Source organism: Misgurnus anguillicaudatus, chromosome 19, assembly GCF_027580225.2.
Source record: "Misgurnus anguillicaudatus chromosome 19, ASM2758022v2, whole genome shotgun sequence".
In the NCBI taxonomy this organism is placed as follows: Eukaryota; Metazoa; Chordata; class Actinopteri; order Cypriniformes; family Cobitidae; genus Misgurnus; species Misgurnus anguillicaudatus.
Genome location: NC_073355.2, coordinates 54,235,729 through 54,289,955, shown reverse-complemented (window position 1 = coordinate 54,289,955; position 54,227 = coordinate 54,235,729). Strand labels below are relative to the sequence as shown.

The 54,227-nt window shown below is 36.9% G+C and overlaps 1 protein-coding gene across 5 annotated transcripts; it reads left to right on the top strand.

Annotated features, from left to right (window-relative positions):
• The first annotated feature begins 9,334 nt into the window (after positions 1-9,334).
• On the top strand, positions 9,335-50,950 carry LOC129427937 (kinetochore protein Nuf2). Of its 5 annotated transcripts, none has more exons than XM_073857889.1 (14): positions 9,335-9,468; positions 9,905-10,035; positions 10,347-10,421; positions 11,371-11,447; positions 11,537-11,598; positions 11,715-11,812; positions 12,003-12,076; positions 12,169-12,262; positions 16,324-16,386; positions 21,205-21,342; positions 21,493-21,633; positions 23,106-23,281; positions 48,721-48,856; positions 50,782-50,950. In XM_073857889.1, the coding sequence occupies exons 2-14, from the start codon at positions 9,913-9,915 to the stop codon at positions 50,887-50,889; spliced, it is 1,365 nt and encodes a 454-aa protein (XP_073713990.1). In that variant the 5' UTR covers positions 9,335-9,468; positions 9,905-9,912; the 3' UTR covers positions 50,890-50,950. The 5 variants fall into 5 exon arrangements, with proteins under 5 accessions (XP_073713990.1, XP_073713992.1, XP_073713993.1 ...); XM_073857892.1 differs by having other exon boundaries at positions 9,410-9,556; positions 21,493-21,514; positions 23,194-23,281; XM_073857888.1 differs by having other exon boundaries at positions 9,410-9,556.
• Positions 50,951-54,227: the final 3,277 nt, after the last annotated feature.

Sequence of the window (54,227 nt, the reverse complement as noted above, 5' to 3'; positions counted from 1 at the left end):
CAAGCTAGCAGCAAGCTTAAGCTAAAGATAATATTTTACATTATAGGATGACGGCGCCGATGACGATTCTCTCAGACCAATCAGTGAACTACAGTGTTTACGCGTCACGTTTGGTATCAGCTCGGGTCGCTTGGAACCCCAACCGAGGTGGTACGAAAAAAAGTATCGGGTACTACGAAGTGATCCCAATGGAAAAGCTCCCAAAAGTAAGCTGACCCGACCCAAACCAAACCAAACCGTGGGGCACCATGCAATGGAAAAGCGCCATAAGTTCTTGGGGAAAGCAACATTTTTGACAATTACGTTTTCTATGGCATTTCCCTATACAACACCATCTTTTTAATAGCTTTAGAAACACTGGCCTTACTGCTCAAAACCAAGTTGTAAAATCATCATTGTACACCAAAGAACGTACCACATCTCTGAAATGTACTATTAGTTCTTTGGAAAAGCAACATTTTTGACAATTACGTTTTCTATGGGTTTTCTCTATGCAACACCATCTTCCTCGATTATGGTTCAAACAAGTCACAAACTGCCACAAAACAGTTTGGGACATCTTTATATGAACCCCAAGAACATATTACAACTCTAAAATGTAAAATGATTTTGCTTATAATGTATTATATATGACAGCACATTTCTCTATGGGATGTTCTCTATGCAACTTGATTATCCTCAATCGTTTTTGGGAACGAGTGCTGCTACAAAACAGGGGAGAAAGTCATCATTGTACTCCAAAGAACATATTACAACTCTCAAATGTACAATTATTTGCTTAGAATATATTATTTATCACAGCACATGTCTCTATAGGAATTCTCTATGCAACATAATTTGCTTTAATAGTTCTTAAGAACAGGAACATGCTTTTCCAAAACAAGATGAAAAAATGTGTTTTGGACCCTGAAGAACATATTACAACTTTTAAATGTACAATTATTTGCCTCAGTTGTTTAATTTCTTATACAAATCAAAGGACGTCAGCCCAGTCTTAATGCAGGCCAGGAAAACATGAGGAATTAGCTGACTGGTGCTTTTGGCCACCAGGTCATGGTGGTCACCACTGTATTTTGCAATATGGTGTTTTACAATGTCAAACACCTTTTCCCATGGCAGTTTGTTTTCCATGACTTCTCGGTCTTGATCTTTGTTACTCTTATATGAGGCATGCCTCTTCAGATTTTGTTAGATTTCTTTATTATACTACTTCCAATGGGAAATAGTGCAATGTAGGTGTCAAAAGTAAGTTTAGAATTTCTGGACAAAGGTACAGATTGTATTCACTTGACATTGGCTTGTGTGAATGTCGTTCCAGGATCTCTTCAAACAGCTGAAGAAAAATGCTGTTAAAGACAAAAAACAAAACTCATTACAGCAGACTTATTCAATACAGTGTCATTTATAGAGTATCTCTTTTATATGCTTTATTCTTCTTTTCTCATTTCATGTTTAAAGAGGCTCTGGCATGAAAATCTGACTTTATCCATGTTTAACCCTTTAACTGTGAAGGATTCTACCTTAGATCCTCACATGCAGAATGTTTTTATTATTGTGTTTTTTTAGTATATTTCTAATCATTTATTTACATAATCATTTTATAATCATTAGTTATCCATATAATTGTTAATTTTATTATTATCATTTTGTTATTACATTATTGTTTTTTATTCAATATTCATTTATTCATTATTATATTTTTATATTTTATTATATTATTCATTCATTCATTATATTTCTATATTTCATATTTCTTAATTTCATGGTGGTTCAGTTTCATAGAGCTGTTCTGTCTGTGTGTAAACAGTGATAGATAAAGAGAATGTTTATGGAAGCCCAAGGTCTAAGGGATGTTGCAGCTGAGCATTTTGGATATAACGGCTGACGATTTATGTTTATGCTCTCCTCTAGCAACGTTTGATCAACCTTTTAACTGACAGATGCCTGTTAAACAAATAAACTTATATTTTCTGACGTGATCTGGCATCCGGGGCTGGATCATTTTTTATTTTGTCTGTGGTGTGGAGACCAGATCTAACAACTGTCACCCCCCCCCCCCCTTTGAGTGTGTGTGTGTGTGGGGGGGGTGAAAATGTGATATGCACCTTCAAATTACTAAAACTCTGGAATTCTTTGGTCTAGAAGCATCTTGGTCTTGAGTGCAATAATTGGGTTCCCAGTGCTTCTATCAACCTAGAAAATGTTAAAAAGATCAACCCAGTAACTTAGTTTTGGTAAACTGTCATAAATAATCAATTCTAAGCAAATAATTTTATATTTGAGAGTAGAAATATGTTGATTTCCCATCATGTTGAGCAGTGACCCTACTGTCTCTAAAGCTATAGGAAAAAATAGAATTGCATAGAGAATTCCTACAGTAAACTGTTATTATGAATTGGACATATTAAGCAAATAATTATACACATTTTCCAACTTGCTTTGGTGCCTCCTTCCAAAACCCATTGAACTAGATCATATCTTACTCAAGTGAATAGAACACAGTGCTCAAAGACCAAAAGATCTGAGGCATAAATTGTTTACAAAACATTTTAACATTTTATTTTTAATTAGTTAGAATTGAATAATAATTAAATAAACATTCTGTTCGATGACATGCTTTCTGTGTAGTCAATAACATGATGAGCTCAGCATGGACAGTGAAACACTGTAAATATCAAATAATAAAATCATAAATTACCTCTTACACTCTGAGGCTATTTTGGGGATTTTCGCCTGGATTTGGCCTACCCAATTTCAAAAGCTTCTCATACCCACAAGCAGAGGTGCACATACAAAAGTTTGGTATCATTTTACAGGAAACCCTTTGAAATTACATAAAACACTGTTAAAAGTGCTCAACATGGTTGTATGTGTTGTCAGTCCTCTAATAAACCCAAAAATAAATAGGCGCTTTTTGGTGTTTTTTTTCTAAAGTCTGTATTTAAAAGTGTATAACTCTGGCCCTGAGTGGGAACGAACCTGCAGACAGTTTTGTTTGATTCCAGAAATTGCCAGCTTACAGAGGAAAAAGGAATTTTTTCTCTATCATTATAAATGCAAAAGTTATTTTACTCCAACTGATGGGAGGAATAATACGCTTTTTGTATACTTTGTATATATATTTCTGCCTAAAAACATTTGAAGTCCTCCCATAACCACATACAGTGGAATAAATTCAATTGCTTTATATCATTTTAAAGAAAACACTTTGAAGTTACATAAAAAGCTGCTGTTTGTGACAAATATTGTTATTTATGTGGTTTTTCATATGATAAAACACCAAATTTTCTTTTTTTATGTCATAAATACTGTCTTTGATAGTGTATAACTCTGGTTCTGTGTGCTCTAGCAGACTGCAGTTCTGGTTGTTGCCAGCAGCAGACAGTAAACCACCAAAAAAAGAATGAACTCTTTAGCATGTCGCATTCAAAAGTTATTCTCATTTTACTGAAGTGTGTGAAAATACATTTTTCATATAAATATTAATTTTTTGTTTTGCACATATAATAAATAGCAAGGGATTAATCATGCACACAACCAAAGAAAATGCTGTGAATGGACTCATTTTTTAGAGTAGGACCTAAGAGAAAAGATGGTGTATCATTTGTGGCTATATGTGCTATCTGAGGCAGTCCACACCCAAGTTTCCCATATGTTTACAAAAGACGATTTTTTACCTCATTATTCATTCGACGATTGTAGGATATGTTTTAATAATAGGACAAAAATAACGCTGCAGTTTTATTCCTGAGAGTGAGAGCTTTCATTTGATATAAGACTTGCCCATGTTTGTCATACTTGAAAAATATGAAATATGTGAATATTAAATTATATTAAAAAATATGGGGGGGGGGGTGATAGTGTAAATTAAGTGTAACTAACTTTCTTACAGTAAAACATATCTCAAAGTGATGCATATCTGCAGAAAGTAGAGAGTCTAAGCTTTCAAACAGTATCTCATATGTGGTACTGGGTCCATGACAGACCATTAAAAATGAAAGGAATATTTTATATTAAGTCAAAATAAGATAATTCTGGACCCGGTACAGGGTCCACAGAGTCAAACAAGTTAATGCACAACACAAAAAATTTATACTGTGACAATTTAAAGAAGAACTCATACAACAGGAAAATATAAAAGATTGTATACCCTGTCATTCAACATTTAACACATGAAGAACACTGTTACGTTTTATTATAATGATCACAACTCTTTATTACACTTAACAAAAACAGATAAGAACTCGAAAAACTGGGGTGTAACTCATTCTGTATGGTCAAAAATAGGATTTCATTCACTCAATTTCACTCAATCCATCTTTTCTAAATCTATTGAACTTCTTTATGACATTAATAAATCAACACAACACAATGGCAGAAAAAATCTTCATCTAAGGAAAATAGTTATACAATGAAAAGCTCACAGGACATACTCTAAAACGTTTTTAAATCAATACAAGCAGAAATTTTCAGTTCACAATAATTTTAGCAGGTTGTTGTAAAAGAATCATGTAATTTGTATACGGTCCCTCGGAGACTGATGACGTCACACCATTCCATAGAGATGAACGTGTTTAAAAGCCTTTTAAAAACTTCGACTTTTACAAAAAAACGGCTTGTAACGTATGTACATTTTGATTGGTAAGTGTAATCTGACGAAATTATCACTATTAAATGCATGTTAACAAAGTTGTTGAACCCAGAAGTCCGAATGTCTGAATATCAAACCAACTTTACCTAGGTTATTTTCTCCACGTCATAAGTGCCAACGTTTAAAGGCCGTTTAAAGTCCAGGGCCCGGTTGCATGAAAGTCCTTAAGCTAAGAAATCCCTTAAATATAAGGTTAAGGGTGCCCTTAATAAAAAATGGGTTGCAAGAAAAACCCTTAAGTGAACCTTAAAGGAACAGTATGTAAGAAATTTATATCAATGTATCATAAAATGGCCCTGATATGTCACTAGACGTTAAGAAATAATTTTAATTTAAAATACTTATATCACTGACAACAGTGGTCTGGCCAGGATATTGTCATTTAAAAAGTGGAGTTGCAGCCCTCAACTGATGTTTATGTTGTCATTTTGTGTATTGGCCACTAGCTGTGTGATTGCAGTACCAGTTTTAGCCACAAGTTTTGTGATTGCAATACCAGTTTTGGCCACAATCCTACATACTGTTCCTTTAAGGCTGTCAATAAGTATTTACCCTTAAATGCTAAAGTATTACCTTAAGTTCTGCTATGCGTTGCAACAAAGTCCTTAAGTCCAATTTTACCTTAAAAACTTAAGGGACTACAATACGTCCCTTAACGTCACACGCGATGGCTGATTTTATGGTTATTTAAGAAAATGAAGTACCAACGCGCATTTCTAACGATCGAAATAATCCCTAGAGAAAAAGATGCGCATTTATTAGGAGAATAGCGGTTTGATCGTCCGTCAATCTAAAGTGTTTCCAGTTTGAATTATTTTGAGGTTTTATACACGCGGCACTTTACAGTCTGTTATTTGCGATGTTTCATTGTACACAAATCCGCCGTCTGTTGAGCTGCGTGCGTTGATTTGTTACCGCTGTGAGATTTTGTAAAGGAGTTTCATGCAACCGGGCACTGACTCCTCCCATACAAACACTTACTACGGTTACTATGGTATTTTACAAATCAGTTCGATGACAGATGTTACTACAAGAAAAAATACTATTGTAACGATGATAACGTCGTATTGGCTATATGGAAAGAAAAAAACCCAGCTTAAAACTGTTAAAAAGCACCGTTTGAAAGAGATCTGGTTAGATGACAAATAAGGGTGAAACCGCATTTTTTCAAAAAAAGTTCTAAATTCCTTGAGAATTGTATGCATTTGTTAAGTTCAAATACTGTTGTTGATTTTTTTCTCATTATGGTGATCTTTGCAACAGAGACATAACATTGAAAGATTTTAAAGTGAATAACTAACTTATACGCTGGATGGCACGGCCTAACTTACAGCACTAACCTTCACCCTTTTCCCCTGTATTTCCAGCGTCTTCATAGTAAAATCCACTCCAATTGTGCTGCCCTGTTTCTCCATGAAAATACCGGTCTTAAATCGCTGAACCACGCAAGTTTTTCCGACACCGACATCTCCAACCAGAACTATCTTGAAAACAAAATCGTAGCTGTCATCAGACTCCTGTAGCTGTGCGGTGAGCTGAAGATGATGACTGTGATGATTATTACTGTGACTGACGTGGAGACCCTGTCAACACACCCATGTGGGGCCCATAAGGGATGGATATGGGCTGGTGAGTGGGCCCCATGTGGGCTGCCCAGATGGGGCCCAGTTAGTTTTGTCCGGGGTTTCCATGGTGGCCCCACCTGGGTTGCCCACATGAATTTGATATAGAAACTGAGTGGGGCTTATGTGGGGCCCAGCTGGGCAACACACATGGGGCCCATATTGGCCCCACCTAATGAAGCCCACATTATTTACCAGGTCCCAGTATGGGTTTTAATGGGTACTGGACTGGTCCCTTATTATGTAATAATTATACTTTTAATGCTTAATTGTAATTTACTTAAATAATATATTTGTTTTAAATTGAAAACCGATAAAAGCTAAATAATTTCAGTTCGGTAAATATCACTTTTCAGCATAAATATTCAACAGTTCATTCATCTATAACATCACAAAACATGAAGGAGGTGCAATATGAAAAATGAAATAAAAAACTGTAAAGGTTTAATATATAAAAATACTTTATTGTCAATTTATAACACTGTCAATGCTAAAATAATCATCAACATTTCAAAACTGCTAATGCAGGTAATGACTAACAATTTAACATAACACTTAAAATAAGCATTGAAAGAAGTCAAACTCTTAAAATACTTGAGATTTAAAAACAACACAAGTATTGCTCACTGTTCTGGAGATGGTCTTAATTCTGATCATCAATTAATCTTTGCTCAAACGTTTTAGGAAGAACTTCCAAAGCATCCACAGCCGAACTCATTAAATGTCCAATGTTTGCTTTGATTCATCGCTGTGCAGTCCGTGAACTTGTACCGTAGTATTACATTTTCTACAAACACAACTCAGAAAAAATTACAAGTGTAACAGTTGTGAGAGACTCCTGCTGCTCCGGTAGAAACCATAGACTGGTAGAAACTGTATCCTTGCGCCTGAGTGTGAATTCTTAGTTTAAATGTTTATCATCTTTATAGTTGTAATTTTAAAAGTCTGCCTATTTTAGCAAAGATTATTTAAAATATGAGTTTATATTATGTGAAAAAAATCACAATTAAAAACATTTCAAGCAGGACTACTTTGTCAAGCGTAATGTGTCATAGCAGTGAGTAGATCTCCTTATATGAAACACCTGACTCCACTAATCAGACTCCTTCCAGAATGTTTGAAACATTTCTTTAATTAACACACTTATCAAACTGATGAACTTTCTGACATTTCTTATTTTCACTCATGCTCAGCTGTGCAAATTAAAATTAATAATTGGCAGGTAAACATTATAAATATCACAATTAAATATTAACAATAATGCATTTTTATTTAAAATGTTTTATACTGATCAGATCCTATCTGTGATATTATTTGCTCTTTGTATAAAAGTGACTATCAACCAAAAGTAATAATTTCAAGAGTTTATATGTATATAAAATGCATTTTAAGCATGTAATTATTTTGCCCACCTAGGTCCCATATGGGTCCCATATTATCATCCAACATGGGCATACCTATATGGGACCCACATAGTCAACCCACATGGGACCCATATATATTGCACATGTTAAGCCCATGGCCACATGAAACCCATGTTGCCCATATGGGACCCACGTGGGGCCCACATATCAATGTTAATTAAATGTAAAAAATAATGCATTTTTATTTAAAATGTTTTATACTGATCAAATCATATCTGTTATATTATTTGCTCTTTAAATAAAAGTGACAATCAACCAAAAGTTAATCTTTTAAGATTGTAAATGTATAAATATATATTTCAAGCATAAAAATGTTTTGCCCACATAGGTGCCATAAGGGCCCCACATTATTATCCCACATGGGCAAACCTATATGGGGCCCACATAGGGAAACCCACATGGGACCCACATATATTGCCCATGTGAAGCCCATGGCCACATGTAACCCATGCTGTCAAGATGGGACCCACGTGGGGCCCACATATCAATGTTGGCTGGGGAAACACACAAACACAGACAGCACCGTAACATGCCAATGCGGAAGACATCAACAGGGCTGCTTGAGCTTTAGGTGTCCCAGCGCAACGCCTGAGTCATTTACCAGAGTAAACATGCAGGTGATGAATGAGCTACTCGATGCAGTGGACATCACTGGAGTATTATTACCCTTTAAACTTGATCGCACCAATCCTATTCGTATTCAGCTAAACAGGTCCGCACTGTTGAGAGTTGAATGTTGACGTCGACATCTAAACGACCAATCAGAATCTTTGTTTACGCGGACGCTGCCAAAACTGGGCACTTTTTTACTGCAAGTGTAGGCCCCTCTCTTTACTTAGAAATTTTTATAAAATATTCGAGAGCTTGACATAAATAGTAATTATATAATTATATCTTCATTTTGTTTTTGTTTTTTGTAGTCGCTTGGTTTGAGCCACAGACGTCATTTTCTTTTTTCTATTTGTCTTATAAAAAATCTAAATGCATTCCCAGGGCATAGCTTCATTTCATAGATATGTATAAAGGCTAGATGGCTCGTCCGCGCTGATGGCCAATTGAGTGGAACGTCCGCATTTTGGCGGCCATCTTACGACAGGGCGCTCGCTCACTCGTAGCATTGAGTCTTAATGATGCAGGTACTTTTAAATGATCATAACTTGCTTAATTTTTTACCGATTTTCAAACGGATTGGTTTTTTATAAACGTCAAAGATGTACCTATGACACTGAATACGTATACTAAAAATAAAAAAAAAATTCATGAAACATGTTAAAGCATCCAGAATTATAGCCACGTTAATAACGTTTGTAAAAAACCAAACCGTTTGTAAATCCGTCAAGAATTCAGCAAGTTACGAGCACTTTAGTTGGCGTATGTACACTCACCTTCCGTCCACAGCAGCAGGGAGCAGCACTATGGCAGCACTGACCTAAGATGGCCGCCAAGTGACGACACAGCTGACTCCGCCTTGAGCCATCTAGCCTTTATACATATCTATGGCTTCATTTCAACAAATAAATTCTACATAACATTTAGCCTTACACGACTCACATTAACGACAACAGTTATAATATATGATGGCCATATGAACAAATTAGTTTCTATGATGTTGACGTCCCCGCATAAGTTATTCAGTAGGGGGCGCAGCATGAATGACTTTACCCTAAAACGTGACGTAAGCGAATGATATCCGTTTGCCGGAAATGACGACGGAGGCGCTAAAGGTTTAAATTTGCTCCAGTTGACGGCGAGGGACGAAAGCGTAAACCTGGTTAGTGAAAGTGTTAATTTGATTTTGTTTAACTTTACAGGCTTTGTTACTTTTTCAGTAATGGCGGCGAAACAGTATGAAAAAGACGGTAATTTAATTTTGTGTCGTTGAGGTTCACGCGTTCGTGTAAGGTTCAAGTGTTTGTTTTGGTTATTGACAGCACCGTTATGGTGTCGCTTTGGATGAAAACTGCCTTAAATCTAACGCTATTTGATTTTGCTATATTTATTTTTTAGTTTATCTGACTGAATGTGAACATGCATGTCTAACATCATTGAATCTTGTAATATTATCTTTTTATTCTGTTCGCAGTTAATAACAAACGGTTTTGTTGCTATGCAAACATGACGGAACGCATGGACGCTTGTTATTGCATGTCAATTTATATTTTGTTTTGTCTTATAGAACCTTTTGTATTTTTATTTTATTTATTTAGCGGCAGCCATGACTCAAAACACTTTTCCGGTGTATAAGGTGGATGCCATTGTGCAGTTCTACCGAACTGAAGTTTTGACCGGACAAGAAGCCAAACATTTTACAAAAAATGATATCACTCCCAATCCAAAGGTAAATTATACTGTTTACAGTCTGATGTAAATAACCGTAGTTTGGGCATTGTTGGGGTGAATAACTAGAATAAATATTTTCGTGATTTTAGTATGATTAAGTGCTTTTTTATTTTTGTGTAAAGGCAGAATTTCCTTTCAATTTCATTTGCATAATTGGCCCCCATATTTTTATATAGTTACTAGTATCAGTTGAAAATAAAATCAGTTCAGTCCTAAAATATTGAAATGAGAGCTTCTTTCTTTGTAAACAACTGTTGTAAGCGCAAATGTTAACAGACATTTGTCGAATTACCCTGTTTTCAATTGCAGGCAGAAGCTATTCAAAGACTCTACATGAGAGTATTGCAGCTTGTTTTTCGGTTTAAGCCAGAGTCCTTTTACACAGTGAGTGTTGCTGATCTGCTGAGGTCAACGTTTTATCAGATGCTTGAGATTTACCAGATGGTTGACATTTAACATGTTTAAAGCTCACGTAACACACGCTGTTTCTGCATTTCTGATATCAATCTGGAGTACCTATAGAGTAGTATGACATCCTTTTATATCTCTGAAGAGTCTTTAGTTTAATCAGATTTATAAAAGAAAGATTAGCTTTACCGAATCTTTCCGATAACGTACGAAAAAATGAAGAAGGAGGAGTTATAACACGGGAGGAGCGAGTACGAGTCATACAACACTATACAACACTGTTTTAACTTATGATTCACTACATGTTCGTGTCATTTATATAATATACACGCGCCTATTTCAAACATAAGACAGAAGTCTTACTTACCCCGTGTAACTCGTCATGACCCGGTTCTGAAAATCCACCGCATCAAACACACACGCAAAACTCCGCTGCTAATCCGGATAATAAACGATATCCATTGTTTCCATAAGGCTGGATGTCTTCTCCTTACATCCAAAAACACACTTCTTGTTGTGCCATTGTTGACTTTTGAAATTAAACAAAGCTGAGTGGCGTGAAAAGCTGTTAGCAAGCTCTAGCGTCTCCCGCTGACTGACGGCTGGGCGGGGTTTTCCGGGGGAAGTTTTCCGGCGGAAGCCCATATAAAGAAGTGATACGTATCGAAAACCCCTGAAACGTCAGTTAGAACCGTAATCGAAAAAAATTAGCCGAAACTTGTACGAACCCTGGCGAAGTGCGTTCGGCACAGAAATACTCTGAAACACACCCAACTGCATTTTTTACACTTTGCCTACGTTTAGCATGAGGAAACAACTCTATAACTGGGTTAATAAGTCAGAATGCTTGAAATACCATTAAACCCCCCCCTTTAAGTAGTGTTTGTTTATTTTGACATAATATCATTTTATAAAATTTATGCAGATGCCATTGTCTGAAAATCTTCAGTACCCGATGCTCTATGAGGGGGTTACGCCAATCATGAATGTATACATGCGCATGTAAGTATTGCAGTTTTTTTTTTCTAATAATTTTAAAATTACATAAATGTCTATATTGTGTCATTGTGTTTGAAATGTGTTTCTTTTAGGTGCCAGTTCTTACCGATGTGTCTTGTGTATGACTTTTCTCTGAATGATATGATTAGCCCCAGTAAGCTTTTATTTTGCATTCATATTCAAAGTATTGAATAAGCATTTTTAGTGATAAACTACATAGACGATTAGTTTATTGTATGTGATGCAAAGTGATTTTTATCACTCTGGCAGAGGCAAAGCGAACAATCACCATACTGAGTGCAATCCAAAATTTCTTGATCTTCAGAAAGGGGAGGTTGGAAGTAACTGCTGCCCACCAGCAACGTTTTGTAAGATGCATTTTATCTTTATTATTTAAAGAATTTTTAATTATATTTTCTGAACATTATTATTTATTGAACGTTAAACTTATCTCAGTTGTATGAATAGGGTTTGATTACACCGTTTTAAAGCTCTTTGTTTCTGCCACATTTTTCTCCATTTTAACATTGTGTGTAAAACATTTCTTTCTCTTCCTAGAGGTCAGATTTGGACAGACTTCAAGCATACACAAGAGAAATAAAAGAAGCTGAAAAGAAGATTGAGAAACTTAGGTAAGTCAAATGCTTATTATAATGAATGCTTATAATAATGAATTATTAATATAGTAATTATTATAATAATGAAACCTGTTCTCTCTGTGCAGTATCATTCCTCCTGAGCAACAAGCAGAGGCTGAAGAGCTGGCTGCTGCCCTGACAGAGCTGACGACTAAAACACAACATGAGTATCAGGATGTGGTGAGCTCACATGTTTAGTAACAATGACCATTTTATCAGCTTAAATGTCCAAATCAGTGGTTTTTGACCTTTTCAACTCAATTTGACAAATTTAAACTTGAGTAATGACACTAACAAAAAAAAAACAGTTTTTGTGAAACAAGTGTAACGCCCGGTAAACTTTCACAACAATGGAGTAGTTTATCAACCAAAGTAAATAACTAGTATCAGGGCTCGACATTAAGGCTTGTCCCGGACAAGTTAAATTTCAAACAATGTTTCTTCACGTTATGTGCTGTTAACGACAGAGCAAAACGCGCAGCGCAAACACCGAGCGGAATATTGAACGGAGAGTGCGGCACGCCGACACACACACACAAACGTTTACATGTTACTTTTATTGTTACTAAACAAGCTGCGCGCGCATTAAACCTGATCGCCGAACACGGAGGGGCGGGAGTCGCGAGACGGCGTGGAGTGGAGAGTGATGTTCAGGGTTTCCGCGGGGTCATAAAAAGTCTTAAAAAGTCTAAAATTCAGAAAGTTAAATTTAAGGCCTTAAAAAGTCTTTAAAATGCCCAGATTTTTATTTACCCAAGTCTTAAATTTCTTACCTCCATTCATTCTCGAAAAGCGTTGTCCTAAAAAAAAATAAAATGTTAATTTAAAATGCTGTAGAACTAATCAGTGGCGAAGGCCGAAATTGTTTGATGGGTGGGCCTCTAAAAAGAAAAGTTCGGCACTTCGCACGTCACTGGATTGCACTTCAATCCAGTTTTTAATTATTATTTTTTAAAGACGATACACATGTAGGCTATAATAATCCACGCAAAACCCAGTTATATTGCCCACTTATGTCTATTTTTATTACCAAAAAATATCAGATTACTTGATCATTATTAATTACCAAAATAATTGTTAATGAAAACTGTAGATTGTTTAAAACATTTAAAAATTGTGATTTCAGTTAAATTAAAGGCTATTTTCTATTCTAAGGCTATTCTCGTCTTATTTTCGTGAACCCAGTCTCATGTCTAGTTTCATTTTCTGAAGTGTCTCGTCCCACCCCGAGGTCTTTGTTTTTTGTCATGAAAGCTAAAAGGTCTTAAAAAACACATGGGTGTTTGCACACTGGACTATAAAATTTTCATTGTCGTGATATAGGTCTTAAATTTCATTCATAATGGTCTTAAAAAGTCTTAAATTTGACTTTGTTACCCCTGCAGAAACCCTGGATGTTTCTTCAGGCTCCGGCGTGAATATAAATGACTTCACTGTGTGTCAAAAAAGACTATTTAAGTCCGTATTTCTTCTCTTCTAACGTTCGGTAAAAACACATAATGGGCTTAAAATCTTGTTTAAGAATCTGTTTTATAATGATAATCTCTCTTTCAGCGCTCCTATACGTGTGTGTGCGCTGCGCAACAGCTGATTTTAAACTGACAGAGTTCGTCACTTCAAGAATCCCACACAAACATTACAGCGTAAATTCTAGGATTAAGATTGATTTTATATATAACAGATAATCTAGATACATTACCCTATACATTTTTTTTCTTAAAACATGGTAATGTTTTAGATGCAAAAAAAAATTTTTTTTAAGATGCAGTTTGTATTATTTGCGCCGATAGATGGCGCCAAATCAAACAACAACAATGATGTTGTTTACTGACGCTCTGAAGCAGCGTGGAATTATGGGATTTGTAGTCTTTAACTCAACCGCTGATGGCCATGAATCAGACGAGAATGAGAAATCACTTTGATGGATAAGGTAATAATCAAGTCTTATAAATGTTGCGTTTGATGACATAGTTTATTTCATTATGTAAGTTTATATGTGTGATGTTCAAAACTAAATTTTCAGTCATAGATATTATATTAGTCCAAATTCGATGGTAAACACAGCACAGAATTAAGTTTTCAACTTACAATCTACAATGATTTTTCACATAATGTATTGACAGTACAAATCTTATTGTGAAGTGTCTTAAAATGACCATTTATATTGCTGTACAATACCTTTGATGTGCATATCGTCCGCGGGAAGACGCGCTGATTACAGTCTACACACTAATGTTGTGATCAATATAATAGCATACGTTTTTTGAAGGGTTACGAATCAAAACAACTCACCCATCGCGTAAAACACAAGCAGGATCAGAATCTCGGTCTAGTTAAATGCTGTCGTGAAGCTCTCTCTATCCAGATAATGCAACACCAAATTGATCCTCTCTCGTTTTGTTCCAAACTCTTCTTGGGTTGTTTGGTTGGCCCGTACGCTAAAAAGTAAAAAGTGAAAATATGCGTTTATTTACACTAAATTTGTGCTCCAGTTGCTTCCTTGGCCGCCATTTTATTTTTTCAAGCTCGACCACTGTTGTCATGTGGTTTACGTCAGTAAAGGCTGTGACAAAGGGTCACTGCTGTCATAATTTTCAAACATTTTATGCCTCCAAACATGTTTATATAATGTTAAGCATATGAAGATACTTATACTTATAAACATGTATTTAAAAATATTTATTTCCCAGTACTTGTTGCAGTGTTAGAATAGTGGGTTAAGCAAATGAAAATTGTATAGACCATTTCAAAAGATGTAAACAACACTGGTCCAGAAGCACTTTCTGTTTCCGTTTTTAGCACTAGATAAACGTTGGGATAAAATAAACCAACAGAACATATAAACCTAAATTAACTGAAGTTAAACAAACATCTTAAAGATAATAATAAATGTGAAATAAAAAAATAACTGTCACGAACTGTAACAGGAAGTGTTTCTGGGCCAGTGTTGTTTACATCATTTGAACTGGTCTATAGAAGTGTTTCACACTGCAGGCTTTCAAGAAAAAAGTACAAAATAAAATGGGGGGCCTGTGCCCTAGTAGAGCTTTATATCTAGCAAAGACCCTGAGGGTAATGATTGCCTTTTTTCATCGTCTACCACCACAAGTACATTTCAGATCTGTGGGAAACACTGCTTACTAAATAGCCGCCAAGTAGGTCTTATACTGTTAAACTATTGGTTAGACGGCAGGCGCAAAGGTGAACCTAGCGGCTCAAAGCAGCCAGTGGAAAATAAATATGGCAGAAGTTGAGACGAGCGGGGAAAACGACAGTAACCTACTTGTGCCTAAACAGAATAGTACATCTGAAATGTATATTTTTTGCTTGAATTAGATTTAATTACATCAGAATAATATGTATTTATTTCAGTATGATAATTGCATATCTGAATGAATAAAAAAAACAAATAAAAATAGCGATTTTCTAGGGAAGTCGTATTGTAAGACATACCGTTATCAATATTCAACAGCAGCATCGCATAACGCATATTTTCTCAATATCGTGTAGGCCTAGTAACATGTTCTGAGTTTGTAGTTGGTTAAGTTTGTTGTGATTTGACAGCAGCTTGGCTTAGCCAGAGATGTTTGAGCTTAGCTGGCGACTGGCGTATTCCTGTGGACGGAGTTTAGTCAAACTCTTATATTGATGTCATATAGACGGTTTCAGCAGTAACAACATAAACAAGCAGCTGTCGCGGTCCTCGCGTAACTTCCGGTAAACTCTGCTAATAATAAATAACAACAAAGTTCTTTAAGCGTAGTTTATTTATATAATAAGTAAAAAAAAACACATAGATTAACTAGGAAACCAAAACCATTTGTTATTTTTGACGTGGCATTTGTTCAAGAGATCAGTTTAGCAACTACAGTCAGACCATTAAAAAAACGAAACCGGAAGTAAGGTTCGGATCCAGACGTGTATCACGTGCGTCCGATGAAACCGTCTATATCCAGGTAGTAGAGGGCTGCAGTTAGGGGCCAGTCACAACAAAACCGTTCATGGCAGTTGCAGGCGCCTTTGAATGAAAAAAGGTGCACTGGCTTAGTTTGAGTTTGAGTTTGCCCTTACTGTGTTTATGCCACTGCATGTTTTTTTGTCATAAAGCAAGAAAATATACCTGGACCATAAATTCACTCAGACCTCTTTCTTGCAGCTGTATGTTTGTCACAGGTAATGTTGGTTTTTTCATGTCTGATTCTTTCTTTATTTGATTGTGGTCTCTTTTTTTTTTTTTTTAGAGTGCAATGAATGAAAAGGTTGCACAGTGCAAGACAGAAATTGCTGAAATATCGCAGAAACTGGTATGTATCAGTACATATGTTTATTAGACTTTAAAGGTCACATAACACACACTGTTTGTGTTAATCTCACATTAGTCTTGAGTACCTATAGAGTAGTACTGGATTCTTTATTTATCCAAAGAGTCTTTAGTTTAATCAGATCTCTAAAAGACAGATCTGCTGTACTGCTACTTTCCAAAAAAAGCTGAGCCTCCTGCAGGCGTGCCATGTGTGGAGTGACGCACGAGTATGCAACACACACACACACAAAACGTTATCCCATTATCTCTGTATAACTTATGATTCACTGCATGTTTGTGTTGTTTATATTATATGCACTTTTGTGTGGCCTGCCAACAAAACAGAGATTTGATGCAGTTTTACTTGGCGACTCGTGACCCAGTTGTTTTATCACTGGGACCGCCCCATTTCAACAAACTCCGTCATTAGACAAACACACTTGCACCAGGCATGAAAATCCCTCGCCTTTCGGCGAAATTTGCCTTTTTGAAGCCAAATAAGGTGACCCACGTGAATCGTGTAGATTCGATAAGAAAACATTTTGGGGGGGAGGGGGTGTGCGCGCGTTGTTTGTAGACACGCCCTTCACGGTCATCCAAAATGAATGGCAGACATTAGATTTGTTTGAGTTCATGCTGCGCTGCAAAAACCAACAGTCATGTGACATCAAAGTATCATGAGAGTGAATCGAGAAGTCATAAGGAAGTCTGCTTTCGAGCGGCTCTCGCGCTACTGTGATGTCATCCGTTTTTCTATGTTCTTCATCATACATGCTTGTTGAAGATGTATATAGCGACTGCCTTCGGGACGTAAAGTCAACACAAAACGCTGTAAAACTATAACTGAATTCTAAGGTGTCAATCAATTAAAACAACATGTATACACAGCCTGACATTGCAAAGTGACCTGAAAGATTTTTATTGGAATGGATTGGAACGAATGATGAGCATACTCCTTGCTTGTAAGTCACATTGGTCTAGTCTACGGCTGTAAGTTCTTAAATGTAAATATGGTGAAACGGCAAAAATAATGTTGAATAATGGTGGTCTACCCGCATTCACGAACATACAAAAAGTGCTAGACATGCTAAACATCTCAGTCTCATAGAATTCCTCTTTTAGAAATGTCAGGCAGTAAACGTCCCAATCTGAAAAACTGAGGCTTATGACATCACAGGCATCTCACTGCCCATCCACTTTTAAATAATTGGCTACATTTTTGAGTGGCAGCAAAGTCAGCCAATCAGTAATGAGATTGCAAGTTAAGCCAGTAGTGGGAGCCAAATAGGTGCAAAACCACTTGTTTAAAATCCCCCACCCTAATAGAGCTATCTGAGAGAGGTTTTTAGGAAGCTTCTAAGGCATTACAGACCCAAACAAAAAAAACTGTCTACATGTCACATCACAGAACAAGGATAAATACTTCGTTCAATCATTCTATGTCACCTTTAAGCAATTTTAGACTATTTGATCGACAAAGCTGCTAAAGTGAACTGTTTTCGGGGAGCATATACGCCCAAACTCTAAAGCCCACGCGCGTTTCAAAAATCACACAAACGCATCATTTATTTGTGCTTGACAGGAGATATACGCACAAACTATATTGTAATACCACAGTCTCTGCAAGTTTTCTCATAAAAACAATCGTTTATTTTAAGTGAGCAGTTGATTATATGTATCAGTGTATTAGATCAGCGCTTCTCCACTGGTGTTAAAGGGACAGTTCCTCTTATAAGAAATGCTTATGTTTGAGTCATTATGTCAATGAAACTACATAAGACAAAAGGAAAATCACTTTTATAGCTTTAAAAAGATAAATTATATTTAATTTATAGAATGAAAACCAGTGTTATGTTAATTTGATACAGTTACCTAATCAATACTGTTAGATCTTATTTTATTTGTAACTTTGTTCTTTTCTATTGTAATTTCTTGATTTGTTTTTATTTTTTTCCACATTACTTTTTTGCTTATCTGAAAATTATTTAACCCATGACTCAAAGACCATAATGTAATTCATTTAACCAGTACTATATTGTAAAATTAAGTCATTTTAAATTAGATGTAGGCCTTCAGGTCCACCCTTTTGCAAGGCCAACTTAAAATTGTATGGCCTTGCGACTGATGGTCAGATTATGGCAAAATAAAATTATTGCAGATTTAAAATAGTAAGGTAATGCTACTTGTTACAGCTTTCCACGTTTATCAACCCATTTAATTAAACATGCTTTGTGTGACTAGTCAAATGTTTAAATTTGAAATCTAAATTGTCCGTTAGAATTAAAAATTTGAAATGATGGTTATAATGTATTTTTTGTGTGTAATGGTGTGCATTTTGTTTCTGCGCACGTGGAGGGATGTTGAGTTCCTTCCTTCTTTTTTGTCCTTGCCAATCACATGCCTGAAGAATAAATAAGTTAACTTACAGCATGTCCCCTAATGAGGCCATAATATTTATTCTGGAGAGGGATCCTCACCCCTCCCGGCCCCATCAGAGGCCACATAGCCCCTGAGCACCCTTCTCACCTTTTTCACCCCTGACCCGTTTTCATGCCTGAACTCCACTTATACCCTGTATGAACAAACTGCATCTATTGTTCCTATAATGCTGAGTTATTTGGGAAGCTGAACAACAGTCTCTTTCTTTCTATGATATGATTTTTTTTATATACCACATTACTGTGTATGCCGTTTAAAGTTTAAACTGTAAACAACGTCTGGAATGCGGCATGCACTGTTTAAAGTTCTAAAGCTGTAGAACGTAATGACACAGAAGAACTTGTGCCAAAAAAGGGAGTAAGTATTTTGGTTTAAAAAAATCTGACATCGTCCAAACCGTTATTTTATGCAAATGTTGTCAGGCTAAAATTATGTCCAGAGACGGCAACACGAGAGAATTTGCTCAACCACCTTAGCTGCATACATGCAGTGGAATACCAAGAATGCATGAACCTATGATCATCGCACTACACATCAGCCGGTTACACTAGAAAAGCAAAAGAAAGTCGAGTCCGATGTCACTTAAAGATGCGTTTCAAGAGGGACTGCTTACCAAAAGAAAAGCAAGCGGTGGAATGAGAATACACACTCAATCACTATACACCTAGCCAAACACATTTTCCCACTAGCTACTGTTGAGAGACTGCTTCACCAAGATGCTGAGGAGAAGAACTATACTCAGCTGACGAAGGATGTGAAGAGAAACATTCTAGCTTACTTGAATGAGAAATATTCCGATCAGGTCACAGATGACCTGCTTGACATTGCGACGACTTTATCTCGGTTCCAAACCACCTACATTGAGAGAAAATATGGAACCGGTTACATCCAGCACAGTCAAAGAAATAAATTTGCAAAAGGATCAACAAGAAGAGACACTCTCAAGGACTGCTACTGCAGCAGAGCCTGTTGTTCCTCCTCCTGAGGTAAAAAGATGAAAGACTAGTTTGTCCAGCTATTTTAAAAGGCGAAGCACCAACAGCATGTGCTATGGTAGAGACAAACACTCTGAGGGAAAGCATTAAAAATGGAGCTGATAACCTATTTACAGACCACAGAAGGTTGACAATGATGCAGACCCTTTGGAGTAGTGGAGATGCCATCAGGCTGTTTTCCCCTGCATTGCAAAGCTATCTTGCCAGTATTTGTGTATCCCTGCCACCAGTGGTCCATTTAAGAGGGTGTTTAGCACTGGTGGCAACATTGTTACGTGCCGCAGGGCTCAAACCAAATGATGTTGACCGTTTGGGTTTTCTGGCTCAAAATTTGTAATGTCTGAAGTGCCTTTTTAATGTAGCGTGTTGTCTGGAATACTGAGTATTGCGTCAAAAACAGTTTCACTACAATTACTAATATAAGTTGCATACTTTTGTTTTACTGTGTGTGCGTGTGCGCGCCTCAAAGTCCATATTAATGAAATTTGACTTCATGAAGGATTGTTTACAAAGTGTAGTTGCGAGTTGGTTTACAAAACTTTTTATAAAGGAAGATTCCACTTTCATAAAAATCATATTAAAATGAGACATGCTGGAATGTTGTCCTTAAAAAAAAAACTTCATTTCTTTTCGACTGAACGAAGAAAGACATCAACATTTTGGATGACATGGGGGTGAGTTGTTTTCAAAATTTGCGCAATAAAAAGGTTGTGTATTTAATCAAATACAGTAATAAATGTACTGCTCATGGTTAGTTCATGTTAGTTAATACATTAACTAATGTTAACAAATGAGACAAACGTTAGAACCACTGGGCAACACCACTACTTCCGTTGCTAAAATGAACGTGCAGGCTATTTGTTAACGTGGGCTGTAAAAGGGTCCACGTCCTGTCTCAGTCAGTAGAAAATGTGGTTAACACCCGGTCATGCATGAAAAAAATCATATACAGTAAAACCAGCATAATTTTGTAAAATACCTTGATCTAATTTTTTGGTCCTCCTACCCAGCACTACCGAACAAGCATACTTTTTCCTCACAAACAACACCACACTTATTTAATGATGTTGATTTGGTGTTTAACAGTCCTTTGTGTATGCTGTGGTTTCGTGCGAGGGAGTGTGTTTTTGCGTTGTTTTTTTTTTTTTTGTTTTTTTTTTTTATCTATAAGGGAGGGTCATTGCAAAGTGATAGTTTTGTAGTGTGCATCGAGGCATGCACACTTTAATTCCTAACGTTATAGAAGAAACATGTTGACATGGAATGTATAATCATCCGTCATCATTTTCCAACAAAGTATGCACACAGCACGATAGTATTTCATGCATATATTGTGGCACAGGCATTTTTTTTAAATGACTACACATGTGTTCTGCACTCTACAGAGTCAAAGGAGAGTGGAAGTGGCAACACTGAAAGATGAGATTGTCAAGCTCAAGTCTCAGATTGTGGAGTCACCTGAAGAACTTCGAAATGAGATGGGAAGGATGAAAGAGACTGTGAAAAACATCAAGATGTCAAAAGTATGTATGACTTACATGGCAAAAAAGTTTTAGTTAATGCAAGTGCTGAAGCACAGTAAGCCAATCATTGCAAATAAACTTCTAACCCCAGACTGATTTCTAGTAGTAATGATTTGGTTTGTTGACTGTCTGCTGTTGTGTATGTGATAGGACCTGGCTGATGAGAGGCTAGTGGAGCTCGAGATGCAGGTGCAGTGTGCAGGTCAGGTGGAGGCAGAGATCCAGGTTTTACTCAAACAGCTGCAGGACCTGCAGGACAGCATGTGTCAGACCAACCAGCAGAAGGAGAAGGTCTGATGGGTTATTTTAATATCAGTAATTAATTTAAGGAATCATTTGTGAGTCGATATCAGTAAAATTGACAGAGTAGGGTGGTGTCAAATATTGAAATCAATTATTGAAATCAAACTTTAATGCCTCTAATCTCGTCATTAGATTGTGAGACTTCAACCTGGACATTATTTTTATGTATTCTATAAAAAGGTACAACAATTATATTAAAGCTCACGTAACACACGCTGTTTCTGCATTTCTGATATTAATCTGGAGTACCTATAGAGTAGTATGACATCCTTTATATCTCTGAAGAGTCTTTAGTTTAATCAGATTTATAAAAGAAAGATTAGCTTTACTGAACCTTTCCGATAACGTACGAAAAAATGAAGAAGGAGGAGTTATAACGCGGGAGGAGCGAGTTTTAACTTATGATTCACTACATGTTCGTGTCATTTATATAATATACACGCACCTATTTCCAACATAAGACAGAAGTCTTACTTACCACGTGTAACTCGTCATGACCCGGTTCTGAAAATCCACAGCATCAAACACACACGCAAAACTCCGCTGCTAATCCGGATAATAAACTATATCCATTGTTTCCATGAGGCTGGATTTCTTCTCCTTACATCCAAAAACACACTTCTTGTTGTGCCATTGTTGACTTTTGAAATTAAACAAAGCTGAGTGGCGTGAAAAGCTGTTAGCAAGCTCTAGCGTCTCCCGCTGACTGACGGCTGGGCGGGGTTTTCCGGGGGAAGTTTTCCAGCGGAAGCCCATATAAAGAAGTGATACGTATCGAAAACCCCTGAAACATCAGTTAGAACCGTAATCGAAAAAAACTAGCCGAAACTTGTATGAACCCTGGCGAAGTGCATTCGGCACAGAAATACTCTGAAACACGCCCAACTGCTGTTTTGAAACTTTGCCTACGTTTTGCATGAGGAAACAACTCTATAACTGTGTTAATAAGTCAGAATGCTTGAAATGCCATTAACCACCCCCCCCCCCCCTTAAAACCATTCATAGCCATGTTTACCAGTACTGATTTAAATCATTTTTCATAAGGATTAGTATTAAAATCTGGGGTTTGTTTTGAACTTACACCTTATAGTTCAATATAGCTTTTCCAAATTCATCCTGAAAGGTAATGTAAAGCAACAATGGAAAACTTTTTTACACATTTTTAAATATCATACATATGCGGATATTCTGAGGTCTTTTGCAAAAATGAGACAAGAAATTTATTATTTCACCTGGGGCTGGATTCACGAAAAAATGAAGACAAAAAAATAAGAAAGTTCTTAAGATAAATTATAAGAAGTTTGTAAGATTGTATTAAGTGAGATTATTTACTGTTGTAAAAGAGGCCAGCTAGTGAAGACGATGTGGTGAGTAAACATGCCCTAATATCATACCCTAGGATCTAAAGCTGTGTTTGCTATCAGCTATGATAAATGCAATGCTGTAATTTTTCAATGCAGGTCCAGGACTTAGCAGCTCTATATGAGGCACTACAGAAAGAGCTGAGGAATTTAAGCACTGAGGAGGCCCAGCTGAGGAGAGCTCTAGCCATGAAGCTTGACAAGGAATCCAAGCAACAAATTCGTCGACTGAAAAAGAAAGAAGTAAAAGATCAGCAAGTCAAAATTATATATGGGCAAGTGAAGAGAGATCTAAAAGCAAAGAGTTTTTACTTCACAGAGTGCCTGTGCTGTTTGATGATAATTCAGGTGCACATTTCCATTTCTCAAAAATACTGTAGTACAGTCTCTCTACCGTTTAATGTACATGCATATTTACATCACACAGTCAGTCTAAAGAGATTTTAAATGTGCAATTCTTCAGATTAGATTGGTTGCTGTTTAGTAATTGTTTAACTGGACTGAATGAATTCAAGGAAATTCATGCATTTTCATCACAGTAAACATGCTAGAGTAGATCAGCAGACCTGCCAACCTGTACGCATTTTGCGTAGCAGGTACTCATTTTGACCTCAATGTACGGTGGTAAGATTTGTCACTCTAAACTACGCAAAAACCTGAGGACGCCTCTGCTGCGCGAAGTACTCGAAACAAGCAACAGAAAAAAATAAAAATATGTACAATCATAGCACTGGGCTCATCCACCACATAGAAAGTGGATGATTGACAAGTCGTATGGCCAATCAGTAACAAGAGTCTGCTATCGACGGAACCTTAAAATCCTGTGTGATCTCTGTCCTCCACCCGCAGTTTCTGACAATCTTTTTCAACGGAGAGTCAAGACGTCTGACCCGCTAAGGTAAACTGGTCAAGGTGGATGTGCAAAGTTGAAATAATGATTTAGTTTAATCCTATGAAGTCGACGGTCTCGCGGGCTCCGTTTCATAACGTGCACTCGACGGCAAGATGCGCTAACATTACTTCTGATTTGTAAATTAGCATATTTTATAATTGAGCACTTACGAAAAAGTACCATGATTTTACCATGGGGCAGAGCATCTAGTTTTAGTCAAATAAAAACGGAAAATTCACTCACAGTGAAGGGAATCCACCTGACATCCGAGTGAAGCGGATTAAATGCGCTCTGAAATAACGGGCTCTTGATAATTGTCAATCAAATAAATCGTCATATACAAACCACATCAAATAAAGTTTTATACATGGAGAATATCTCGTGTCTCCACGTGATAGGTGCCTATGCCGTACTGTACTGTAAACAAAGCTACAATAAATTAAAGACAGACAGACAGTAAACGGCACTACTGTCACAGTTATGGTTGAATTTAAAGCAGTGTTAACTCTAAAATACTGTCTTAAAGGGGTAGTTAACTTAAAAAATTTAATTCAGTCATTGTTTACATAACAGTACAGACCGTTCTAATCCTTTGAGTTTCTTTATTGTGTGAAACACAAGTTTTTCTGAAAAGTGTTGGTAACTAAACAGTGTCTGGTTCCCACTGCTCTCCATTGTATTTTTTGCTAGTCAGGGAAAAACAAAATTTTTTGTGTTTCACTCAAGAACGAAATCATGACGGTTTGGAACAATATGAGTAAATGATAACAGAATGTAATTTGTGGGTGAACTATCATTCACCCACAAGTATCATTCACCCACAAGTATTTCACATAAATAATGTTATTAATCACCATGTATGGCAAATTTGGTTAAACATGATTTTACATTTATAATTATTTTTAAAGCAGATTATGGCTGGATGGGAAAAAGTGAGTGCAATGTGCAGCATGTTACCTTGAAAGTTACCAAGAGGTGTGTGTGTGCGTGCGTGCGTCTGCGCGTGCATGTGCTAAATGATATGTTAAACACCCGTGTTCTGTCCTTTCGGCCGATGCTACTGTACTCAAAAAAAAATTCCAAGGTTGGCAGGTCTGGATCAGTACTGTGTGATACAAACTGAATGTTAAGTAAAATATTGCTGCATGGGTAATGATGGGTGAACTTGGAGGACTAATTGATGTGATGTTAACAACAGGGTAATCAGGACCCCGACACAAAGTGTATTACGTGGCTATTTGGCACGAGTAAACTACTGGACACAAAACATTGATTAGAAATAGTTTATTTGCTTATTTGTAACACATGCAAATCTACTACAGGGTTTTCATGGGGTCTTAAATTTACTGTTCTAGGTTTTGTATAATTTTAAACCGGTCTTTATTTTCCAGGGTCCATGCAACACTACCTCTAGTCCTTTTATATATTTATATATATATATATATATATATATATATATATATATATATATATATTTTTTTTTTAAATGAACAGTTTGGTTCCAAAACGCGATAAACGCCATTTTTGAAAAAAATGAGTTACTGCCAAAATCAGTATTATATCAGGTCAGTGTTTAAAAGTAAATAATTAATTTTACGCAAAATCCAATATCCGCCGTGTTATTCTGTCATCTTTTCTCCCTTTTTCCCAAAAAGCGATAAATGCCACTCCTCCTTTTTTACAGAACGCAATAAATCCATTCCAGAAATTACAGCCCACCGTTCACACAATGTAAACAAACAATGGCGGTGCGCTGAGTACACGTAGTCCTAGTTTTCCTCATCTACTTTGTACTTCGTGATCAACAAATAAAACAAAATAATACTTTAATGGCATTGTTAACCTCTTAAACCCTGAGGACCCAGTCCCGGGTACAAAATTTCGTATTTTGACTCAAATAAAATATTCTTTTAATCTTTAATGGTCCATCATGGACCCCAGTAACACATATGAGATACTGTTTGAAAGCTTAGACTCTCTACGTTCTCCAGATATGCATCACTTTGAGAAATCTTTTACTGTAAGAAAGTTATTTACACTTAATTTACACTATCACCCCCCCCCCCATAATTTTTTATATGATTTAATATTCACATATTTCATATTTTTCAAGTATGACAAACATGGGCAAGTCTTATATCAACTGAAAGCTCTCACTCTCAGGAATAAGGCTACAGCGTTATTTTTGTTCTATTATCAACACATATCCAACAATAGTTGAATGAATAATAAGGTAAAAAATCGTCTTTTGTAAACATATGGGAAAATTGAGTGTGGACTGCCTCAGATAGCACATATAGCCACAAATGATACACCATCTTTTCTCTTAGGTCCTACTCTAAAAAATGAGTCCATTCACAGCATTTTCTTAGGTTGTGTGCATGAATAATCCCTTGTTATTTATTATATGTCCAAAACAAAAAATTTATATTTATATGAAAAATGTATTTTCGGACACTTCAGTAAAATGAAAATAACTTTTGAATGCGACATGCTAAAGAGATCATTCTTTTTTTGGGTGTTTACTGTCTGCTGCTGGTAACAACCAGAACTGTCTGCAGTCTGCTAGAGCACACAGAACCAGAGTTATACACTATCAGAGGCAGTATTTACAACATAAAAAAAGAAAATTTGGTGTTTTATCATATGAAAAACCACATAAATAACAATATTTGTCACAAACAGCAGCTTTTTATGTAACTTCAAAGGGTTTTCTTTAAAATGATATAAAGCAATTGCATTTATTCCACTGTATGTGGTTATGGTAGCACTTCAAATGTTTTTTGGCAGAAATTTAACTCCATAAGCGTATTATTCCTCCCATCAGTTGGAGTAAAATAACTTTTGCATAGATTATGATAGAGAAAAAAATCTTTTTTCCTCTGTAAGCTGGCAATTGCTGGAATCAAACAAAACAGTCTGCAGGGAGCTGAGGCACTCAGGGCCAGAGTTATACACTTTTAAATAAAAACTTTAGAAAAAAAACATCAAAAAGCGCCTATTTATTTTTGTGTTTATTAGAGGACTGACATCACATACAACCATGTTTAGCACTTTCAACAGTGTTTTATGTAATTTCAAAGGGTTTCCTGTAAAATGATACCAAACTTTTGTATGTAAACCTTTGCATGTGGGTATGGGAAGCTTTTGAAATTGGGTAGGCCAAATCCAGGCGAAAATCCCCAAAATAGCTTCAGGGTGGAAGAAGTTAAACCTGTAATTGTTTTCTGTGACGGGAAAGATTGTCATTAACATCTAATAATTTACGCGAAGCACTCGGGAGACTGGTGCTTATCTCCCGACAGCATCAAGTTTCTCATGCAACACATTGACCCCAGGGGATCTTATGAATAACTTTACATTATTTTACTCAGTCAACGGAAATCGAGCAGGACCAAAACATTTTACAGCTGATCGTTGTGAAAAATGCTAAGCAACAACGTCAAGTATAACCGCTGCAATGACAGTGATCTTAATATGACAAAGTAAGTGTTTTGATTAATGACATTAATGTTTATTTTTTTTAGTCAGTGTGTACAACTGTTCTACTAAATGAATATAAAATGGCAAAGATGAATGCACATTTGTACATTGAATTAATAGATTTCTAGCATTTTGAAACAAAAACTGTGATGGATTTATTGCATTTTGTGGGAAAAGTTCAATTAAATTTTATTTATATAGCGCTTTTCACAATAGTTAATTGTTTCAAAGCAGCTTTACATTAATAGAAGCAGTAAAAGCACAGAAAAACGACAGATAGCACAACATAATACACGATAGCATAAGCAGTCAAATTTGCTGCGGCTACGACTCGACATTATAAGCGAGCGTATACTAATGTAACGTCTAGAAGAGGAAGCTAAGTTAAGCCCAAGAAGGCTGCTTCCCCGGGGTAAAAAACCCCTAGGATAAAAAAACCCCGGGCTGTTTAGCCGAGGAAATAAAAAAAAGTCCTAGGAGGGAAAAACCCTTGGGAGATATAAGTATATACACACATATAAACGGATAAAGAAATTAAGCGGGTTCTGCCGGTGACCGTTGGTCAGGCATCAGCTGGGCATCATGTTGAATGATGACCAGTAGATCAGAGGTGTGCCGACTTTCACATCTACCGGAACTGGGTCTGTTTGTCCCATTGTCCTCAGGGTCAATGGGACCCAAGGACGAGACAGGGAGAGAAAAACAAAATCATATTAGCGTAGGGGCCGTTCACATGTAATGCAAGTGTCACACAGTGATGTGGTTTAATCAGCTTAGTTTCAGACAGACTAACTATTGCGGCATAATTATATTATCCACAGTTGAGGATTTTGCTAATTGGGGGCCCACTGCGACGGTATATATGGTAACTAAGGGTCACCTTCCGATTTTTAAGAGAAAATGAAACCTGTCGACCCGTTTGACTAAGGCCTGTAACCCCACTGTCGTTGTTAATGCAGGTTCAGTGGCAAACGGGTCTGTGTGGCATACTATTCACAAGACACACGAAAGCACCAAAATCGCAACCCGACCATATGTGCCAAACCGTTTGACTAAGGCCAGAGGCCCCACTGTCGTCGTTAATGCAGGTTCAGTGGCAAACGGTGGCAAACTATTTAATGCAATTCATTTTGAAGTGTTTATGCAGATAAGCTTTTTATTTATTTATTTGGTTGGTCTGTGTTATGACCGCGAGTGCTTTGTTCCGTACAGATAACAATTTCGAGTTAAGTACCTTTACTAGACAAATTATGCGAATGCTTTGTTGAAGAGAAATGTTTTAAGTCTAGATTTAAAATTATCGACTGTGTCTGATTCTCGGACATCGGTTGGTAAATCATTCCAGAGCTTAGGGGCTAAGTAGGAAAAGGATCTTCCACTTTTAGACACTTTTGATAGTCTAGGGATAATCAAGAGACCAGAATTTTGTGACCGTAGTGTGCGTGATGGATTGTATTCTGATAGTAATTCTCTAAGGTATGAGGGTGCTAGGCCATTTAAAGCTTTGTAGGTGATTAGTGATATTTTAAATTGTATGCGATATTTAACTGGTAGCCAGTGTAAAGATGCCAGAATTGGGCTTATGTGGTCATACTTTTTAGATCGAGTAAGTACCCTTGCGGAAGCGTTTTGAACTAGCTGAAGCTTGTTTACTTGATTTGCATGGCATCCCCCGAGTAGCGAGTTACAATAGTCTATTCTAGAGGTCATAAAAGCATGGATAAGCTTCTCTGCGTCAGATGTAGACAGTATATGGCGTATTTTCGAGATATTTCTAAGATGGAAGAATGCTGTGAGGCAGACGTTGGCGATATGACTATCGAAGGATAAGTTGCTGTCGAACATCACACCTAAGTTCCTAACCGTGGAAGATGGCACCACAGTGCAGCCATCTATGTGCAACTTGTAATCTGACATATTATTGAACCGAATCGCTACAAACATAATAAGTATCTCTGTCTTATTGGAGTTGAGCTTAAGAAAGCTATGTGCCATCCAGTCACCAACATTGCTAATGCAGTCTGTTAGCTTAGAAAACGTGTGTGTTTTGCTGGGATGTAGGGCTGCACGATTAATCGAAAAAGAATCACGATCTCGATTCATACATATAGGCGATCTTCATTTTAAATGACGGCGATTCACTTGCATTTACAGTCTTTCCCTGTATTCAGTTTCTGCGTTCAAGTGTTCACGTATTTACATTACAACCCAAGAATATCAGTCAAACTTGCTAACACACACTCATACAGGGTAAAACCAAACCCTGTTCATTCACCAATCAGACCCGATCGTTTCTCTCCTCTCTCTCATCTCATTTGCGGCGTTCCGCTGTCACTCGTGTGACATATAACAAGGCGGCAGACCTAAACACAGTCGTTAACTTGGTGGATCTGGAGCGGCAATTTTAACAAAAAAGAGAGGATAAACGAGTGTCACTGTGGAAAATCCTGATGGCGACGGAGAAAGTGAAGATGCAACAACATTGGTTTCGAAAAAAGGCAAGGAAATTATTTACCTCAGGCTCCGGACGTTTCTAAATCGGAACGCTGCAACCTCAGGAGATCGCATGCAGGCTGTATACGTCATCAAGCCTGGTTCGTTGGAGTTAACGGAGCATTACATTCGCAAGTCATTAACATACTTCAACAATTTATTATTAACTAAAAATATTAGTCATCTTTATAACGTTAATTGTTAATATTCTGAAATTAGACAGTCTTTATGATGCGCAGTTTAGAAATTCGACCTCCAGAGAGGCTGCAGCCTTCACATTGAGAAACGGCCTCTTTGCGTTCCCCATTAGAAAGGGTTTTTCGCACGAGGGGAACATTGTTACATGTCTGCGTTTCTCTCTGATGCCTCAAAATGTTGATCTTTTAGTCTTTTAAAGGTTTAACGTTAGTGTTTTTAAAGTTTTAAGGTTGGCCAGTTTGATAGCTGTTAAATTGCACCTGTGCTTTTTGTACTAACAAATTTTAAATTATTCTAAATTTTAAGGGGTCTAAAATAATAAAAAGAGACTTTTAAGAAACGTTATTATAACTGAAAGTCCTGTAGCACATTTTTTAGTTAAGTGCATAATAAATGTTTTTGTTAAAATAAAGAGAATCGGGTGAGAGAATCAGGATGTCAATTCCCATGGAAAAAAAATCGGGATTCACATTTCAGCTTGAATCGTGCAGCCCTACTGGGATGTGAGGAGATGTAAAGCTGGGTATAGGCTTGTGCCGGTGTTAAATTTTCATGTTGCGGTGATTTTATGAAGGTTTTATTACGGTAGACCAGGGCTAGTCAACTGGCGGCCCGCGGGCCAAGTGTGGCCCGCCAATCATCTTTATCCGGCCCGCCGGTCACCTTTGGCCGTTTCTCAATCGGAAGGGTGCAGCCTCCGGAGGTCGCATATGCAGACTGCATACGTCATCAAGATTAAGTTAACTGGGCATTCCATTCACAAATCATAAGCATATTACAACAATTTACGATTAACTAAGAATAACAGTCAACTTCATAATTGTTAAAATTCTGAAATGAGACAATGACGTATGCAGCCTGGAAATGCGACCTCCGGAGGCTGCCGCCTTATTGAGAAACGACTATAGTCTGATTTAAATTTAGCGTGGTTACTTTTACCTTACCACTGTACACGACAACACAGAAAGGGGCTGTGTGTGGTGCCAACCATCTGCGGGTTCGTAATTATCTGATCCAATTCGAGCTTTGGATGCATTAAAGAAAATAAACGTATGCGACTACACCGCATGTGACGCGGCGACCGGAAGTGATGTATTTCAGTGTGTTCCAATCAAAACTGTGTGCAAAGTTAAAATTATTAATTATTGTTTATTTTACTTTATAAGTAATACTTGAATACTTTAATTACTGGTAAGTAAATTATTAACTATGCATATTTTCGTAGATTAAAAGTTCTCTCCCATGACAGATTTACGATTAAACTACATTATCATTACGCCACTAGGGGGCGAACTCCCGACAGTTATATCTGTATGTAATGTACAATGGAAAGGCTGTTTATCTATATAATATTAAAAAAGAAAACATGTAGTGCAATTTTAGTCATTAGGAGAAGATTGGCTGTATGTTGTGAGTAGTTGACATGTAACAATTAATGAAAGTAAACAGTTATAAACAAAATATGTTTAGGAGTGTTGATCTCTTACACTTTTACTATTAACATTTGGCTCTTACATGTTAAACTGCAATTGTTTTTAAATATTAATAAAGAAAATATGAGTTTTCAGTAATTAAAAGGCATTTAAAAATTTTTTGAAACTGCATGTTTTAATGTTTTTTTTTTTTCAAATATACTACAACAAAAGTAACAAAAACGACAACAGCACACACACATATATATGGTAAAAGTAAAACATATATCAAAAGTAAAAATAGGGGTAAAAGTTAGGCCCACGTCATATTTACAATTTTAAAATCTGGCCCCCTAAGAAAAGTAGTTGAAGACCCCTGCGGTAGACGGTATTACCACGGTGTTGAAATGCATTACAAAAATAAGTTGAAAAGATGAGCAAATGTCATTGTTATAGTGTAAATAAATAACTTGTTAAAATGATATAAATAAAACAATACACAGTAAACTGAACCAATCAGATTCAAACAGAATAAAGTCCAAACTGCAAAAGCAGTCAACTTTAGTGGTTTAAATGATTCAATTGCAAAATATCATCAGTCCATATGCAGCCTGACGTTGGAAAGCCACTTTGACCGTTGACTGAATGGCTTCAGCTGAAAATGAGCCAGCAGCAGCACTGCTAGATGCTTGGATACTCTGTAAAACAAAGAAAAATATTACTTCATGCCTTAAAGATGCATTTTAGACAATTATAGAGAATAAAATAAGGTAAAGCTTACTGATAGTTTGTCTTTTTACTTGTTTGTATGATTAAATATGATACATAAATATGTGTTCCTTTCATTTTAGTAAAAGAACACATACAGTTAAATATGCCCAATTGTATTCACAGTACTGTTTATTCAACATACAGAGTCAAATAAATTACGTAACATATTTAAATAGTTATTATTACTGACTGAAAGTCAGACAGTGACACATCACTTAACTCAATTCACATAACGTATTTAACAGTCAATGAAAATATAATGTACACAATTAAAATATACATAAAACACAATTTAGAAGATTAAAATAATTTTTTGTAAAAAGATAACTTACCAGTGTAAAGATACTGAAATTTGGGTTATATGATCAAACTTGCCGGACCTGGTAAGAACTCTAGCAGCTGCGTTTTGCACTAACATTAATTGTAGTCTGTTTAATATTAAGTAATTAACTTAACGTTACCTGTCAGGCTCAGTTTCAGCTATAATTAATGTGTTTTACCAGATTTACAAGCGGTAGGATAGCTAATATAACGTTAGCTCAATAGACGTAATAATATTAGACAAACTAAACAGCTAAACGTTAGCTAGCGGACATTAGCATTGCTTAGCGGACACTTAACTGTTATTATTTAGACACAAGATATGAAATATGATGCCATATATCTTACCTTTATCTCCGTGAACTGTGGATGATTGTCTGGAAGATGCATAAAGTTAGTGTTCACGTAATTTGCTGACCCGTTCCATCCACATATTCTACACATAGGGAAATTGTCTATCAGCAGCACTCCCTCTTTGTTTTTTCACGAAGCCAAAAAACTTCCATACTTTACTCCATACATTATTTTTTGTAATGTGTAAAAATAGTAAGCAGCAGCAGCACTCATCCTTATGTCATCCTTCTCCACGAGAGTCTGGTAAGGTGTGCACCTGCGTATGAGTGACACCTACGCAGCATCCGTGCAGTGTAATTTGAACCGGTCAAAGGAAAAAAAATAATGCACGTCTTTTCGCGGTAATTTGAAGACCCCGCAATAACACTACTGTGCAGTTTTACTACCGTGGTTTACCGTATTACCGAACACCGGCACAAGCCTAGCTGGGTATAATCCGCATAGCAGTGAAAACTTGTTATGTTTCCTGATAATGTCTCCTAGGGGTAACATATATAACGAGAACAGGATAGGACCTAAAACTGATCTCTGCGGTACACCGTATTTAACCAGGGAGTGATGTGACTCTTCCTCGTTTACATACAACAAAGTGATAGCGATTGGTTAGATACGACCTAAACCAGGCTAGTGCCTGACCACTGATACCAACATAGTTTTCTAGTCTATTGAGTAAGATTGTGTGATCTATTGTGTCAAAGGCTGCACTAAGGTCTAGTAATATAAGAATTGAGATTTCACCACGATCGGATGTTAATAGGAGGTCATTTGTAACTCTAAGCAACGCTGTCTCTGTGCTATGGTGGGGCCTGAATCCTGATTGGAATATGTACTATTATTTGTCAAGAGTGTGCGTAACTGGCTTGCCACTACCTTTTCTAATATTTTCGAAAGAAAAGGTAGATTTGAGATTGGTCTAAAGTTATTAAGCTCTCCCTGATCAAGCTGTGGTTTTTTAATCAGTGGTTTAATAACTGCTAGTTTGAAAGCTGTTGGAACGTATCCTATTTCTAGCGATGAGTTAAAGATATTTAGAACCGGGGTTGACACTACAGGGAATACCTCTTTAAGTAGTTTTGTGGGAACGGGGTCTAATATACAGGACGATGATTTGGATGATCTAACTAGTCTAGAGAGCTCATCTATTGTAGTAGGTTTAAATGAATCGAGATGTTCGTATGGTAGTCTAGTGTTAAGTGAACTAACGGGTAGAGTGGTGGCTGCCTGGGTAGTTACCATGTTTTCCCTAATAACCAAAATTTTGTTAGAAAAGAAGTTCATGAAGTCATTACTATTGTGTTGAAGTTTACTATTGGTTTCTGTTTGTTCTTTGTTTCTAGTCAGTTTTGCAACTGTGCTAAAGAGGAAACGAGGGTTATTATGATTCTCATTTATAAGCTTGCTAAGATAGGTAGATCTGGCGGTTTTAATAGCCTGTCTGTAGTGTTTAACACTCTCTTTCCATGCTGCATGCCATACCTCTAACTTTGTGCTTCTATAATTTCTTTCCATTTCCTAGTTGCCTTTTTAAGGGCTGCGGTGTGATGGTCATACCATGGAGCTGGCGGTTTTTCTTTGATTCTCTTTTTTCGAATGGGAGCAACGGCATCCAATGTGTTAGAACAGACATTGTTTAGGTTTTCTATTACAATATCTAGATCTTCACAGTTATCTGCTACATGTTTAATTTGAGACAGGTCTGGAAGAGTGCTAATAAAGCTGTCTTTAGTGGTGGAAATTATTGTTCTGGCTAATCTGTAGCATGTTGTGGATTGAGTGATCCTATCTAGAAGTTCAGTGTATGACACAATGTAATGGTCAGAAACTGCATCACTCTGAGGTGATATTTTGATGTCATTAATATTGAGTCCGAGTGACAGAATTAAGACTAATGTGTGCTTACGAGTATGCGTTGGCCCTGTCACGTTTTGTCTAATATTGAGAGAATTTAGAACATCCATAAACGCACGTCCTAATGCATCTTTTGGGTTATCCACATGAATATTAAAATCACCAACGATAAGAGCTTTATCTACAGTGACTACAAGCTCAGACAGGAAATCTGCTATTTCTTTAAGGAAATCTGCATGGTGGCTCTGAGGTCTATAGATTGTAGCAAAGGCAAAAGAGAGCTGTTTGTGGTAACGATCAGTTATTTCCATATTTAACAACATTAGTTCAAATGATTTTAAGCCAGGTTTCTGTTAAACAGAGTGCATCTAAGTTTCGGTCTGTAATTATTTCATTGACAATAGGTTCTTTATTGGTAAACGATCTAATGTTAAGAAGGCCGAATTTTAACATTCGAGGTTCATCTGTTAATGTATTGTTTTCTAATTTTATATTAATCAAATTTGTACCAGATGTGGCAAGCGGTGCTCTGTATTTATTTGTTCGGGGAACAGATACAGTTGAAATGTGTTGATATTCTGGTAAGATTGACTCGAAGTGCTGGGATATAAGTGATCTTGACAATGGTAAAAATAATTCGGTTTTATAATAAATCTTTGAGAACTAAGTTATGGATTTGAATTTTTATTGTTTTTATAACCTAAAGATGCTATGTGAAAGTTTGTAACAGAAAATAGTAGGGGTGTCACAATTAATCGATTGTGCGATGCATCGCGATGCGGGGGTGGACGATTCTGCATCGATGCAGTAATAACCCATAATCGATTATAGCCTGCTTACATCCTTCGTCGCGTACAGGTATGTGGCGGTAGAAAAAATGACAGAGGGTTGTGAGAAACGAGTGATAAAAAATGCACCGGGTATTTTAAAAGCCGATGTCTGGGCTCATTTCGGCTTCTATGAACATGCTGGTAAGCACGAACTGGACAAGACACACGCCCGAAATGACCGGAGCCCGACATAATGCAGCCCAAATCCGAACGTACATTTAGATTGACAGCTTTTTAAAAGCCCGAACCCGTTTACAGCACGACATTATTTAAATGTGCGCACACACACAGCTTTTGTAAAGAATGAGAAATTTACACAGGTTTTAACATTATTTATTCATTACTAATTATCTACACGCAAAGTTGAAGTTGAAACAAAGAAATAAAATAAGTCATCTGTAACATTGTAACATCTCATTCTAAATATGCCTATGCAATACACTATAAATAGGCCAATAAAAAGATTATTTCTTAACGAATTAAATTAAGATAATACATTCTGAATTAAGATGGGTATTTGGCAATAACGAAATTAAGAGAAAGGCTCCGCGGGATTTGCGTCGGCACTTCTCTACATTACTGCCAACCATGGCCGCGGGAAGTGGGGGTGCTGCGGGTGCTCCAGCACCCCCTGTTGGCGAGAGGGAGATTTTTTAAGTAAAAATATTTTGCACAATTTATATATTACTTTTTATTTTAGGACATTATTTTTGACACACGTAGGTTATTACGTGTATTTGGGATTTTAATTTCAATTACTGTCTGTGCCTACCCATCTCCGTGGCCTCATCCGAGCGCACTTTCTCCGCCTTGCGTCTATTGGTGACATGGGTACGCAGCACCATGATCCAGAAAAGACTCACACACCTTTCGCTGATGCATGCCCACACAGAAATTCTGAAATCCCTGGGCATTCGTCCCATAACTCATGAGAGACTGTGGACTCTATTATACAACCGGGTGTCGAGTGTCTTTTGCTAGAGTAGGGGAAGGAGCGCGTTGATAATATGCGTATAGGCGTATTGTTGAAGGGGCTTAACTTTATACCATCAATGAATAATACACACTGAGATCTCGCTTTGGAACGACAGATTTTTAAATGCAGCCCTCCATAAAACACTCAATAGCCTATGCAACAGCACAGGTAACCAGAAACTGACTAGCAACATTTAGACAGCGTAATGATGATAGATCATGAGATATTATTTGATAGACTAGTAAATGTGCATTAAGGATGTTTAAAATCTCTAGCCTGGTGGTCAGGAGAAGGGTAACATTATATATTGGCTATATGATTTTCCATATTATAGACGAACGGCAATAAACGTCTGCAATAAATATCCTCACAACAATATTATTTCTCAAAACTTTGACAAAAATTATTTTCGAAGGAACTGTATTCTTACAGTTATTCAAAGATGTACGCATTATTCCGCATATAATTTGAATATTAGACAAGAGTATTCATATAACGGCAATGAACGTATGGCAATAAATATCCACATAACTTAACATTACAGCATAATAAAATTAATAAGCAGTCAAGGAAGCAGAATTGAGATGTAAATTGTATTACTATTATTATTATTACCGGGAAAACAGCAATATTACTGAAATAAACTCTGAGGTAAGCTAAATGCGCCAAACACGCTTTTAATCGCAGTCTAAATAAGCAATAAAAGTGGAAAAACATTATTATCTCTTGACAAAATTATATTTAAAGGAAATGTATTCTTACCGTTATTCAAAGATGCACAAATTATTCCATATATATTTTCTGTTTAAGAGCACGTTCGTCTCTGGCCTCGCTTGCTCTGTTATAGCTGATTGACAGATGCGCGTCTCCGTCTTTCAAACAGGTATCATTATAACCTTTATAACAATAGAGTAAACTTTGCTTCCACTGTGTTTGTCTGATAATAACACACGTCGGCAAATTATTATTATTTGAAAATAATATGTATTTATTCTTTGCAAATTATTATCTTATTTGAATTGATTTTTATTGCTGCTTCCACAGACATCATTGTGTATTTTACAAAGTAAATGTAGGCTATTGTTTTACCAGTGCTTATGTGTATTTAAATGTTTGAAATCTAAAATAAACATTATGAGGTTGAAAACACTGCATTGTGTTGATATATGACAGCGCTGAGCTCGTCCGGAGCCAACCAACGCGAAAGACGTTTGAATCTGGCAGTATTAATGTCATGTCACTGAACATTCAAAATCTCAACATTGCGCTGTCCGAGTGCTGAAACGCTTCTGCTCTCTGCAGGTTCGTAAATTATTTATCTCTTGTTACAAATAAAGTATTTTTAGAGTACAAACCTTATATAAAGCCTAATATATTCTAAAAATTTAATTATACACCATGTATTTCTTTACAAAACGTATACAATATCCGAACTAAACCCATTATTATTTTTGTTCAATTTATGAATTATTTATAAGTTCAAAAAATACAATAATAGTACTGTTTAGTGAAAAGATCGAAATAAAAATGTACTAGGTATGTTACTGTGAGAATGTTTTTAGCCAGCTTTTACCACTGTTAATCGACTTGTGATCCTTACTTAAAAACGAAAGTAAAATAATTTTGTCCGCATGGACATTGAAACTTGTGAAGTTTAATTAATATTATTACGTATATGACAATAAAGTAGTGAAACTCAATGTATTTATTTTTAAAATGTATTTTAAATAGGCCTATAGGCTTACAGGTGTTTTTGGAGAAAAAAAATCACAGCACCCCCTGTTCAAAATGACTTCCCGCGGCCCTGCTGCCAACATTAGTCTATATCCTCTGTCTAAATTATGTATTTAAGACTCGATTCATATTTAGTTATACATTGAAAAACCTTTACTCACCAAGATTAGGCTACATGTTTTTGATTAGGAAAATTATTAAATAAATGGCTTCAGCGCGGTCCTGCGCTACTGAACTTGACTGCTCATTTACCTCACAAAGCCGGAGCGGAAGCCCGAGCCCGCCCCGAGCCCGTGTAAAATGTTAGAAATAAAGCCCGAACCTGCCCGAGCCCGTCGGGTTCCGACGGGTCCCGTCGGGTTCGGGCAAAGATCTTCAGCTCTAGTGTAAAGCCTGCCATGCACAAATAAAATATGTAGGCAATACCACTAATCTAAGAAACCACGTTAACCGTTTTCCCCCCGAGCTGCTAAAGAATGCAAGTGTTGATAATGCTTTAATTGACAGTAGTATTATGCACTTTTAGTTTTTCCTAATGTTTTAGTTTTAAATGCTGCTGTTGTTTGCTGTTTACAGAACAAGTTTGTCTTGTTTCCTATTATGTAGTATACTTTAGTATACTTCTTGAAGAAAACAAAATACAAAGGAGTTCAAATACTGTATCTGACTTCTTACATTCATCAAAATAAATGTAGCAATGTGTAGTAATTAAAAAAAAGGATGCAATGCATCGTGATGCATCATGATGCATCGTAACATCGAATTGAATCGAATCGTTAACTTAATAATCGGAATCGAATTGAATCGAGGAACCAGTGAAGATTCACACCTCTAGAAAATAGTGGTTTTCATCTTGTCACTTTCTTGTTATAGAAAACATGTTTTTACCGAAATTTGTCATAATGGATTTACCGTAAAACTTCAAATAATAGCCCAGGCTTTTATTTTCCCAAACCTATCATCACACCAGGCGTCTAAAAGAGACAGGCGTCTATAAGAGACAGGCTTTTAATTTAATTGTTCCAGCATGACAGCAGGAGGTTACCACATATTACGTTTTATTTTTAATTTGAATGTGTTTAACAAATTAAAGACAACAGTCTTAAATTATTGGCAGTATAAATAAAGCAAACAATGTTTTTTTATTGGTTGTTGCGTGAAATCTTACCCAGATACAACAGTGCTATTTTCTGATTGGCTATTGTGTAGCCTCTTTCTTTTTTTTTTGTATTGGCTCGCTCGACTAGAACTCTAGGGAAGACTGGCTTGATGGAGAGAGAGAGCAGTGCGGCCAGATACATTTTAGGCGCTGCAGCATATTAAATATGATAAATAGTGTTTCCGCGCGAGACATACAATGTGTGGCGGGAGTGCATGCATGACAAAAGACTGAAAGCCCGGCTATTATCAGCGGCCCCAAAACACTACCGGCCCACCGGGAAAAGTCCTGACTCTCTCGATTGCCACTTCACTACTGTCATCATCACCTCAATCCTGGCGACAAAGCTTGTTGTGTTGTCATAGTGATGAGTAAAGCAACGACTGCGTCTGTCACGTGACATCTACCGGTAAGCAAAAAAAACTTTAGCGTGTTCAATCTGCACCATAGAACTGTCTTAAATAGACTATCTGACGAGTTTTAGAAGATTAAATACAACCCGAAACTAAAAAACAGACCAGGCCTTTATTTGAGACAGGCGTTTATTTACCCAAACCTGTCGTCACACCAGGCGTCTAAAAGAGACAGGCGTCTATTTGGGATATATATATATATATTTGGGATATATATATATATATATATATATATATACACACACACACACACACACACACACACACACACACAGACACTCACTCACATACACACACACACACACACACACACACACACATATACACACACACACACACACACACACACACACACACACACCTATACACACACCTATACACATATACACACATATATAATTTTTTTTTTTTCGTCTCCGCCTGTGCATTTAACTGCAGTGATTGAGATGCCATTTGCGTTAATATTTTAAAATTAACTTACTACTAGCAGCTAATAGATGACAAATTAGACTTATCCCTCCTGTCACACGTTTGCCAGTGCACTCTCCCTCAAGATGCGTGCGCAAACCTGCACATGAAGCATTAACTAAACCATAACTACAGTTTGCACAAAAGGTAATCATTTGCTGGTTATCATCGCTTTTAATAAGTTCTTTACTCTGTCTTTGAAAATATCTTTTAATTTTTTGATGATTTAGTCTCTCACTATGCCATGCATGAAAGCACACTGCTGGCTTATTCTGTGCATTATATGAGCCAATGTCTCAATTTAATTATTTATACTTTTGCCATAAAATGTCATTGGTGTGCCCCTTGAGACAAAACAGTAAAGTATTTTGTAAGGTACATTTCTAAGAAACTTAAATGTCCTAATTAGGGATGCTCCGATCGATTGGCCGCAGATCGGTATTGGGCGATAACGGCATTAAGTTACTTTATCAGTACTCGCTAATGTGCTAAAATCTCATTAAACGATCTTTCTATTTACTTTTGTCATCATGGGGCTTCTGAATGTCGCTGCATTTAGAGATTGTTCTTCACAGTGCATACATTTGAACAACTCGTTGCTCATGTGCGACCTGCAGATTGAAAATATCTCTCTGAACCACCCCTTTAAGGCAATGGTATTTCATGCATTCTGACTTATTAACACCAGTTATAGAGTTGTTTCCTCATGCTAAACATAGGCAAAGTGTCAAAGCAGTTGGGTGTGTTACAGAGAATTCTGTGCCAAATGCACTTCGCCAGGCTTCGTACAAGTTTCGGGAAAAAAAATTCAGATTACGGGCCCAGCTGACGTTTCAAGAGTTTCTATACTTATCACTTCTTTTCATGGGCACTTCCCCCGGAAAGGGAAGTAAGACTTCTGTCTTATGTTGGAAATAGGCGCGTGCATATTATATAAATTACACGAACATATAGTTGGAACATGAATCATAAATTAAACGGTGTTGTATAGTGTTGCATGACTCGTACTCACTCCTTCCACGGTAGTAACTCCTCCTTCGTTTTTTTGTACGTTATCGGAAAGATTCGGTGAAGCTTATCTTTCTTTTATAAATCTGATTAAAATAAAGACTCTTTGGAGATACAAAGGATGTAATACTACTCCATAGGTACACCAGATAAACATCAGAAATGCAGACATAGCGTGTGTAGGGCTGCAGCTATCGATTCTTTTTGTAATCGATTAATCTAGCACTAAATCGATCGATTAATCGAGTAATCGGATAAAAATTGTGTGTGTGTGTTTTTAAACAACCAAAACAAATGATGCATAACGAAAATGGCGTGGCTGTAAAATATTCAAGCATTTGGCTTTTATTTCTAAAAAAAACTGGTATTTGGCTCCAAAAAATAAGCCTATTTATTTCAATTTTTACCCATTTAGTGTTTATAAGTGCCAGTACCAACAATTAAACACTTTAATTTATTAATATGCACAACAGGTTTCATGCTGTAATCTAGCCCTGACGTCAAAGTAAATATCTGGTTTATGTACATTTCTACACCTGCAGCATTTACCATTAGGCTACTAACATATAGTATATCATTTCTGGGATGATATTTGCTATGGTAACAACCTGTGTGTGTGCACGCACGTGCACTTGTGTTTGTGTTTGTGCACACGTGCTGTGCGTGAGGAAGAGTGACACCCCAGTCAGACGTTCAGTTGCTTCATTGCATTTTGGTACGGCAGAAATACATACATTCATTTTCAATAGAACGCTGCATTTGGTTTGCATCACTTGCATTGTGGTGCATTTTAGGTTAAGAATCCGTTAGAAAAATCACAACATCACGTCCCGCTGTATACAGTGAATGCATGCAGCTGAAATTATTGTTGCGTGGCTACATAAAAGTTTAAGCATATGTGATGCATTGCGCGATCGGTCTGACTCGCGTGAGAGAGAATAACTTCTTTATGCTAAACTCCAATAAGACAGAGAGTATTATTATTGAACAAAATATGTCAGATTACAAGTTGCCCATATATGATTGCACTGTGGTGCTGTTTTTTGGTACACACACCTGTAAAGTGCACGCGTGTGTGTGTGAAGGGGTTCTTTTTAAGCTGTACTCTCCTGCAATTGAACGTGAATACGTTTACTACTTAAAAACATCAAAGCTATACATCATATCTAGTCAAACCGCATAACAACATCGCTACAAATACAGTATGGGATTAAAATCAGCGGAAGCTACGTTACCTTGTTTTATCGACGCTTGGTGAAACAACAGTGGATGTGTTCGGTTCAGATGCTGAATGTAATGATAATGTAATGATCCCAAACTTTAGACATTCTCTCTCTGCCGTTTATGGACATATTCACTCCGCCATAGCGCGTGGTACATTTTGAATTTAGTTGGCGCAATGATGTGCTTCCTGAACATTGAACAACGGTCCGTGTGAATCAGATCTCGGCGCGTGTAGTGCGCATCATAGGAATTTAACGAGGCTTCGAAGCAGAATTTTTGCCTCGAGGAATTTTTTGAATCGAGTAACTCGATGAATCGTTGCAGCCCTAAGCGTGTTTTATGGGAGCTTTAACAGAGATATGTGTAGTGTTTTTTTATTTATGAGGACGCGGTCCTAACAGCATGATGCATCTTCACATCCCTATCAAACAGCGTATACAACACTATCGCGGCCATCTTCATGCCGAAAGTTTTTAAAGTTAAAGTTTTAAAGTGTTTTTAAAGTTATGACAGTTAAAACTTTCATCTGCACTTGTATGCATACACCCGACACGCATGTGCACAGCAGTTTCTCGTTCAGCGCACGATCTTTATCGGAAAGATTCGGTGAAGCTAATCTTTCTTTTATAAATCTGATTAAAATAAAGACTCTTTGGAGATACAAAGGATGTAATACTACTCTATAGGTACACCAGATAAACATCAGAAATGCAGACATAGCGTGTGTAGGGCTGCAGCTATCGATTCTTTTTGTAATCGATTAATCTAGTCTGTTCTTCACTGAAGAACTGTTGTACTTTATACAAAATAATGCATGTATATTTAATTCATACAGTGAAGACTGAAGTGTTTTATTTTCATTAAAAAGGCTTATGCCCGTTAAAAGTAAAGGCATTTTAAATTGGTCTTTGTAGAATGAATAGTTTTCGTACTTATTTATTTGATTTTCTATTAAAACAATAATGTAGGCTACCTAATTACTGCAAGTAATATAACAAAAGCAACATCTGTGATATTACTTTATCTAAAAAAAATATTAACAGTTACAGTCATCAAAGAGCTTGCATATCAGCTTGAAGAATCTGTATCGTGCATTGGTCTCGGACGATCATGAAGACAACAAATCAGTACTTTGTTTTGGCTGCAAAAATCCTGATCGGAGCATCCCTTGTCCTAATATAAATAAGACTTAGGGCCAATCCCATTTCTCTGTCTTACCCCTTCCCCTACCACTTCGTCTTACCCCTAGCCCTTGTCCCTCAAAACCAAGTGTTAAGCGCTAGGGGTGAAAACATACCCCTATGAAATGAGACACCGCTTGGTTACGGTTACGTCATCATGCATCGTCGTTTGCTGGCTGCCAGTTAAAACTGTAGACAAGCATGCAGTCCATTCATGGCTAGTTAGAGAAATACGGGAATGTTGTGCAAATACGGGAATGTTGTGCAAATCAGCAACGTAACGTTAGCGTAGCAAACTAGCGAAATTTTAAAACATTTAAATTAAGAACATAATTCAAATATATATGAACAGGACTGTGTAGAGCACAAAACAAGACGTTAGTAATTTTTAAATTAATTATTAAGCCGAAAATACTTACATTTATGGGACGCTCTGGACGCCATTTTTGCCGGTTGCGCAGTGTATTCTGGGTACCCCTCGGTTTCAAGTAAGCTCGCGGAAATTCTTGGTTTTAAGGGGTATCTATCTACCACTTGCCCTTAGCCCTACCCCTTGATCAAAACGAGAATTGGGATAGCCCTTACTCTCACGTGAACGTGCAAAACTAAGGGGTAGGGGTAAGGGGAAAGGGTAAGACAGAGAAATGGGATTGGCCCTAAGTCCTGGATTAATATAAACCCCATAAAATTTTGTTGTTCAATAAAACCATGTGTTTATTTGGTTTTGATACTTTATTTAACCCAATTATTATCTCATCATTATTGTCATTTTAAATGCTTTTGCCCACTGATGTATTTTTATTACCAAAAAAATCTGATTACTTCATTATCAATTACCAAAATAATTATTAGTGAAAAGCCAAGTTTGGTTAAAACATTTCCAAATTTTGTGATTTTTCAGTTAAAAAAGTCACATAGTTCATCATTGAGTATTTCTTAACTTCGCCCTGAAGTCTGAAGGTAAAAACTTGTACTAGAGGGTTTTCACGACCCATCATCAGAGCGGAAGTCGCCATATTGGAGGCACTCCGCATCACAACCGAGCGCAGGCACTGAAGTATATCCCGAACGTCGTCAAGGAAAATGGTCAATTATTGCCGTGTTTGAGGTTGTACCAAAAGGACAGATCGAGAAAAACATATGGAATATTATCGACTTCCAAAAGTTATTAAAAACCAGGGAAAGTAATGCAAGACATAATCAGAGGCGCTTGTAGTTGGCAAAGCTCAGGAAAAAATAGTAGTATTTTATTAGAAATATGACTGAAGTACATAAAGTATAAAACAAGTATGCTTTTACTTGTTGTGCTTTATTTAAAGAGATTTAATATGTACTTTTTAAAAGTATACTTTTAATGTAGGCACAAAATGTACTTAAACACAACTAAAATTTGCCTGCAATGCCTTAATGCCAGTTTGCTTAATTGCTCATAACAAATGTTCTATTGTAATGATAATAATATTTTTAATAGCACATTGTAAAAACAATTATTGCTTTTATTGTTTTACTGTGTGCTTATTTTACTGTAAAGCACTTTGGTAGGACACTGTCAGCTTTATTTATATAGCAAATTTAAAATAGCCATTGACATATGGGCTCGGCATGAAAACCAGGTAGTTTACTATATCGGGAGATGCAACTGAAGGAAGAATCGCCAGGTCGTCACGGATCCATCAGAGAGCTAACTCGTAGGGATCTGCACCACCTATAAATTGTAATTTCTCAAAATATCGTGCCTTTTCTTGTGGATCCTTCCCTATATGCCTTTGCATCTTGGATGCGTTTTCTGTTGTTTAGACATGTCTACATTCACTTAACCACTTACCCGTCATTCCACCCTTTTGAGTGGGGGGGGGGGGGTGAAAAGTTGATATGCAGCTTCAAATTAATATAACTTTGGCATTGTTGGGTTTAAAAGCCTAATCTTGGTCTTGTTTTAAAGAAGACAATGTAAGGTTTTTCACTGATGTTTCTGGAGGTGAAAATATTTAACAGAAAAATTGTTATAGCAGTTTAAATTTATTTTAATAATTAAAAATAATGCAATAGCATAATAATTTGATAAATAAAATGATAAAAATGAAAAAAGTAATAATGTAAACATGAGGCCATATGTCTCAAGCAGTTAATATAGTATTATAACTGCTAAAACGTTTTGAAATATGAAAACTCCATTCTTAGAGCTGTCCAATGATATATTGTTTGTCAACATTTCTGTAGATTTATACCAGGATATAGTGTTATGAATATATAAAATTAATATGCATTCCTATGGGGGTGGGTCATGTAACTAAAAACTGTCACTAGATTATTTCTATCATCAGATGACTTATATGAAAACTACATTCTGAGAGCTTTCCAGTGATATATAGTTTATCAAGATAATGTCATGCATGTCATTTGACTTGGGAGTGAGCGCAGATCACAGGATGGCTGCTCCGCCTGAGATTGCAGATCCCCTGGACACATTTATGTCTCTTGTATGGGAACATTTTGGTTTTCCAGTGAAGTACAGGAATGAAATTCGTGGCGTAGACAAATCACACTGTCGTAACTTTGTGTGTGTGTGTGTGTCAGATCGGGTTAACCGAAGTGTAATGGAAGAGCGCGAGATCATTCTCCAGAACAAAAGTAAAACTGTAACAAGACGTTGTCTGTCTGAGGTACAAACACTGTGTTTACACGTTTGTTACTATTTTAATCGCAACAGTGATTTAATTTGTTTATATTTGCCTGTTCACAAAGTTTGCGTATTTAATCGCCTCCGCTGTCACTGCGAGAAAAAAATCATTAATTAATCTGTTTCATGATGTTAAACATGTAAAGTCATGCATGGTCTCTATTTATTTGTGGAAAAGAGAACACATTTTAACTTGTATGCTCGTTTAGTAAGTTCATGATTAAAACTGAACATGTAAGCAAAAACAATTATCATCATTAAAGCATGAAATGACGGATAATAAGCGATGGCGGAATTTTTTAAAGTGAAAAAGTCTAACGCGACCTTTTGTGTGTGTGTGTGGTGTGATGATTACATTGATTAGTTCATTACTGATAATAAACCCACATTATACTCGGATTTACAGATTCATAGTAGCCTACATTTATTTCATGCATTAGTTGACTTCAACAGTAACATTTTCAGCATTTTAGCTAAGGAATGATATTCATTACCTGATAAACAGCTATTTACAGTCCTGCATTACTACAGTTAAAGTTTGATTTTAAGTTTGTTTGCAAAAGTTAATAAAGAAAAAGTCAAGTTATTTTTGTTGTTATTATTAAGTTAAGTTAATCTATTGTTCCTTAGCATTGCTGGTAAAATGACAGGAACCCTACACCCACAGCAAATCGGACCGAACCGTGGCTCCAAAACCGTGAACCGATCCGAACCGTGCCATTGGTGTATTGTTACACCCCTAATAGTTTGACAAGATATTTTATGTATAGCACTAATACCCTGTTCTAAACCTATGTAAAAACATATTGGGTCCACCTGTGGCCCATGACGTTTTAGAAACTGACTCTGATTACGTCATAATTTTCCAAAAATTGTGATGAAATATGAAAACTACACTCTTAGAGCTTTCCAAAGATATATAGTTTGTCAAGATTTTAGGTTTAGGATAGGGTATTAGTGTTATAAATATGTAAAGACAATGTGGGCCCGCTTGAGGACCTTTTGATGACGTATGGTGCATTTATGTTTCCTAATGCACACAGCAACAACACTTGAGTGCAAGAGCAGTATGGTCAGCCACAGTAGTACAACCAAGCTGCAAAGGTACTTGAGGAGGGGATTCTAGCAGCTGGCAATGTGTGTTACTAAAAGTAAACAAATGACTCAACAGAGCATCACTGTGCAAATTACTTTAGTTACTGTTAAATTGAAGTGGTAAGAAGTTGTGTTATGTAGGGAAAACCCTACTGTACCACTGTGATGAAGTAGATGAACATTAATCATGGCACATTTGGGGTCATGAGATAAATGTTAATGTTATTTATTTAATGTTTATGCGAACAAAAGTGCATGTAAAATCAATTTTAAATTGTGTGATCGTGTCACTACTATTTCACTTTCATGCTGCTTCTGCCACCTTATGACAAAGGATTTACACCTCAAATTAGGTAGTCTGTCATCAATGACCGCTCATTGGATGGAAAATGCCTTTACTTTTCCATATTTTTATACCCTCATAAACATAATTAACACAAATATTTTTAAAATATCATGATATAATTTTGAGGCTGTATCGCCCACCCCTACTCTGTAGGAGCCTTTATTGTCAGTTTTAGGCTGTTATAATCTGGAAACAAAATGCCTTGCTTGAAATGTCAACACAGGCAAATTGCAATCAGCATTCATTGGTACGTTTATATATTCATTAACTTGACCATAAAAAATTGATATTGGCATTTATGTGTCAACACTGCCCTCATGTTTGTTGGATCATTTTGCACTTTAATGAATTGTACTTTCTATAAAGAATTAAATTTGTGCAAGTAGTTAAAACAAACGTTTGCTTCAAACTTTTCTTAATTTAGCCTTTGTTAGCAATGTGATACTATCAGATTGTGTTTTTTTTTATACAGTAGAATTAATTGAGTCCTTATTCGTTACACCTGTAATCATTTTCACAAAATACATTTTAAAACAATTAATAATAAAAATAAAATGGCATATTTGCAATAAATGTATTGTCAAAATTAATTGCAGTGCAAATTGCTATTCATCAAATGACTTTTTCAAACCTTGTAAAACCATTAACCTGCACACCTAAATTTCCGTGGATTTTTCAGTTCATATTTGACATAAGCAAAACTTCTACATGCCTTAGACCCACCATTTGATAATGTTTTTTTTAATACTGGTTGAATCATGCTTAATGTAACTGTATTGGTGAAATTGTGTATGAACTCTGGTTATACTGAAATTAATTTTTCCTTAGGCAATGTGACAAAATCCATGAGAAGCGGGAGGAAGTCGTGAAACTTATAGAAGAAAAAAATCACGAAACTAAACAGTTCAACGAAAAGATGCACATGCTGAAAGACAAGTGCAGCCAGCGGACACAAAAAGCCCAGGTGTGATTTCCTATTAGTTACTGTTTTGGACATGTTTTTTTTATATTGTGTATTACTTGTGTTAATCTGCATAACTCAAAGGGCACCTATTACACAAAATCCAATTTAACAAGGCGTTTGGGCATACACTCACCTAAAGGATTATTAGGAACACCTGTTCATTTTCTCATTAATGCAATTATCTAATCAACCAATCACATGGCAGTTGCTTCAATGCATTTAGGGCTGTGGTCCTGGTCAAGACAATCTCCTGAACTCCAAACTGAATATCAGAATGGGAAAGAAAGGTGATTTAAGCAATTTTGAGCGTGGCATGGTTGTTTGTGCCAGACGAGCTGTTCTGAGCATTTCACAATCTGCTCAGTTACTTGGATTTTCACGCACAACCATTTCTAGGGTTTACAAAGAATGGTGTGAAAAGGGAAAAACATCCAGTATTCGGCAGTCCTGTGGGTGAAAATGCCTTGTTGATGCTAGAGGTCAGAGGAGAATGAGCCGACTGATTCAAGCTGATAAAAGAGCAACTTTGACTGAAATAACCACTCGTTACAACCGAGGTATGCAGCAAAGCATTTGTGAAGCCACGACATGCACAACCTTGAGGCGGATGGGCTACAACAGCAGAAGACCCCACCGGGTACCACTCATCTCCATCATGCCTTGTTAGCACTGTGCAGGCTGGTGGTGGTGGTGTAATGGTGTGGGGGATGTTTTCTTGGCACACTTTAGGCCCCTTAGTGCCAATTGGGCATCGTTTAAATGTCACGGCCTACCTGAGCATTGTTTCTGACCATGCCCATCCCTTTATGACCACCATGTACCCAACATCTGATGACTACTTCCAGCAGGATAATGCACCATGTCACAATCTCGAATCATTTCAAATTGGTTTCTTGAACATGACAATGAGTTTAATGTGCTGAAATTGCCCCCACAGTCACCAGATCTCAACCTAATAGAGCATCTTTGAGATGTGGTGGAACGGGAGCTTCGTGCCCTGAATGTGCATCCCACAAATCTCCATCAACTGTAAGATGCTATCCTATAAATATGGGCCAAGAATGCTTTCAGCACCTTGTTGAATCAATGCCACTTAGAATTAAGGCAGTTCTGAAGGCGAAAGTGGTCAAACACAGTAGTAGTATGGTGTTCCTAATAATCCTTTAGGTGAGTGTATATGTGTGTTGGCAGTGTGTGAAAAAATCAATTTACACATTTTACACAATTTAATCCCCATTAAACCAAAACAGTCTCATTGGACATGCTGCTTTGATTTTCTTAGCAATGTGTTGTTGCACTGCTAAAGCCCCGCCCACGGCCACTGACTGACATTCTTGTATTACTAGTGTTTCTGCCTTCAGTGAGTTTGACACTGTCTGCAATTTTAAGTTTTTGTTGTTCTTTGCGAAATCAGATTTATTTGAACCAAAGCGTCTTTTTTGGTAAGAGCAATAGCTCATTTGCATTTAAAGGCGGAGTCCACGATGTTTGAAAAACGCGTTGGAAGAGGAGACGGGCCGACTACCAAAACACACTTATAGCCAATCAAATCAAATCAAATGCCGGGTTGCGTATGTGTGGGGTGGGTCTATCAACAGAAGGTCCAGATTCTATTGGGGTAGGGGCGTGTTTGTTTAGGTGATTTCAAATAAAACATTGGCTTTCAAACATCATGGACTCCGCCTTTAAAAGTACACAGACAAACCTGTGCGTTTTTGCTACCACCCAAATAGGGGCATGTTGGACATGCTATTATTAATGATCTGTGGGGTATTTTGAGCTAAGACTTCGAACACATTTTGGAGACACCTGAGACTTATACATTCTTTAAAGGGCACATTATGCCCATCTATTATGGTGAGCTCCTGCTGTTCATATGAACTCATATGCTGTGTTAAAGCACATGTTTTTTGTTTATTTCTTAGGAGATCTATGACCGTCTGTGTTGTTCTTTGGAGCTGTACAACAGCCATATTGAAACCGTTGTTCTGAAGACCAATCGTGATATTTCAACAATGAAATCCCATTTCTAGATTGTTGCGTGTGTGTATGTGTGTGTGTGTATAAATATATAATAAAATAACTAGCAACAAACTCAAGGTCAATTGTGATATTGACTTAAGCGTAGAGAGAGTTGACGGGTCAATTGTTACAATATCAAAAAACTTAAAATATCTTTTGTTACGACCGTCCAGAGTCTTTGGCCTAAGTGTTAGTATAAACTAATTTATTGTATCTTATGGGAAAGCTTTTAGACTACTGGGAGTGCAGAATTATTAGGCAAGTTGTATTTTTGGAGGATTACTTTTGTTATTGTACAACTACAGTGCTCTTGGTCAATTCAAAATGTTAACAAACCCTCAAACCTGAACATTTAGGGGAATGGTCTACCCATTTGCCATATTGGACTGTTGTTGCCTCGGCTTGGACGGGTCGGTGCATATCTGTCTTTTTTCGGTGCGTGCACTGTGGAGCGCGTTGTGGATGTGTTGGCGTTTAGCCTGGCCCCATTCATTCCTATGGTACCAAACAGGGAAGCCACCAAACACGTCCGTGTTTTCCCTATTTAAAGACTGTTACATGAGGAGTTATACCAGTAAGTATGGTGCCACAAAATAAAACTTTTTTTTGGTACCATAGGAATGAATGGGTCTAGGCTAAATGCTAACACATTCACAACGTGCTGTACAGTGCACGCATTGAAAAAAGATAGATGTGTGTTGATTCGTCTGAGTTGAGGTAGTGACATAGTCTGGTGTGGCAAATGGGTAGACTATTCCTTTAAGTAGTAAAAGTGAAATTTTGGCTTTCTTAAGAGAATATTTCTATGTACATCATTATTAGGCAACTATTAGTGTGCAGAATTATTAGGCAACTAAATGAAAAACAAAGATTTTACCATCTCACTTGTTTTTTTTTTCAACTGTTAAAGTGAGAATAATAAACAAACTCTACATTTACAAAAAAATTTATAAAACAATATATATATATATATATATATAGACACATTTATATATATATATATATATATATATATATTAGACATTTATCTCCCGCTTAGCTTCCCCGTCCAATAAATCATACAAAAACAAAGCTTGCTCAAGTTTAGACATACGACGGGTTGTTAAGGATCTATTTGCCTCCTCAATCCAGTCTTCTACAGATATATTGTCTACAGACATTTTACCAGAGAACCGGGGACATTTCCTTTCTCTTGGTACACATACCAGATGCTCCATGGGGGTTTGGGTGATAGAACTACTGGGGGGATCAGAGTCTACATCTACTGTATTAGAAGGACCAGCGGCCTGCCCCCGGAGCCGCTGATTTTCAGCCTTAAGTTGGCTAACCATCTCAGTCAAACTCTTCACCTGATCCTCCATGCTTTCCAAAGACATGTTGACGACCAGGCAGCCCAACTTGAGTACGATGAGTAACGGAACCCCTTTGAAGTAACCACTGTTTTCCCACCTAATGCCTTTTAAACAACCACCTCCAAAAAAATAAACAAAACAAGCAGCCAAACCGATCTACACACTACTCCCAACCCTGCCCGACTACGCCAAATGTAACCCAACCTAACTGGTATCACCGCTAGAGGGGGGGCCACAATTAATGAACCAATGTATAAACCAAGGAGTCCCAATATCAGGTATTCAACTGAATGAATGAGGGAGTAGACACAGTGTTCAAAGAAAGGAAATACACTTTGATGCCTTAATTAGTTGTCGTAGAAATATAGAGTTTATGTATAAATACTTTCGTTTGACATAGGAGTGATCAAATCACACAGGTTCTTAACTTTTTCCAGAGGCAATATACATCGACATCAAATAAATGTGCACACACGTCAGGCAGGCTGCTATGTTAGGTCTTAACAACAAACCAAAAAACCCCAAATCAATATCACCTCATTAAAGGCGAGGGGTGAAAAGGTGCCAACTGAGAACGGGGTCACACAGAGGACTTAGCGATGGTATAGCATAACCTACCCCAAGCAGATATAACAGGGTAGCCACATACACACAGCAGTAAGCTGTATACTATAATGAGAAGTGCTGTAATTAGTTCAAAGTTACACCGCACATCAACCATAAACCCACTACAAACTGCAAAACTATTAGTAATGTCACGATACACGCACTCACTTAGTACAAGCCTCACGGCGACAGCACGGACTAGGTTCCAGCCCGAGCAGAATATTTTACTCTCTGTGTTCTCCCAGCCCCAGCTGACAAAGAAACAAAAGAAAAGAACAAGCCTCGCCGTATACAGCAAACAATAAATCAATAACACACTAATTTGGGAGGTGGTTTTACATACAAGGCAAATGGTTTCACACAACCTGAATGCAGCGCACTTAACTTATCGATGTTTTACACATAGGGAAAACAGTGGTTACAATTTACTCCTGATCACGTCTGTACTGATCTCATACCATAAAGACGGAAATCAACGTTTCCACATAGACAATTTTAACACGATCTTCAACAAAACTCATGAAGCTATCCATCCATCTTGTCATGTATATACAGCCGAAGATGCCGATCAAGCGGCAGACAACGGACCCTGCTTCGTATCAGATCACCGGCGGCCAAGTTCAATGTGATAAGTTAGTCACACCATCAGATTTCAAATAGTAAATGCGGGGTGGCCTAATATACTACTCGCATTACATCCAGTCAGCTGAGAGAACGTCATGTGACTCACTAAACATGATCACATGACTCGCTAAACATGATCACATGACTCGCTAACATGATCATATGACTCGCTAAAACTGTTCGCACTAAAGCCCGGTGCATCACAATTCATCACTTTCCCACCTGTCACATATATAAGGATTAGACATATGTCTAATCCTGCATTTACCCTATATACACTAAGCTTGGCCATTTTAAACCAATTTAAAAAAACTACAATTTATCAAAAATGATTAACTTCTTGCAATTTTTAATAATCACAGTCAAGATGGTTTAAAAATAAAAATCAGAATAGCACACAATGTCCCTAGGATCTCTTGAGAGTTAAGTGACATGCTTTTCACTTATGTCAGGGGTGGGCAACTCCTGGTCCTGAGGGCCAGTGTCCCTGCAGAGTTTAGCTCCAACCCTAATCAAACACAGCTACAAAATCTAATTGAAGTCTTCAGGACTGTTTGGAAATGACATTCAGGTGTGTTTGATTAAGGTTTGATTATAAAATAATGTCATGCATAATGTTACGGCCCATAACCAAAATTCAATTAAATAAGTGGACCGAACACATGAATCAGACTCTTAATGCACTTTCCAAGACCCCAAACGCCTCCATTTACTTTGCAACAAGAACCTTGATTCAAAACAAACAATAAACGCTACATAATTCAAAG

Bases quoted from the DNA above. Each gene is read 5' to 3' on its own strand.
- LOC129427937 (XM_073857888.1), top strand. From the start codon at position 9,529: ATGGCGGCGAAACAGTATGAAAAAGACG. The intron at 21,343-21,492 runs GTATGTATGACT...TGTATGTGATAG, and splicing joins AAAACATCAAGATGTCAAAA to GACCTGGCTGATGAGAGGCT. The intron at 23,282-48,720 runs GCAAGTGAAGAG...ATTTTTCCTTAG, and splicing joins CAAGTCAAAATTATATATGG to GCAATGTGACAAAATCCATG.